This window comes from Schistocerca americana, chromosome 2 (assembly GCF_021461395.2).
Source record: "Schistocerca americana isolate TAMUIC-IGC-003095 chromosome 2, iqSchAmer2.1, whole genome shotgun sequence".
Lineage (NCBI taxonomy): Eukaryota > Metazoa > Arthropoda > Insecta > Orthoptera > Acrididae > Schistocerca > Schistocerca americana.
In genome coordinates this window covers 1127096781-1127168869 of record NC_060120.1, presented here as the reverse complement: position 1 = coordinate 1127168869, position 72089 = coordinate 1127096781, and positions in this window count along the sequence as shown.

Sequence of the window (72089 nt, the reverse complement as noted above, 5' to 3'; positions counted from 1 at the left end):
ACTGACTTTTCTTACTGTCTATGTTTGAACCATTCATGTGACACTAGTTATAGATTCTGATGCTTCACTTCAGTTTTACTGTATCCCTCTGACCTTCTTAACGACGATGAAACACAGAAATTGCATCGGAATTAAATACAAAAGGCACAATGCCGAATTAAGTACAAGAAAACTGACTCCTCTTACTGTCTATGATTGAAACATTCCTGTGACACTAGTTATAGGTTCCGATGCTTCACTTGAGGTTTACTGTATCCCTCTGACCTTCTTATTGACGATGAAACACAGAAATTGCATCGGAATTAAATACAAAAGGCACAATGCAGACTTAAGTACAAGAAAACTGACTCTTCTTACTGTCTATGTTTGGAACCATTCCTGTGACACTAGTTATAGATTCCGATGCTTCACTTCAGGTTTACTGTATCCCTCTGACCTTCTTATTGACGATGAAACACAGACATTGCATCGGAGTTAAATACAAAAGGCACAATGCCGACTTAAGTACAAGAAAACTGACTCTTCTTACTGTCTATGTTTTGAACCATTCCTGTGACACTAGTTATAGATTCCGATGCTTCACTTCAGGTTTACTGTATCCATCTGACCTTCTTATTATCGACGAAACACAGAATTTGCATCGGAATTAAATACAAAAGGCACAATGCCGACTTATGTACGAGAAAACTGACTCTTCTTACTGTTTATGTTTGAACCATTCATGTGACACTACTTATAGATTCCGATGCTTCACTTCACTTTTACTGTATCCCTCTGACCTTCTTATGGACGATGAAACACAGAAATTGCATCGGAATTAAATACAAAAGGCACAATGCCGACTTAAGTACAAGAAAACTGACTCATCTTACTGTCTATGATTGAAACATTCCTGTGACAGTAGTTATAGATTCCGATGCTTCACTTGAGGTTTGCTGTATCCCTCTGACCTTCTTATTGACGATGAAACACAGAAATTGCATCGGAATTAAATACAAAAGGCACAATGCAGACTTAAGTACAAGAAAACTGACTCTTCTTACTGTCTATGTTTGGAACCATTCCTGTGACACTAGTTATAGATTCCAATGCTTCACTTCAGGTTTACTGTATCCCTCTGACCTTCTTATTGACGATGAAACACAGACTTTGCATCGGAGTTAAATACAAAAGGCACAATGCCGACTTAAGTACAAGAAAACTGACTCTTCTTACTGTCTATGTTTTGAACTATTCCTGTGACACTAGTTATAGATTCCGATGCTTCACTTCAGGTTTACTGTATCCCTCTGACCATCTTATTGTTGATGAAACACAGATATATCATCGGAATTAAATACAAAAGACACAATGCCTACATAAGTACAACAAAACTGACTCTTCTTACTGTCTATGTTTTGAACCTTTCCTGTGACACTAGTTATAGATTCCGATGCTTCACTTCAGGTTTACTGTATCCCTCTGACCTTCTTATTGAAGATGAAACTCAGATATTGCATCGGAATTAAATACAAAGGGCACAATGCCGACTTAAGTACAAGAAAACTGACTCATCTTACTGTCTATGTTTGAACCATTCATGTGACACTAGTTATAGATTCCGATGCTTCACTTCAGGTTTACTGTATCCCTATGACCATCTTATTGTTGATGAAACACAGATATAACATCGGAATTAAATACAAAAGGGACAATGCCTACATAAGTACAAGAAAACTGACTCTTCTTACTGTCTATGATTTGAACAATTCCTGTGACACTAGTTACAGATTCCGATGCTTCTCTTCAGGTTTACTGTATCCCTCTGACCTTCTTATTGACGATGAAACACAGATATTGCATCGGAATTAAATACAAAGGGCACAATGCCGACTTAAGTACATGAAAACTGACTCTTCTTACTGTCTATGTTTGAACCATTCATGTGACACTAGTTATAGTTTCCGATGCTTCACTTCAGGTTTACTGCATCCCTCTGACCATCTTATTGTTGATGAAACACAGATATAGCATCGGATTTAAATACAAAATACACAATGCCTACATAAGTCAAGAAAACTGACTCTTCTTACTGTCTATGATTTGAACCATTCCTGTGACACTGGTTATAGATTCCGATGCTTCTCTTCAGGTTTACTGTATCCCTCTGACCTTCTTATTGACGATGAAACACAGAAATTGCATCGGAATTAAATACAAAAGGCACAACGCCGACTTAAGTACAAGAAAACTGACTCATCTTACTGTCTATGTTTTGAACCTTTCCTGTGACACTAGTTATAGATTCCGATGCTTCACTTCAGGTTTACTGTATCCCTCTGACCTTCTTATTGAAGATGAAACACAGATATTGCGTCGGAATTAAATACGAAGGTCACAATGCCGACTTAAGTACAAGAAAACTGACTCTTCTTGCTGTCTATGTTTGAACCATTCATGTGACACTAGTTATAGATTCCGATGCTTCACTTCAGGTTTACTGTATCCCTCTGACCATCTTATTGTTAATGCCACAGATATAGCATCGGAATTAAATACAAAAGGCACAATGCCTACATAAGTACAAGAAAACTGACTCTTCTTACTGTCTATGATTTGAACCATTCCTGTTACACTAGTTATAGATTCCGATGCTTCTCTTCAGGTTTACTGTATCCCTCTGACCTTCTTATTGACGATAAAACACAGGAATTGCATCGGAATTAAATACAAAAAGCACAATGCCGACTTAAGTACAAGAAAACAGACTCTTCTTACTGTCTGTGTTTTGAACCATTCATGTGACACTAGGCATAGCTTCCGATGCTTCACTTCAGGTTTACTGTATCCATCTGACCTTCTTATTATCGATGAAACACAGAATTTGCATCGGAATTAAATACAAAAGGCACAATGCCGACTTATGTACAAGAAAACTGACTCTTCTTACTGTCTATGTTTGAACCATTCATGTGACACTAGTTATAGATTCCGATGCTTCACTTCAGTTTTACTGTATCCCTCTGACCTTCTTATCGACGATGAAACACAGAAATTGCATCGGAATTCAATACAAAAGGCACAATGCCGACTTAAGTACAAGAAAACTGACTCCTCTTACTGTCTATGATTGAAACACTCCTGTGACACTAGTTATAGATTCCGATGCTTCACTTGAGGTTTACTGTATCCGTCTGACCTTCTTATTGACGATGAAACACAGAAATTGCATCGGAATTAAATACAAAAGGCACAATGCAGACTTAAGTACAAGAAAACTGACTCTTCTTACTGTCTATGTTTGGAACCATTCCTGTGACACTAGCTATAGATTCCGATGCTTCACTTCAGGTTTACTGTATCCCTCTGACCTTCTTATTGACGATGAAACACAGACATTGCATCGGAGTTAAATACAAAAGGCACAATGCCGACTTAAGTACAAGAAAACTGACTCTTCTTACTGTCTATGTTTTGAACCATTCCTGTGACACTAGTTATAGATTCCGATGCTTCACTTCAGGTTTACTGTATCCATCGGACCTTCTTATTATCGATGAAACACAGAATTTGCATCGGAATTAAATACAAAAGGCACATTGCCGACTTATGTACGAGAAAACTGACTCTTCTTACTGTCTTTGTTTGAACCATTCATGTGACACTAGTTATAGATTGCGATGCTTTACTTCAGTTTTACTGTATCCCTCTGACCTTCTTATCGACGATGAAACACAGAAATTGCATCGGAATTAAATACAAAAGGCACAATGCCGACTTAAGTACAAGAAAACTGACTCTTCTTACTGTCTATGTTTTGAGCTATTCCTGTGACACTAGTTATAGATTCCGATGCTTCACTTCAGGTTTACTGTATCCCTCTGACCATCTTATTGTTGATGAAACACAGATATATCATCGGAATTAAATACAAAAGACACAATGCCTACATAAGTACAACAAAACTGACTCTTCTTACTGTCTATGTTTTGAACCTTTCCTGTGACACTAGTTATAGATTCCGATGCTTCACTTCAGGTTTACTGTATCCCTCTGACCTTCTTATTGAAGATGAAACTCAGATATTGCTTCGGAATTAAATACAAAGGGCACAATGCCGACTTAAGTACAAGAAAACTGACTCATCTTACTGTCTATGTTTGAACCATTCATGTGACCCTAGTTATAGATTCCGATGCTTCACTTCAGGTTTACTGTATCCCTATGACCATCTTATTGTTGATGAAACACAGATATAACATCGGAATTAAATACAAAAGGGACAATGCCTACATAAGTACAAGAAAACTGACTCTTCTTCCTGTCTATGATTTGAACAATTCCTGTGACACTAGTTACAGATTCCGATGCTTCTCTTCAGGTTTACAGTATCCCTCTGACATTCTTATTGACGATGAAACACAGATATTGCATCGGAATTAAATACAAAGGGCACAATGCCGACTTAAGTACATGAAAACTGACTCTTCTTACTGTCTATGTTTGAACCATTCATGTGACACTAGTTATAGTTTCCGATGCTTCACTTCAGGTTTACTGTATCCCTCTGACCATCTTATTGTTGATGAAACACAGATATAGCATCGGATTTAAATACAAAAGACACAATGCCTACATAAGTACAAGAAAACTGACTCTTCTTACTGTCTATGATTTGAACCATTCCTGTGACACTGGTTATAGATTCCGATGCTTCTCTTCAGGTTTACTGTATCCCCTTGACCTTCTTATTGACGATGAAACACAGAAATTGCATCGGAATTAAATACAAAAGGCACAACGCCGACTTAAGTACAAGAAAACTGACTCATCTTACTGTCTATGTTTTGAACCTTTCCTGTGACACTAGTTATAGATTCCGATGCTTCACTTCAGGTTTACTGTATCCCTCTGACCATCTTATTGTTAATGAAACACAGATATAGCATCGGAATTAAATACAAAAGACACAATGCCTACATAAGTACAAGAAAACTGACTCTTCTTACTGTCTATGATTTGAACCATTCCTGTTACACTAGTTATAGATTCCGATGCTTCTCTTCAGGTTTACTGTATCCCTCTGACCTTCTTATTGACGATAAAACACAGGAATTGCATCGGAATTAATTACAAAAAGCACAATGCCGACTTAAGTACAAGAAAACAGACTCTTCTTACTGTCTGTGTTTTGAACCATTCATGTGACACTAGGCATAGCTTCCGATGCTTCACTTCAGGTTTACTGTATCCATCTGACCTTCTTATTATCGATGAAACACAGAATTTGCATCGGAATTAAATACAAAAGGCACAATGCCGACTTATGTACAAGAAAACTGACTCTTCTTACTGTCTATGTTTGAACCATTCATGTGACACTAGTTATAGATTCCGATGCTTCACTTCAGTTTTACTGTATCCCTCTGACCTTCTTATCGACGATGAAACACAGAAATTGCATCGGAATTCAATACAAAAGGCACAATGCCGACTTAAGTACAAGAAAACTGACTCCTCTTACTGTCTATGATTGAAACACTCCTGTGACACTAGTTATAGATTCCGATGCTTCACTTGAGGTTTACTGTATCCCTCTGACCTTCTTATTGACGATGAAACACAGAAATTGCATCGGAATTAAATACAAAAGGCACAATGCAGACTTAAGTACAAGAAAACTGACTCTTCTTACTGTCTATGTTTGGAACCATTCCTGTGACACTAGCTATAGATTCCGATGCTTCACTTCAGGTTTACTGTATCCCTCTGACCTTCTTATTGACGATGAAACACAGACATTGCATCGGAGTTAAATACAAAAGGCACAATGCCGACTTAAGTACAAGAAAACTGACTCTTCTTACTGTCTATGTTTTGAACCATTCCTGTGACACTAGTTATAGATTCCGATGCTTCACTTCAGGTTTACTGTATCCATCGGACCTTCTTATTATCGATGAAACACAGAATTTGCATCGGAATTAAATACAAAAGGCACATTGCCGACTTATGTACGAGAAAACTGACTCTTCTTACTGTCTTTGTTTGAACCATTCATGTGACACTAGTTATAGATTGCGATGCTTTACTTCAGTTTTACTGTATCCCTCTGACCTTCTTATCGACGATGAAACACAGAAATTGCATCGGAATTAAATACAAAAGGCACAATGCCGACTTAAGTACAAGAAAACTGACTCTTCTTACTGTCTATGTTTTGAACTATTCCTGTGACACTAGTTATAGATTCCGATGCTTCACTTCAGGTTTACTGTATCCCTCTGACCATCTTATTGTTGATGAAACACAGATATATCATCGGAATTAAATACAAAAGACACAATGCCTACATAAGTACAACAAAACTGACTCTTCTTACTGTCTATGTTTTGAACCTTTCCTGTGACACTAGTTATAGATTCCGATGCTTCACTTCAGGTTTACTGTATCCCTCTGACCTTCTTATTGAAGATGAAACTCAGATATTGCTTCGGAATTAAATACAAAGGGCACAATGCCGACTTAAGTACAAGAAAACTGACTCATCTTACTGTCTATGTTTGAACCATTCATGTGACCCTAGTTATAGATTCCGATGCTTCACTTCAGGTTTACTGTATCCCTATGACCATCTTATTGTTGATGAAACACATATATAACATCGGAATTAAATACAAAAGGGACAATGCCTACATAAGTACAAGAAAACTGACTCTTCTTACTGTCTATGATTTGAACAATTCCTGTGACACTAGTTACAGATTCCGATGCTTCTCTTCAGGTTTACAGTATCCCTCTGACATTCTTATTGACGATGAAACACAGATATTGCATCGGAATTAAATACAAAGGGCACAATGCCGACTTAAGTACATGAAAACTGACTCTTCTTACTGTCTATGTTTGAACCATTCATGTGACACTAGTTATAGTTTCCGATGCTTCACTTCAGGTTTACTGTATCCCTCTGACCATCTTATTGTTGATGAAACACAGATATAGCATCGGATTTAAATACAAAAGACACAATGCCTACATAAGTACAAGAAAACTGACTCTTCTTACTGTCTATGATTTGAACCATTCCTGTGACACTGGTTATAGATTCCGATGCTTCTCTTCAGGTTTACTGTATCCCCTTGACCTTCTTATTGACGATGAAACACAGAAATTGCATCGGAATTAAATACAAAAGGCACAACGCCGACTTAAGTACAAGAAAACTGACTCATCTTACTGTCTATGTTTTGAACCTTTCCTGTGACACTAGTTATAGATTCCGATGCTTCACTTCAGGTTTACTGTATCCCTCTGACCATCTTATTGTTAATGAAACACAGATATAGCATCGGAATTAAATACAAAAGGCACAATGCCTACATAAGTACAAGAAAACTGACTCTTCTTACTGTCTATGATTTGAACCATTCCTGTTACACTAGTTATAGATTCCGATGCTTCTCTTCAGGTTTACTGTATCCCTCTGACCTTCTTATTGACGATAAAACACAGGAATTGCATCGGAATTAATTACAAAAAGCACAATGCCGACTTAAGTACAAGAAAACAGACTCTTCTTACTGTCTGTGTTTTGAACCATTCATGTGACACTAGGCATAGCTTCCGATGCTTCACTTCAGGTTTACTGTATCCATCTGACCTTCTTATTATCGATGAAACACAGAATTTGCATCGGAATTAAATACAAAAGGCACAATGCCGACTTATGTACAAGAAAACTGACTCTTCTTACTGTCTATGTTTGAACCATTCATGTGACACTAGTTATAGATTCCGATGCTTCACTTCAGTTTTACTGTATCCCTCTGACCTTCTTATCGACGATGAAACACAGAAATTGCATCGGAATTCAATACAAAAGGCACAATGCCGACTTAAGTACAAGAAAACTGACTCCTCTTACTGTCTATGATTGAAACACTCCTGTGACACTAGTTATAGATTCCGATGCTTCACTTGAGGTTTACTGTATCCCTCTGACCTTCTTATTGACGATGAAACACAGAAATTGCATCGGAATTAAATACAAAAGGCACAATGCAGACTTAAGTACAAGAAAACTGACTCTTCTTACTGTCTATGTTTGGAACCATTCCTGTGACACTAGTTATAGATTCCGATGCTTCACTTCAGGTTTACTGTATCCCTCTGACCTTCTTATTGACGATGAAACACAGACATTGCATCGGAGTTAAATACAAAAGGCACAATGCCGACTTAAGTACAAGAAGACTGACTCTTCTTACTGTCTATGTTTTGAACCATTCCTGTGACACTAGTTATAGATTCCGATGCTTCACTTCAGGTTTACTGTATCCATCGGACCTTCTTATTATCGATGAAACACAGAATTTGCATCGGAATTAAATACAAAAGGCACAATGCCGACTTATGTACGAGAAAACTGACTCTTCTCACTGTCTATGTTTGGAACCATTCCTGTGACACTAGTTATAGATTCCGATGCTTCACTTCAGGTTTACTGTATCCCTCTGACCATCTTATTGACGATGAAACACAGACATTGCATCGGAGTTAAATACAGAAGGCACAATGCCGACTTAAGTACAAGAAAACTGACTCTTCTTACTGTCTATGTTTTGAACCATTCCTGTGACACTAGTTATAGATTCCGATGCTTCACTTCAGGTTTACTGTATCCCTCTGACCATCTTATTGTTGATGAAACACAGATATAGCATCGGAATTAAATACAAAAGACACAATGCCTACATAAGTACAAGAAAACTGACTCTTCTTACTGTCTATGGTTTGAACCATTCCTGTGACACTAGTTATAGATTCCAATGCTTCTCTTCAGGTTTACTGTCTCCCTCTGACCTTCTTATTGACGATGAAACACAGAAATTGCATCGGAATTAAATACAAAAGGCACAACGCCGACTTAAGTACAAGAAAACTGACTCATCTTACTGTCTATGTTTTGAACCTTTCCTGTGACACTAGTTATAGATTCCGATGCTTCACTTCAGGTTTACTGTATCCCTCTGGCCTTCTTATTGAAGATGAAACACAGATATTGCATCGGAATTAAATGCAAAGGGCACAATGCCGACTTAAGTACAAGAAAACTGACTCTTCTTACTGTCTATGTTTGAACCATTCATGTGACACTAGTTATAGATTCCGATGCTTCACTTCAGGTTTACTGTATCCCTCTGACATTCTTATTGACGATGAAGCACAGAAATTGCATCGGAATTAAATAGAAAATTCACAATGCCGACATAAGTACAAGAAAACTGACTCTACTTACTGTCTATGTTTTGAACCATTCCTGCGACACTAGTTATAGATTCCGATGCTTCACTTCAGGTTTACTGTATCCCTCTGACCTTCTTATTGACGATGAAACACAGATATTGCACCGTAATTAAATACAAAAGGCACAATGCCGACTTAAGTACAAGAAAACTGACTATTCTTACTGTCTATGTTTTGTACCATTCCTGTGACACTAGTTATAGATTCCGATGCTTCACTTCAGGTTTACTGTATCCCTCTGACCTTCTTATTGACGATGAAACACAGACATTGCATCGGAGTTAATTACAAAAGGCACTATGCCGACTTAAGTACAAGAAAACTGACTCTTCTTACTGTCGATGTTTTGAACCATTCCTGTGACACTAGTTATAGATTCCGATGCTTCACTTCAGGTTTACTGTATCCCTCTAACCTTGTTATTGACGATGAAACATAGAAATTGCATCGGAATTAAATAGAAAAGGAACAATGCCGATTTAAGTACAAGAAAAAAGACTCTTCTTACTGTCTATGTTTTGAACCATTCATTTGACACTAGGCATAGCTTCCGATGCTTCACTTCAGGTTTACTGTATCCATCTGACCTTCTTATTATCGATGAAACTCAGAATTTGCATCGGAATTAAATACAAAAGGCACAATGCCGACTTATGTACAAGAAAACTGACTCTTCTTACTGTCTATGTTTGAACCATTCATGTGACACTAGTTATAGATTCCGAAGCTTCACTTCAGTTTTACTGTATCCCTCTGACCTTCTTATCGACGATGAAACACAGAAATTGCATCGGAATTAAATACAAAAGGAACAATGCCGACTTAAGTACAAGAAAACTGACTCCTCTTACTGTCTATGATTGAAACATTTCTGTGACACTAGTTATAGATTCCGATGCTTCACTTGAGGTTTACTGTATCCCTCTGACCTTCTTATTGACGATGAAACACAGAAATTGCATCGGAATTAAATACAAAAGGCACAATGCAGACTTAAGTACAAGAAAACTGACTCTTCTTACTGTCTATGTTTGGAACCATTCCTGTGACACTAGTTATAGATTCCGATGCTTCACCTCAGGTTTACTGTATCCCTCTGACCTTCTTATTGACGATGAAACACAGACATTGCATCGGAGTTAAATACAAAAGGCACAATGCCGACTTAAGTACAAGAAAACTGACTCTTCTGACTGTCTATGTTTTGAACCATTCCTGTGACACTAGTTATAGATTCCGATGTTTCACTTCAGGTTTACTGTATCCATCTGACCTTCTTATTATCGATGAAACACAGAATTTGCATCGGAATTAAATACAAAAGGCACAATGCCGACTTATGTACGAGAAAACTGACTCTTCTTACTGTCTATGTTTGAACCATTCATGTGACACTAGTTATAGATTCCGGTGCTTCACTTCAGTTTTACTGTATCCCTCTGACCTTCTTATCGACGATGAAACACAGAAATTGCATCGGAATTAAATACAAAAGGCACAATGCCGACTTAAGTACAAGAAAACTGACTCCTCTTACTGTCTATGAATGAAACATTCCTGTGACACTAGTTATAGATTCCGATGCTTCACTTGAGGTTTACTGTATCCCTCTGACCTTCTTATTGACGATGAAACACAGAAATTGCATCGGAATTAAATACAAAAAGCACAATGCAGACTTAAGTACAAGAAAACTGACTCTTCTCACTGTCTATGTTTGGAACCATTCCTGTGACACTAGTTATAGATTCCGATGCTTCACTTCAGGTTTACTGTATCCCTCTGACCATCTTATTGACGATGAAACACAGACATTGCATCGGAGTTAAATACAGAAGGCACAATGCCGACTTAAGTACAAGAAAACTGACTCTTCTTACTGCCTATGTTTTGAACCATTCCTGTAACACTAGTTATAGATTCCGATGCTTCACTTCAGGTTTACTGTATCCCTCTGACCATCTTATTGTTGATGAAACACAGATATAGCATCGGAATTAAATACAAAAGACGCAATGCCTACATAAGTACAAGAAAACTGACTCTTCTTACTGTCTATGATTTGAACCATTCCTGTTAAACTAGTTATAGATTCCGATGCTTCTCTTCAGGTTTACTGTATCCCTCTGACCTTCTTATTGACGATGAATACAGATATTGCATCGGAATTAAATACAAAAGGCACAATGCCGACTTAAGTACAAGAAAACAGACTCTTCTTACTGTCTGTGTTTTGAACCATTCATGTGACACTAGGCATAGCTTCCGATGCTTCACTTCAGGTTTACTGTATCCATCTGACCTTCTTATTATCGATGAAACACAGAATTTGCATCGGAATTAAATACAAAAGGCACAATGCCGACTTATGTACAAGAAATCTGACTCTTCTCACTGTCTATGTTTGAACCATTCATGTGACACTAGTTATAGATTCCGTTGCTTCACTTCAGTTTTACTGTATCCCTCTGACCTTCTTATCGACGATGAAACACAGAAATTGCATCGGAATCAATACAAAAGGCACAATGGCGACTTAAGTACAAGAAAACTGACTCCTCTTACTGTCTATGATTGAAACATTCCTGTGAGACTAGTTATAGATTCCGATGCTTCACTTGAGGTTTACTGTATCCCTCTGACCTTCTTATTGACGATGAAACACAGAAATTGCATCGGAATTAAATACAAAAGGCACAATGCAGACTTAAGTACAAGAAAACAGACTCTTCTTACTGTCTATGTTTGGAACCATTCCTGTGACACTAGTTATAGATTCCGATGCTTCACTTCAGGTTTACTGTATCCATCGGACCTTCTTATTATCGATGAAACACAGAATTTGCATCGGAATTAAATACAAAAGGCACAATGCCGACTTATGTACGAGAAAACTGACTCTTCTTACTGTCTTTGTTTGAACCATTCATGTGACACTAGTTATAGATTGCGATACTTTACTTCAGTTTTACTGTATCCCTCTGACCTTCTTATCGACGATGAAACACAGAAATTGCATCGGAATTAAATACAAAACGCACAATGCCGACTTAAGTACAAGAAAACTGACTCCTCTTACTGTCTATGATTGAAACATTCCTGTGACACTAGTTATAGATTCCGATGCTTCACTTCAGTTTTACTGTATCCCTCTGACCTTCTTATCGACGATGAAACACAGAAATTGCATCGCAATTAAATACAAAAGGCACAATGCCGACTTAAGTACAAGAAAACTGACTCTTCTTACTGTCTATGTTTGAACTATTCATGTGTCACTAGTTATAGATTCCGATGCTTCACTTCAGGTTTACTGTATCCCTCTGACATTCTTATTGACGATGAAGCACAGAAATTGCATCGGAATTAAATAGAAAATTCACAATGCCGACTTAAGTACAAGAAAACTGACTCTTCTTACTGTCTATGTTTTGAACCATTCCTGCGACACTAGTTATAGATTCCGATGCTTCACTTCAGGTTTACTGTATCCCTCTGACCTTCTTATTGACGATGAAACACAGACATTGCATCGGAGTTAATTACAAAAGGCACTATGCCGACTTAAGTACAAGAAAACTGACTCTTCTTACTGTCGATGTTTTGAACCATTCCTGTGACACTAGTTACAGATTCCGATGCTTCACTTCAGGTTTACTGTATCCCTCTAACCTTGTTATTGACGATGAAACATAGAAATTGCATCGGAATTAAATAGAAAAGGAACAATGCCGATTTAAGTACAAGAAAACAGACTCTTCTTACTGTCTATGTTTTGAACCATTCATGTGACACTAGGCATAGCTTCCGATGCTTCACTTCAGGTTTACTGTATCCATCTGACCTTCTTATTATCGATGAAATTCAGAATTTGCATCGGAATTAAATACAAAAGCACAATGCCGACTTATGTACAAGAAAACTGACTCTTCTTACTGTCTATGTTTGAACCATTCATGTGACACTAGTTATAGATTCCGATGCTTCACTTCAGTTTTACTGTATCCCTCTGACCTTCTTATCGACGATGAAACACAGAAATTGCATCGCAATTAAATACAAAAGGCACAATGCCGACTTAAGTACAAGAAAACTGACTCCTCTTACTGTCTATGATTGAAACATTTCTGTGACACTAGTTATAGATTCCGATGCTTCACTTGAGGTTTACTGTATCCCTCTGACCTTCTTATTGTCGATGAAACACAGAAATTGCATCGGAATTAAATACAAAAGGCACAATGCAGACTTAAGTACAAGAAAACTGACTCTTCTTACTGTCTATGTTTGGAACCATTCCTGTGACACTAGTTATAGATTCCGATGCTTCACTTCAGGTTTACTGTATCCTTCTGACCTTCTTATTGACGATGAAACACAGACATTGCATCGGAGTTAAATACAAAAGGCACAATGCCGACTTAAGTACAAGAAAACTGACTCTTCTTACTGTCTATGTTTTGAACCATTCCTGTGACACTAGTTATAGATTCCGATGCTTCACTTCAGGTTTACGTTATCCATCTGACCTTCTTATTATCGATGAAACACAGAATTTGCATCGGAATTAAATACAAAAGGCACAATGCCGACTTATGTACGAGAAAACTGACTCTTCTTACTGTCTATGTTTGAACCATTCATGTGACACTAGTTATAGATTCCGATGCTTCACTTCAGTTTTACTGTATCCCTCTGACCTTCTTATCGACGATGAAACACAGAAATTGCATCGGAATCAAATACAAAAGGCACATTGCCGACTTAAGTACAAGAAAACTGACTCCTCTTACTGTCTATGATTGAAACATTCCTGTGACACTAGTTATAGATTCCGATGCTTCACTTGAGGTTTACTGTATCCCTCTGACCTTCTTATTGACGATGAAACACAGAAATTGCATCGGAATTAATTACAAAAGGCACAATGCAGACTTAAGTACAAGAAAACTTACTCTTCTTACTGTCTATGTTTGGAACCATTCCTGTGACACTAGTTATAGATTCCGATGCTTCACTTCAGGTTTACTGTATCCCTCTGACCTTCTTATTGACGATGAAACACAGACATTGCATCGGAGTTAAATACAAAAGGCACAATGCCGACTTAAGTACAAGAAAACTGACTCTTCTTACTGTCTATGTTTTGAACCATTCCTGTGACACTAGTTATAGATTCCGATGCTTCACTTCAGGTTTTACTGTATCCCTCTGACCATCTTATTGTTGATGAAACACATATATAGCATCGGAATTAAGTACAAAAGACACAATGCCTACATAAGTACAAGAAAACTGACTCTTCTTACTGTCTATGTTTTGAACATTTCCTGTGACACTAGTTATAGATTCCGATGCTTCACTTCAGGTTTACTGTATCCCTCTGACCTTCTTATTGAAGATGAAACTCAGATATTGTATCGGAATTAAATACAAAGGGCACAATGCCGACTTAAGTACAAGAAAACTGACTCATCTTACTGTCTATGTTTGAACCATTCATGTGACACTAGTTATAGATTCCCATGCTTCACTTCAGGTTTACTGTATCCCTATGACCATCTTATTGTTGATGAAACACAGATATAGCATCGGAATTAAATACAAAAGGGACAATGCCTACATAGGTACAAGAAAACTGACTCTTCTTACTGTCTATGATTTGAACCATTCCTGTGACACTAGTTACAGATTCCGATGCTTCTCTTCAGGTTTACTGTATCCCTCTGACCTTCTTATTGACGATGAAGCACAGATATTGCATCGGAATTAAATACAAAGGGCACAATGGCGACATAAGTACAAGAAAACTGACTCTTCTTACTGTCTATGTTTGAACCACTCATGTGACACTAGTTATAGATTCCGATGCTTCACTTCAGGTTTACTGTATCCCTCTGACCATCTTATTGTTGATGAAACACAGATATAGCATCGGATTTAAATACAAAAGACACAATGCCTACATAAGTACAAGAAAACTGACTCTTCTTACTGTCTATGATTTGAACCATTCCTGTGACACTGGTTATAGATTGCGATGCTTCTCTTCAGGTTTACTGTATCCCTCTGACCTTCTTATTGACGATGAAACACAGATATTGCATCGGAATTAAATACGAAAGGCACAACGCCGACTTAAGTATAAGAAAACTGACTCATCTTACTGTCTATGTTTTGAACCTTTCCTGTGACACTAGTTATAGATTCCGATGCTTCACTTCACGTTTACTATATCCCTCTGACCATCTTATTGGAGATGAAACACAGATATTGCATCGGAATTAAATACGAAGGGCACAATGCCGACTTAAGTACAAGAAAACTGACTCTTCTTACTGTCTATGTTTGAACCATTCATGTGACACTAGTTATAGATTCCGATGCTTCACTTCAGGTTTACTGTATCCCTCTGACCATCTTATTGTTAATGAAACACAGATATAGCATCGGAATTAAATACAAAAGGCTCAATGCCTACATAAGTACAAGAAAACTGACTCTTCTTACTGTCTATGATTTGAACCATTCCAGTGACACTAGTTATGGATTCCGATGCTTCTCTTCAGGTTTACTGTATCCCTCTGACCTTCTCATTGACGATAAAACACAGGAATTGCATCGGAATTAAATACAAAAAGCACAATGCCGACTTAAGTACAAGCAAACAGACTCTTCTTACTGTCTGTGTTTTGAACCATTCATGTGACACTAGGCATAGCTTCCGATGCTTCACATCAGGTTTACTGTATCCCTCTGACCATCTTATTGTTGATGAAACACAGATATAGCATCGGAATTAAATACAAAACGCACAATGCCTACATAAGTACAAGAAAACTGACTCTTCTTACTGTCTATGATTTGAACCATTCCTGTTACACTAGTTATAGATTCCGATGCTTCTCTTCAGGTTTACTGTATCCCTCTGACCTTCTTATTGACGATGAAACACAGAAATTGCATCGGAATTAAATACATAAGGCACAATGCCGACTTAAGTACAAGAAAACAGACTCTTCATACTGTCTGTGTTTTGAACCATTCATGTGACACTAGGCATAGCTTCCGATGCTTTACTTCAGGTTTACTGTATCCATCTGACCTTCTTATTATCGATGAAACACAGAATTTGCATCGGAATTAAATACAAAAGGCACAATGCTGACTTATGTACAAGAAAACTGACTCTTCTTACTGTCTACGTTTGAACCATTCATGTGACACTAGTTATAGATTCCGATGCTTCACTTCAGTTTTACTGTATCCCTCTGACCTTCTTATCGACGATGAAACACAGAAATTGCATCGGAATTAAATACAAAAGGCACAATGCCGACTTAAGTACAAGAAAACTAACTCCTCTTACTGTCTAAGATTGAAACATTCCTGTGACACTAGTTATAGATTCCGATGCTTCACTTGAGGTTTACTGTTTCCCCCGGACCTTCTTATTGACGATGAAACACAGAAATTGCATCGGAATTAAATACAAAATGCACAATGAAGACTTAAGTGCAAGAAAACTGACTCTTCTTACTGTCTATGTTTGTAACCATTCCTGTGACACTAGTTATAGATTCAGATGCTTCACTTCAGGTTTACTGTATCCCTCTGACCTTCTTATTGACGATGAAACACAGACATTGCATCGGAGTTAAGTACAAAAGGCACAATGCCGACTTAAGTACAAGAAAACTGACTCTTCTTACTATCTATGATTTGAACCATCCTGTGACACTAGTTATAGATTCCGATGCTTCACTTCAGGTTTACTGTATCCATCTGACCTTCTTATTATCGATGAAACACAGAATTTGCATCGGAATTAAATACAAAAGGCACAATGCCGACTTATGTACGAGAAAACTGACTCTTCTTACTGTCTATGTTTGAACCATTCATGTGACACTAGTTATAGATTCCGATGCTTCACTTCAAGTTTACTGTATCCCTCTGACCTTCTTATCGACGATGAAACACAGAAATTGCATCGGAATTAAATACAAAATGCACAATGCTGACTTAAGTACAAGAAAACTGACTCCTCTTACTGTCTACGATTGAAACATTCCTGTGACACTAGTTATAGATTCCGATGCTTCACTTCAGGTTTGCTGTATCCCTTTGACCATCTTATTGTTGATGAAACACAGATATAGCATCGGAATTAAATACAAAAGACACAATGCCTACATAAGTACAAGAAAACTGACTCTTCTTACTGTCTATGATTTGAACCATTCCTGTGACACTAGTTATAGATTCCGATGCTTCTCTTCAGGTTTACTGTCTCCCTCTGACCTTCTTATTGACGATGAATCACAGAAATTGCATCGGAATTAGATACAAAAGGCACAACGCCGACTTAAGTGCAAGAAAACTGACTCATCTTACTGTCTATGTTTTGAACCTTTCCTGTGACACTAGTTATAGATTCCGATGCTTCACTTCAGATTTACTGTATCCCTCTGGCCTTCTTATTGAAGATGAAACACAGATATTGCATCGGAATTAAATGCAAAGGGCACAATGCCGACTTAAGTACAAGAAAACTGACTCTTCTTACTGTCTATGTTTGGACCATTCATGTGACACTAGTTATAGATTCCGATGCTTCACTTCAGGTTTACTGTATCCCTCTGACTTCCTTATTGACGATGAAGCACAGAAATTGCATCGGAATTAAATAGAAAATTCACAATGCCGACTTAAGTACAAGAAAACTGACTCTTCTTACTGTCTATGTTTTGAACCATTCCTGCGACTCTAGTTATAGATTCCAATGCTTCACTTCAGGTTTACTGTATCCCTCTGACCATCTTATTGACGATGAAACACAGATATTGCACCGTAATTAAATACAAAAGGCACAATGCCGACTTAAGTACAAGAAAACTGACTCTTGTTACTGTCTATGATTTGAACCATTCCTGTGACACTGGTTATAGATTCCGATGCTTCTCTTCAGGTTTACTGAATCCCTCTGACCTTCTTATTGACGATGAAACACAGAAATTGCATCGGAATTAAATACAAAAGGCGCAACGCCGACTTAAGTACAAGAAAACTGACTCATCTAACTGTCTATGTTTTGAACCTTTCCAGTGACACTAGTTATAGATTCCGATGCTTCACTTCAAGTTTACTGTATCCCTCTGACCTTCTTATTGACGATGAAACACAGACATTGCATCGGAGATAAATACAAAAGGCACAATGCCGACTTCAGTACAAGAAAACTGACTCTTCTTACTGTCTATGTTTTGAACCATTCCTGTGACACTAGTTATAGATTCCGGTGCTTCACTTCAGGTTTACTGTATCCCTCTGACCATCTTACTGTTGATGAAAAACAGATATAGCATCGGAATTAAATATAAAAGACACAATGCCTACATAAGTACAAGAATACTGACTCTTCTTACTGTCTATGATTTGAACCATTCCTGTGACACTAGTTATAGATTCCGATGCTTCTCTTCAGGTTTACTGTCTCCCTCTGACCTTCTTATTGACGATGAAACACAGAAATTGCATCGGAATTAAATACAAAAGGCACAACGCCGAATTAAGTACAAAAAAACTGACTCTTCTTACTGGCTATGTTTGAACCATTCATGTGACACTAGTTATAGATACCGATGCTTCACTTCAGGTTTACTGTATCCCTCTGACATTCTTATTGACGATGAAGCACAGAAATTGCATCGGAATTAAATAGAACATTCACAATGCCGACTTAAGTACAAGAAAACTGACTCTTCTTACTGTCTATGTTTGAACCATTCCTGCGACACTAGTTATAGATTCCGATGCTTCACTTCAGGTTTACTGTATCCCTCTGACCATCTTATTGTTAATGAAACACAGATATAGCATCGGAATTAAATACAAAAGGCCCAATGCCTACATAAGTACAAGAAAACTGACTCTTCTTACTGTCTATGATTTGAACCATTCCAGTGACACTAGTTATGGATTCCGATGCTTCTCTTCAGGTTTACTGTATCCCTCTGACCTTCTCATTGACGATAAAACACAGGAATTGCATCGGAATCAAATACAAAAAGCACAATGCCGACTTAAGTACAAGCAAACAGACTCTTCTTACTGTCTGTGTTTTGAACCATTCATGTGACACTAGGCATAGCTTCCGATGCTTCACTTCAGGTTTACTGTATCCCTCTGACCATCTTATTGTTGATGAAACACAGATATAGCATCGGAATTAAATACAAAACGCACAATGCCTACATAAGTACAAGAAAACTGACTCTTCTTACTGTCTATGATTTGAAACATTCCTGTTACACTAGTTATAGATTCCGATGCTTCTCTTCAGGTTTACTGTATCCCTCTGACCTTCTTATTGACGATGAAACACAGAAATTGCATCGGAATTAAATACAAAAGGCACAATGCCGACTTAAGTACAAGAAAACAGACTCTTCATACTGTCTGTGTTTTGAACCATTCATGTGACACTAGGCATAGCTTCCGATGCTTCACTTCAGGTTTACTGTATCCATCTGACCTTCTTATTATCGATGAAACACAGAATTTGCATCGGAATTAAATACAAAAGGCACAATGCTGACTTATGTACAAGAAAACTGACTCTTCTTACTGTCTACGTTTGAACCATTCATGTGACACTAGTTATAGATTCCGATGCTTCACTTCAGTTTTACTGTATCCCTCTGACCTTCTTATCGACGATGAAACACAGAAATTGCATCGGAATTAAATACAAAAGGCACAATGCCGACTTAAGTACAAGAAAACTGACTCCTCTTACTGTCTAAGATTGAAACATTCCTGTGACACTAGTTACAGATTCCGATGCTTCACTTGAGGTTTACTGTATCCCTCTGACCTTCTTATTGACGATGAAACACAGAAATTGCATCGGAATTAAATACAAAATGCACAATGAAGACTTAAGTACAAGAAAACTGACTCTTCTTACTGTCTATGTTTGGAACCATTCCTGTGACACTAGTTATAGATTCCGATGCTTCACTTCAGGTTTACTGTATCCCTCTGACCTTCTTATTGACGATGAAACACAGACATTGCATCGGAGTTAAGTACAAAAGGCACAATGCCGACTTAAGTACAAGAAAACTGACTCTTCTTACTGTCTATGATTTGAACCATCCTGTGACACTAGTTATAGATTCCGATGCTTCACTTCAGGTTTACTGTATCCATCTGACCTTCTTATTATCGATGAAACACAGAATTTGCATCGGAATTAAATACAAAAGGCACAATGCCGACTTATGTACGAGAAAACTGACTCTTCTTACTGTCTATGTTTGAACCATTCATGTGACACTAGTTATAGATTCCGATGCTTCACTTCAGTTTTACTGTATCCCTCTGACCTTCTTATCGACGATGAAACACAGAAATTGCATCGGAATTAAATACAAAATGCACAATGCTGACTTAAGTACAAGAAAACTGACTCCTCTTACTGTCTATGATTGAAACATTCCTGTGACACTAGTTATAGATTCCGATGCTTCACTTCAGGTTTGCTGTATCCCTCTGACCATCTTATTGTTGATGAAACACAGATATAGCATCGGAATTAAATACAAAAGACACAATGCCTACATAAATACAAGAAAAATGACTCTTCTTACTGTCTATGATTTGAACCATTCCTGTGACACTAGTTATAGATTCCGATGCTTCTCTTCAGGTTTATTGTCTCCCTCTGACCTTCTTATTGACGATGAAACACAGAAATTGCATCGGAATTAAATACAAAAGGCGCAACGCCGACTTAAGTACAAGAAAACTGACTCATCTTACTGTCTATGTTTTGAACCTTTCCTGTGACACTAGTTATAGATTCCGATGCTTCACTTCAGGTTTACTGTATCCCTCTGGCCTTCTTATTGAAGATGAAACACAGATATTGCATCGGAATTAAATGCAAAGGGCACAATGCCGACTTAAGTACAAGAAAACTGACTCTTCTTACTGTCTATGTTTGGACCATTCATGTGACACTAGTTATAGATTCCGATGCTTCACTTCAGGTTTACTGTATCCCTCTGACTTCCTTATTGACGATGAAGCACAGAAATTGCATCGGAATTAAATAGAAAATTCACAATGCCGACTTAAGTACAAGAAAACTGACTCTTCTTACTGTCTATGTTTTGAACCATTCCTGCGACTCTAGTTATAGATTCCAATGCTTCACTTCAGGTTTACTGTATCCCTCTGACCATCTTATTGACGATGAAACACAGATATTGCACCGTAATTAAATACAAAAGGCACAATGCCGACTTAAGTACAAGAAAACTGTCTCTTCTTACTGTCTATAATTTGAACCATTCCTGTGACACTGGTTATAGATTCCGATGCTTCTCTTCAGGTTTACTGAATCCCTCTGACCTTCTTATTGACGATGAAACACAGAAATTGCATCGGTATTAAATACAAAAGGCACAACGCCGACTTAAGTGCAAGAAAACTGACTCATCTAACTGTCTAAGTTTTGAACCTTTCCAGTGACACTAGTTATAGATTCCGATGCTTCACTTCAGGTTTACTGTATCCCTCTGACCTTCTTATTGACGATGAAACACAGACATTGCATCGGAGTTAAATACAAAAGGCACAATGCCGACTTCAGTACAAGAAAACTGACTCTTCTTACTGTCTATAATTTTAACCATTCCTGTGACACTAGTTATAGATTCCGGTGCTTCACTTCAGGTTTACTGTATCCCTCTGACCATCTTATTGTTGATGAAACACAGATATAGCATCGGAATTAAATATAAAAGACACAATGCCTACATAAGTACAAGAAAACTGACTCTTCTTAATAACTATGTTTGAACCATTCCTGCGACACTAGTTATAGATTCCGATGCTTCACTTCAGGTTTACTGTATCCCTCTGACCTTCTTATTGACGATGACACACAGATATTGCACCGTAATTATATACAAAAGGCACAATGCCGACTTAAGTACAAGAAAACTGACTCTTCTTACTGTCTATGTTTTGAACCATTCCTGTGACACTAGTTATAGATTCCGATGCTTCACTTCAGGTTTACTGTATCCCTCTGACCTTCTTATTGACGATGAAACACAGACATTGCATCGGAGTTAAATACAAAAGGCACTATGCCGACTTAAGTACAAGAAAACTGACTCTTCTTACTGTCGATGTTTTGAACCATTCCTGTGACACTAGTTATAGATTCCGATGCTTCACTTCAGGTTTACTGCATCCCTCTAACATTGTTATTGACGATGAAACATAGAAATTGCATCGGAATTAAATAGAAAAGGAACAATGCCGACTTAAGTTCAAGAATACTGACTCTTCTTACTGTCTATGATTTAAACCATTCCTGTGACACTAGTTATAGATTCCGATGCTTCACTTCACGTTTACTGTATCCCTCTGTCCTTCTTATTGAAGATGAAACACAGATATTGCATCGGAATTAAATGCAAAGGGCACAATGCCGACTTAAGTACAAGAAAACTGACTCTTCTTACTGTCTATGTTTGGACCATTCATGTGACACTAGTTATAGATTCCGATGCTTCACTTCAGGTTTACTGTATCCCTCTGACTTCCTTATTGACGATGAAGCACAGAAATTGCATCGGAATTAAATAGAAAATTCACAATGCCGACTTAAGTACAAGAAAACTGACTCTTCTTACTGTCTATGTTTTGAACCATTCCTGCGACTCTAGTTATAGATTCCAATGCTTCACTTCAGGTTTACTGTATCCCTCTGACCATCTTATTGACGATGAAACACAGATATTGCACCGTAATTAAATACAAAAGGCACAATGCCGACTTAAGTACAAGAAAACTGTCTCTTCTTACTGTCTATAATTTGAACCATTCCTGTGACACTGGTTATAGATTCCGATGCTTCTCTTCAGGTTTACTGAATCCCTCTGACCTTCTTATTGACGATGAAACACAGAAATTGCATCGGAATTAAATACAAAAGGCGCAACGCCGACTTAAGTACAAGAAAACTGACTAATCTAACTGTCTAAGTTTTGAACCTTTCCAGTGACACTAGTTATAGATTCCGATGCTTCACTTCAGGTTTACTGTATCCCTCTGACCTTCTTATTGACGATGAAACACAGACATTGCATCGGAGTTAAATACAAAAGGCACAATGCCGACTTCAGTACAAGAAAACTGACTCTTCTTACTGTCTATAATTTTAACCATTCCTGTGACACTAGTTATAGATTCCGGTGCTTCACTTCAGGTTTACTGTATCCCTCTGACCATCTTATTGTTGATGAAACACAGATATAGCATCGGAATTAAATATAAAAGACACAATGCCTACATAAGTACAAGAAAACTGACTCTTCTTAATAACTATGTTTGAACCATTCCTGCGACACTAGTTATAGATTCCGATGCTTCACTTCAGGTTTACTGTATCCCTCTGACCTTCTTATTGACGATGACACACAGATATTGCACCGTAATTATATACAAAAGGCACAATGCCGACTTAAGTACAAGAAAACTGACTCTTCTTACTGTCTATGTTTTGAACCATTCCTGTGACACTAGTTATAGATTCCGATGCTTCACTTCAGGTTTACTGTATCCCTCTGACCTTCTTATTGACGATGAAACACAGACATTGCATCGGAGTTAAATACAAAAGGCACTATGCCGACTTAAGTACAAGAAAACTGACTCTTCTTACTGTCGATGTTTTGAACCATTCCTGTGACACTAGTTATAGATTCCGATGCTTCACTTCAGGTTTACTGCATCCCTCTAACATTGTTATTGACGATGAAACATAGAAATTGCATCGGAATTAAATAGAAAAGGAACAATGCCGACTTAAGTTCAAGAATACTGACTCTTCTTACTGTCTATGATTTAAACCATTCCTGTGACACTAGTTATAGATTCCGATGCTTCACTTCACGTTTACTGTATCCCTCTGTCCTTCTTATTGAAGATGAAACACAGATATTGCATCGGTATTAAATACAAAGGGCACAATGCCAACTTAAGTACAAGAAAACTGACTCTTCTTACTGTCTATGTTTTGAACATTTCCTGTGACACTAGTTATAGATTCCGATGCTTCTGTTCAGGTTTACTGTATCCCTCTGACCTTCTTATTGACGATGAAACACAGATATTGCATCGGAATTAAATACAGAAGGCACAACGCCGACTTAAGTACAAGAAAACTGTTTCATCTTACTGTCTATGTTTTGAACCTTTCCAGTGACACTAGTTATAGATTCCTAAGCTTCACTTCAGGTTTACTATATCCCTATGACCTTCTTATTGAAGATGAAACACAGATATTGCATCGGAATTAAATACGAAGGGCACAATGCCGACTTAACTACAAGAAAACTGACTCTTCTTACTGTCTATGTTTGAACCATTCATGTGACACTAGTTATAGATTCCGATGCTTCACTTCAGGTTTACTGTGTCCCTCTGACCATCTTATTGTTAATGAAACACAGATATAGCAGCGGAATTAAATACAAAAGGCACAATGCCTACATAAGTACAAGAAAACTGACTCTTCTTACTGTCTATGATTTGAACCATTCCAGTGACACTAGTTATGGATTCCGATGCTTCTCTTCAGGTTTACTGTATCCCTCTGACCTTCTTATTGACGATAAAACACAGGAATTGCATGGGAATTAAATACAAAGAGCACAATGCCGACTTAAGTACAGGAAAACAGACTCTTCTTACTGTCTGTGTTTTGAACCATTCATGTGACACTAGGCATAGCTTCCGATGCTTCACTTCAGGTTTACTGTATCCCTCTGACCATCTTATTGTTGATGAAACACAGATATAGCATCGGAATTAAATACAAAACGCACAATGCCTACATAAGTACAAGAAAACTGACTCTTCTTACTGTCTATGATTTGAACCATTCCTGTTACACTAGTTATAGATTCCGATGCTGCACTTCAGGTTTACTGTATCCCTCTGACCTTCTTATTGACGATGAAACACAGAAATTGCATCGGAATTAAATACAAAAGGCACAATGCCGACTTAAGTACAAGAAAAAAGACTCTTCTTACTGTCTGTGTTTTGAAACATTCATGTGACACTAGGCATAGCTTCCGATGCTTCACTTCAGGTTTACTGTATCCATCTGACCTTCTTATTATCGATGAAACACAGAATTTGCATCGGAATTAAATACAAAAGGCACAATGCCGACTTATGTACAAGAAAACTGACTCTCCTTACTGTCTACGTTTGAACCATTCATGTGACACTAGTTATAGATTCCGATGCTTCACTTCAGTTTTACTGTATCCCTCTGACCTTCTTATCGACGATAAAACACAGAAATTGCATCGGAATTAAATACAAAAGGCACAATGCCGACTTAAGTTCAAGAAAACTGACTCCTCTTACTGTCTATGATTGAAACATTCCTGTGACAGTAGTTATAGATTCCGATGCTTCACTTGAGGTTTACTGTATCCCTCTGACCTTCTTTTTGACGATGAAACGCAGAAATTACATCGGAATTAAATACAAAAGGCACAATGCAGACTTAAGTACAAGAAAACTGACTCTTCTTACTGTCTATGTTTGGAACAATTCCTGTGACACTAGTTATAGATTCCGATGCTTCACTTCAGGTTTACTGTATCCCTCTCACCTTCTTATTGACGATGAAACACAGACATTGCATCGGAGTTAAATACAAAAGGCACAATGCCAACATAAGTACAAGAAAACTGACTCTTCTTACTGTCTATGTTTTGATCCATTCCTGTGACATTAGATATAGATACCGATGCTTCACTTCAGGTTTACTGTATCCCTCTGACCATCTTATTGTTGATGAAACACAGATATAGCATCGGAATTAAATACAAAGGACACAATGCCTACATAAGTACAAGAAAACTGACTCTTCTTACTGTCTATGATTTGAACCATTCCTGTGACACTAGTTATAGATTCCGATGCTTCTCTTCAGGTTTACTGTCTCCCTCTGACCTTCTTATTGACGATGAAACACAGAAATTGCATCGGAATTAAATACAAAAGGCACAACGCCGACTTAAGTACAAGAAAACTGACTCATCTTACTGTCTATGTTTTGAACCTTTCCTGTGACACTAGTTATAGATTCCGATGCTTCACTTCAGGTTTACTGTATCCCTCTGGCCTTCTTATTGAAGATGAAACACAGATATTGCATCGGAATTAAATGCAAAGGGCACAATGCCGACTTAAGTACAAGAAAACTGACTCTTCTTACTGTCTATGTTTGAACCATTCATGTGACACTAGTTATAGATTCCGATGCTTCACTTCAGACTTACTGTATCCCTCTGACCATCTTATTGTTGATGAAACACAGATATAGCATCGGATTTAAATACAAAAGGCACAATGCCTACATAAGTACAAGAAAACTGACTCTTCTTACTGTCTATGATTTGAACCATTCCTGTGACACTAGTTATAGATTCCGATGCTTCTCTTCAGGTTTACTGTTTCCCTCTGACCTTCTTATTGACGATGAAACACAGAAATTGCATCGTAATTAAATACAAAAGGCGCAATGCCGACTTAACTACAAGAAAACAGACCCTACTTACTGTCTATGATTTGAACCATTCCTGTGACACTAGTTATAGATTCCAATGCTTCTCTTCTGGTTTACTGTATCCCTCTGACCTTCTTATTGACGATGAAACACAGCAATTACATCGGAATTAAATACAAAAGGCACAACGCCGACTTAAGTACAAGAAAACTGACTCATCTTACTGTCTATGTTTTAAACCTTTCCTGTGACACTAGTTATAGATTCCGATGCTTCACTTCAAGTTTACTGTATCCCTCTGACCATCTTATTGTTGATGAAACACAGATAATACATCGGAATTAAATACAAAAGGCACAATGCCGACTTATGTACAAGAAAACTGACTCTGCTTACTGTCTATGTTTGAACCATTCATGTGACACTAGTTATAGATTCCGATGCTTCACTTCAGGTTTACTGTATCCCTCTGACCTTCTTATCGACGATGAAACACAGCAATTGCATCGGAATTAAATACAAAAGGCACAATGCCGACATAAGTACAAGAAAACTGACTCCTCTTACTGTCTATGATTGAAACATTCCTGTGACACTACTTATAGATTCCGATGCTTCACTTGAGGTTTACTGTATCCCTCTGACCTTCTTATTGACGATGAAACACAGAAATTGCATCGGACTTAAATACAAAAGGCACAATGCAGACTTAAGTACAAGAAAACTGACTCTTCTTACTGTCTATGTTTGGAACCATTCCAGTGACACTAGTTATAGATTCCGATGCTTCACTTCAGGTTTACTGTATCCCTCTGACCTTCTTATCGACGATGAAACCCAGAAATTGCATCGGAGTTAAATACAAAAGGCACAATGCCTACTTAAGTACACGAAAACTGACTCTTCTTACTGTCTATGTTTTGAACCATTCCTGTGACACTAGTTATAGATTCCGATGCTTCACTTCAGGTTTACTATATCCCTCTGACCATCTTATTGTTGATGAAAAACAGATATAGCATCGGAATTAAATACAAAAGACACAATGCCTACATAAGTACAAGAAAACTGACTCTTCTTACTGTCTATGATTTGAACCATTCCTGTGACACTAGTTATAGATTCCGATGCCTCTCTTCAGGTTTACTGTATCCCTCTGACCTTCTTATTGACGATAAAACACAGAAATTGCATCGGAATTAAATACAAAAGGCACAATGCCGACTTAAGTACAAGAAAACAGACTCTTCTTACTGTCTGTGTTTTGAACCATTCATGTGACACTAGGCATAGCTTCCGATGCTTCACTTCACGTTTACTGTATACCTCTGACTTTCTTATTGACAATGAAACACAGAAATTGCATCGGATTTAATACAAAAGGCACAATGCCGACTTAAGTACAAGAAAACTGACTCCTCTTACTGTCTGTGTTTTGAACCATTCCTGTGACACTAGTTATAGATTCCGATGCTTCACTTCAGCTTTACTGTATCCCTCTGACCGTCTTATTGACGATGAAACACAGAAATTGCATCGGAATTAAATACAAAAGGCACAATGCCGACTTAAGTACAAGAAAACTGAGTCTTCCTACTGCCTAGGTTTTGAACCATTCCTGTGACACTAGTTATAGATTCCGATGCTTCACTTCAGGTTTACTGTATCCCTCTGACCTTCTTATTGACGATGAAACACAGGTATTGCATCGTAATTAAATACAAAAGGCACAATGCCGACTTCAGTACAAGAAAACTGACTCTTCTTACTGTCTATGTTTTGAACCATTCATGTGACACTAATTGTAGAGTCCAATGCTTCACTTCAGGTTTACTGTAACCCTCTGACCTTCTTATTGACGATGAAACACAGAAATTGCAACGGAATTAAATACAAAAGGCACAATGCCGACTGATGTACAAGAAAACTGATTCTCCTTACTGTTTATGTTTGAACCATTCCTGTGACACTAGTTATAGATTCCGATGCCTCACTTCAGGTTTACTGTATCCCTCTGACCTTCTAATTGACGATGAAACACAGAAATTGCATCGGAATTAAATACAAAATGCACAATGCCGACTTAAGTACAAGAAAACTGACTTTTCTTACTGTCTATGTTTTGAACCATTCCTGTGACACTAGTTATAGATTCCGATGCTTTACTTCAGGTTTACTGTATCCCTCTGACCTTCTTATTGACGATGAAACACAGATATTGCATCGGAGATAAATACAAAAGGCACAATGCCGACTTAAGTACAAGAAAACTGACTCATCATATTGTCTATGTTTTGAACCATTCCTGTGACACTAGTTATAGATTCCGATGCTTCACTTCAGGTTTACTGTATCCCTATGACCTTCGTATTGACGATGAAACACAGAAATTGCATGGGAATTAAATCCAAAAGCTACAACGCGAACTTAAGTACAAGAAAACTGACTCATCTTATTGTCTATGTTTTGAACCTTTCCTGTGACACTAGTTATAGATTCCGATGCTTCACTTCAGGTTTACTGTATCCCTCTGACCTTCTTATTGAAGATGAAACACAGATATTGCATCGGAATTAAATACAATGGGCACAATGCCTACTTAAGCACAAGAAAACTGACTCTTCTTACTGTATATGTTTGAATCATTCATGTGACACTAGTTATAGATTCCGATGCTTCACTTCAGGTTTACTGTATCCCTCTGACCATCTTATTGTTGATGAAACACAGATATAGCATCGGAATTAAATATAATAGGGACAATGCCTACATAAGTACAAGAAAATTGACTCTTCTTAGTGTCTATGATTTGAACCATTCCTGTTACACTAGTTATACATTCCGATGCGTCTCTTCAGGTTTACTGTATCCCTCTGACCTTCTTATTGACGATGAAACACAGAAATTACATCGGAATTAAATACAAAAGGCACAATGCCGACTTAAGTACAAGAAAACTGACTCTTCTTACTGTCTATGATTTGAACCATTCCTGTGACACTAGTTATAGATTCCGATGCTTCTCTTCAGGTTTACTGTCTCCCTCTGACCTTCTTATTGACGATGAAACACAGAAATTGCATCGGAATTAAATACAAAAGGCACAACGCCGACTTAAGTACAAGAAAACTGACTCATCTTACTGTCTATGTTTTGAACCTTTCCTGTGACACTAGTTATAGATTCCGATGCTTCACTTCAGGTTTACTGTATCCCTCTGGCCTTCTTATTGAAGATGAAACACAGATATTGCATCGGAATTAAATGCAAAGGGCACAATGCCGACTTAAGTACAAGAAAACTGACTCTTCTTACTGTCTATGTTTGAACCATTCATGTGACACTAGTTATAGATTCCGATGCTTCACTTCGGACTTACTGTATCCCTCTGACCATCTTATTGTTGATGAAACACAGACATAGCATCGGATTTAAATACAAAAGGCACAATGCCTACATAAGTACAAGAAAACTGACTCTTCTTACTGTCTATGATTTGAACCATTCCTGTGACACTAGTTATAGATTCCGATGCTTCTCTTCAGGTTTACTGTTTCCCTCTGACCTTCTTATTGACGATGAAACACAGAAATTGCATCGTAATTAAATACAAAAGGCGCAATGCCGACTTAACTACAAGAAAACAGACCCTACTTACTGTCTATGATTTGAACCATTCCTGTGACACTAGTTATAGATTCCAATGCTTCTCTTCTGGTTTACTGTATCCCTCTGACCTTCTTATTGACGATGAAACACAGCAATTACATCGGAATTAAATACAAAAGGCACAACGCCGACTTAAGTACAAGAAAACTGACTCATCTTACTGTCTATGTTTTAAACCTTTCCTGTGACACTAGTTATAGATTCCGATGCTTCACTTCAAGTTTACTGTATCCCTCTGACCATCTTATTGTTGATGAAACACAGATAATACATCGGAATTAAATACAAAAGGCACAATGCCGACTTATGTACAAGAAAACTGACTCTGCTTACTGTCTATGTTTGAACCATTCATGTGACACTAGTTATAGATTCCGATGCTTCACTTCAGGTTTACTGTATCCCTCTGACCTTCTTATCGACGATGAAACACAGCAATTGCATCGGAATTAAATACAAAAGGCACAATGCCGACATAAGTACAAGAAAACTGACTCCTCTTACTGTCTACGATTGAAACATTCCTGTGACACTACTTATAGATTCCGATGCTTCACTTGAGGTTTACTGTATCCCTCTGACCTTCTTATTGACGATGAAACGCAGAAATTGCATCGGAATTAAATACAAAAGGCACAATGCAGACTTAAGTACAAGAAAACTGACTCTTCTTACTGTCTATGTTTGGAACCATTCCAGTGACACTAGTTATAGATTCCGATGCTTCACTTCAGGTTTACTGTATCCCTCTGACCTTCTTATTGACGATGAAACACAGAAATTGCATCGGAGTTAAATACAAAAGGCACAATGCCTACTTAAGTACACGAAAACTGACTCTTCTTACTGTCTATGTTTTGAACCATTCCTGTGACACTAGTTATAGATTCCGATGCTTCACTTCAGGTTTACTATATCCCTCTGACCATCTTATTGTTGATGAAACACAGATATAGCATCGGAATTAAATACAAAAGACACAATGCCTACATAAATACAAGAAAACTGACTCTTCTTACTGTCTATGATTTGAACCATTCCTGTGACACTAGTTATAGATTCCGATGCTTCTCTTCAGGTTTACTGTATCCCTCTGACCTTCTTATTGACGATAAAACACAGAAATTGCATCGGAATTAAATACAAAAGGCACAATGCCGACTTAAGTACAAGAAAACAGACTCTTCTTACTGTCTGTGTTTTGAACCATTCATGTGACACTAGGCATAGCTTCCGATGCTTCACTTCACGTTTACTGTATCCCTCTGACTTTCTTATTGACAATGAAACACAGAAATTGCATCGGATTTAATACAAAAGGCACAATGCCGACTTAAGTACAAGAAAACTGACTCCTCTTACTGTCTGTGTTTTGAACCATTCCTGTGACACTAGTTATAGATTCCGATGCTTCACTTCAGCTTTACTGTATCCCTCTGACCGTCTTATTGACGATGAAACACAGAAATTGCATCGGAATTAAATACAAAAGGCACAATGCCGACTTAAGTACAAGAAAACTGACTCTTCCTACTGCCTAGGTTTTGAACCATTCCTGTGACACTAGTTATAGATTCCGATGCTTCACTTCAGGTTTACTGTATCCCTCTGACCTTCTTATTGACGATGAAACACAGGTATTGCATCGTAATTAAATACAAAAGGCACAATGCCGACTTCAGTACAAGAAAACTGACTCTTCATACTGTCTATGTTTTGAACCATTCATGTGACACTAATTATAGAGTCCAATGCTTCACTTCAGGTTTACTGTAACCCTCTGACCTTCTTATTGACGATGAAACACAGACATTGCATCGGAATTAAATACAAAAGGCACAATGCCGACTGATGTACAAGAAAACTGATTCTCCTTACTGTTTATGTTTGAACCATTCCTGTGACACTAGTTATAGATTCCGATGCCTCACTTCAGGTTTACTGTATCCCTCTGACCTTCTAATTGACGATGAAACACAGAAATTGCATCGGAATTAAATACAAAAGGCACAATGCCGACTTAAGTACAAGAAAACTGACTTTTCTTACTGTCTATGTTTTGAACCATTCCTGTGACACTAGTTATAGATTCCGATGCTTTACTTCAGGTTTACTGTATCCCTCTGACCTTCTTATTGACGATGAAACACAGATATTGCATCGGAGATAAATACAAAAGGCACAATGCCGACTTAAGTACAAGAAAACTGACTCATCATATTGTCTATGTTTTGAACCATTCCTGTGACACTAGTTATAGATTCCGATGCTTCACTTCAGGTTTACTGTATCCCTATGACCTTCGTATTGACGATGAAACACCGAAATTGCATGGGAATTAAATCCAAAAGCTACAACGCGAACTTAAGTACAAGAAAACTGACTCATCTTATTGTCTATGTTTTGAACCTTTCCTGTGACACTAGTTATAGATTCCGATGCTTCACTTCAGGTTTACTGTATCCCTCTGACCTTCTTATTGAAGATGAAACACAGATATTGCATCGGAATTAAATACAATGGGCACAATGCCTACTTAAGCACAAGAAAACTGACTCTTCTTACTGTCTATGTTTGAATCATTCATGTGACACTAGTTATAGATTCCGATGCTTCACTTCAGGTTTACTGTATCCCTCTGACCATCTTATTGTTGATGAAACACAGATATAGCATCGGAATTAAATATAATAGGGACAATGCCTACATAAGTACAAGAAAATTGACTCTTCTTAGTGTCTATGATTTGAACCATTCCTGTTACACTAGTTATAGATTCCGATGCTTCTCTTCAGGTTTACTGTATCCCTCTGACCTTCTTATTGACGATGAAACACAGAAATTACATCGGAATTAAATACAAAAGGCACAATGCCGACTTAAGTACAAGAAAACAGACTCTTCTTACTGTCAGTGTTTTGAACCATTCATGTGACACTAGGCATAGCATCCGATGCTTCACTTCAGGTTTACTGTATCCATTAGACCTTTTTATTATCGATGGAACACAGACTTTGCATCGGAATTAAATACAAAATGCACAATGCCGACTTAAGTACAAAAAAAACTGACTCTTCTTACTGTCTATGATTGAACCGTTTTTGTGACACTAGTTATAGATTCCGATGCTTCACTTGAGGTTTACTGTATCCCTCTGACCTTCTTATTGACGATGAAAAACAGAAATTGCATCGGAATTAAATACAAAAGGCACAATGCCGACTTAAGTACACGAAAACTGACTCTTCTTACTGTCTATGTTTTGAACCGTTCCTGTGACACTAGTTATAGATTCCGATGCTTCACTTCAGGTTTACTGTATCCCTCTGACCTTCATATCGACGATGAAACACAGAAATTGCATCGGAATTAAATACAAAAGGCACAATGCCGACTTAAGTACAAGAAAACAGACTCTTCTTACTGTCTGTGTTTTGAACCATTCATGTGACACTAGGCATAGCTTCCGATGCGTCACTTCATGTATACTGTATCCATCTGACCTTCTTATTATCGATAAAACACAGAATTTGCATCGGAATTAAATACAAAAGGCACAATGCCGACATATGTACAAGAAAACTGATACTTCTTACTGTCTATGTTTGAACCATTCATGTGACACTAGTTATAGATTCCGATGCTTCACTTCTGGTTTACTGTATCCCTCTGACCTTCTTATCGACGATGAAACACAGAAATTGCATCGGAATTAAATACAAGAGGCACAATGCCGACTTAAGTACAAGAAAACTGACTCCTCTTACTGTCTATGATTGAACCATTCCTGTGACACTAGTTATAGATTCCGATGCTTCTCTTCAGGTTTACTGTATCCCTCTGACCTTCTTATTGACGATGAAACACAGATATTGCATCGGAATTAAATACAAAAGGCACAATGCCGACTTAAGTACAAGAAAACAGACTCTTCTTGCTGTCTGTGTTTTGAACCATTCATGTGACGCTAGGCATAGTTTCCGATGCTTCACTTCAGGTTTACTGTATCCATCTGACCTTCTTATTATCGATAAAACACAGAATTTTCATCGGAATTAAATACAAAAGCCACAATGCCGACTTATGTACAAGAAAACTGACACTTCTTACTGTCCGTGTTTGAACCATTCATGTACCACTAGTTATAGATTCCGATGCTTCACTTCAGGTTTACTGTATCCCTCTGACCATCTTATTGACGATGAAACACAGATATTGCATCGGAATTAAATACAAAAGGCACAATGCCGACATAAGTACAAGAAAACAGACTCTTCTTGCTGTCTGTGTTTTGAACCATTCATGTGACGCTAGGCATAGTTTCCGATGCTTCACTTCAGGTTTACTGTATCCCTCTGGCCTTCTTATTGAAGATGAAACACAGACATTGCATCGGAGTTAAATACAAAAGGCACAATGCCTACTTAAGTACACGAAAACTGACTCTTCTTACTGTCTATGTTTTGAACCCATCCTGTGACACTAGTTATAGATTCCGATGCTTCACTTCAGGCTTACTATATCCCTCTGACCATCTTATTGTTGATGAAACACAGATATAGCATCGGAATTAAATACAAAAGACACAATGCCTACATAAGTACAAGAAAACTGACTCTTCTTACTGTCTATGATTTGAACCATTCCTGTGACACTAGTTATAGATTCCGATGCTTCTCTTCAGGTTTACTGTATCCCTCTGACCTTCTTATTGACGATAAAACACAGAAATTGCATCGGAATTAAATGCAAAAGGCACAATGCCGACTTAAGTACAAGAAAACAGACTCTTCTTACTGTCTGTGTTTTGAACCATTCATGTGACACTAGGCATAGCTTCCGATGCTTCACTTCAGGTTTACTGTATCCCTCTGACTTTCTTATTGACAATGAAACACAGAAATTGCATCGGATTTAATACAAAAGGCACAATGCCGACTTAAGTACAAGAAAACTGACTCCTCTTACTGTCTGTGTTTTGAACCATTCCTGTGACACTAGTTATAGATTCCGATGCTTCACTTCAGCTTTACTGTATCCCTCTGACCGTCTTATTGACGATGAAACACAGAAATTGCATCGGAATTAAATACAAAAGGCACAATGCCGACTTCAGTCCAAGAAAACTGACTCTTCTTACTGTCTATGCTTTGAACCATTCATGTGACACTAATTATAGAGTCCAATGCTTCACTTCAGGTTTACTGTAACCCTCTGACCTTCTTATTGACGATGAAACACAGAAATTGCATCGGAATTAAATACAAAAGGCACAATGCCGACTGATGTACAAGAAAACTGATTCTCCTTACTGTTTATGTTTGAACCATTCCTGTGACACTAGTTATAGATTCCGATGCCTCACTTCAGGTTTACTGTATCCCTCTGACCTTCTAATTGACGATGAAACACAGAAATTGCATCGGAATTAAATACAAAAGGCACAATGCCGACTTAAGTACAAGAAAACTGACTTTTCTTACTGTCTATGTTTTGAACCATTCCTGTGACACTAGTTATAGATTCCGATGCTTTACTTGAGGTTTACTGTATCCCTCTGACCTTCTTATTGACGATGAAACACAGATATTGCATCGGAGATAAATACAAAAGGCACAATGCCGACTTAAGTACAAGAAAACTGACTCATCATATTGTCTATGTTTTGAACCATTCCTGTGACACTAGTTATAGATTCCGATGCTTCACTTCAGGTTTACTGTATCCCTATGACCTTCGTATTGACGATGAAACACAGAAATTGCATGGGAATTAAATCCAAAAGCTACAACGCGAACTTCAGTACAAGAAAACTGACTCATCTTATTGTCTATGTTTTGAACCTTTCCTGTGACACTAGTTATAGATTCCGATGCTTCACTTCAGGTTTACTGTATCCCTCTGACCTTCTTATTGAAGATGAGACACAGATATAGCATCGGAATTAAATACAATGGGCACAATGCCTACTTAAGCACAAGAAAACTGACTCTTCTTACTGTCTATGTTTGAATCATTCATGTGACACTAGTTATAGATTCCGATGCTTCACTTCAGGTTTACTGTATCCCTCTGACCATCTTATTGTTGATGTAACACAGATATAGCATCGGAATTAAATATAAAAGGCACAATGCCTACATAAGTACAAGAAAATTGACTCTTCTTAGTGTCTATGATTTGAACCATTCCTGTTACACTAGTTATAGATTCCGATGCTTCTCTTCAGGTTTACTGTATCCCTCTGACCTTCTTGTTGACGATGAAACACAGAAAATACATCGGAATTAAATACAAAAGGCACAATGCCGACTTCAGTACAAGAAAACTGACTCTTCTTACTGTCTATGTTTTGAACCATTCATGTGACACTAATTATAGAGTCCAATGCTTCACTTCAGGTTTACTGTAACCCTCTGACCTTCTTATTGACGATGAAACACAGAAATTGCATCGGAATTAAATACAAAAGGCACAATGCCGACTGATGCACAAGAAAACTGATTCTCCTTACTGTTTATGTTTGAACCATTCCTGTGACACTAGTTATAGATTCCGATGCCTCACTTCAGGTTTACTGTATCCCTCTGACCTTCTAATTGACGATGAAACACAGAAATTGCATCGGAATTAAATACAAAAGGCACAATGCCGACTTAAGTACAAGAAAACTGACTTTTCTTACTGTCTATGTTTTGAACCATTCCTGTAACACTAGTTATAGATTCCGATGCTTTACTTGAGGTTTACTGTATCCCTCTGACCTTCTTATTGACGATGAAACACAGATATTGCATCGGAGATAAATACAAAAGGCACAATGCCGACTTAAGTACAAGAAAACTGACTCATCATATTGTCTATGTTTTGAACCATTCCTGTGACACTAGTTATAGATTCCGATGCTTCACTTCAGGTTTACTGTATCCCTATGACCTTCGTATTGACGATGAAACACAGAAATTGCATGGGAATTAAATCCAAAAGCTACAACGCGAACTTAAGTACAAGAAAACTGACTCATCTTATTGTCTATGTTTTGAACCTTTCCTGTGACACTAGTTATAGATTCCGATGCTTCACTTCAGGTTTACTGTATCCCTCTGACCTTCTTATTGAAGATGAAACACAGATATAGCATCGGAATTAAATACAATGGGCACAATGCCTACTTAAGCACAAGAAAACTGACTCTTCTTACTGTCTATGTTTGAATCATTCATGTGACACTAGTTATAGATTCCGATGCTTCACTTCAGGTTTACTGTATCCCTCTGACCATCTTATTGTTGATGTAACACAGATATAGCATCGGAATTAAATATAAAAGCACAATGCCTACATAAGTACAAGAAAATTGACTCTTCTTAGTGTCTATGATTTGAACCATTCCTGTTACACTAGTTATAGATTCCGATGCTTCTCTTCAGGTTTACTGTATCCCTCTGACCTTCTTGTTGACGATGAAACACAGAAAATACATCGGAATTAAATACAAAAGGCACAATGCCGACTTAAGTACAAGAAAACAGACTCTTCTTACTGTCAGTGTTTTGAACCATTCATGTGACACTAGGCATAGCATCCGATGCTTCACTTCAGGTTTACTGTATCCATTAGACCTTCTTATTATCGATGGAACACAGACTTTGCATCGGAATTAAATACAAAATGCACAATGCCGACTTAAGTACAAAAAAACTGACTCTTCTTACTGTCTATGATTGAACCGTTTTTGTGACACTAGTTATAGATTCCGATGCTTCACTTGAGGTTTACTGTATCCCTCTGACCTTCTTATTGACGATGAAAAACAGAAATTGCATCGGAATTAAATACAAAAGGCACAATGCCGACTTAAGTGCAAGAAAACAGACTCTTCTTACTGTCTGTGTTTTGAATCATTCATGTGACACTAGGCATAGCTTCCGATGCTTCACTTCTTGTATACTGTATCCATCTGACCTTCTTATTATCGATAAAACACAGAATTTGCATCGGAATTAAATACAAAAGGCACAATGCCGACATATGTACAAGAAAACTGATACTTCTTACTGTCTATGTTTGAACCATTCATGTGACACTAGTTATAGATTCCGATGCTTCACTTCTGGTTTACTGTATCCCTCTGACCTTCTTATCGACGATGAAACACAGAAATTGCATCGGAATTAAATACAAGAGGCACAATGCCGACTTAAGTACAAGAAAACTGACTCCTCTTACTGTCTATGATTGAACCATTCCTGTGACACTAGTTATAGATTCCGATGCTTCTCTTCAGGTTTACTGTATCCCTCTGACCTTCTTATTGACGATGAAACACAGATATTGCATCGGAATTAAATACAAAAGGCACAATGCCGACTTAAGTACAAGAAAACAGACTCTTCTTGCTGTCTGTGTTTTGAACCATTCATGTGACGCTAGGCATAGTTTCCGATGCTTCACTTCAGGTTTACTGTATCCATCTGACCTTCTTATTATCGATAAAACACAGAATTTTCATCGGAATTAAATACAAAAGCCACAATGCCGACTTATGTACAAGAAAACTGACACTTCTTACTGTGCATGTTTGAACCATTCATGTACCACTAGTTATAGATTCCGATGCTTCACTTCAGCTTTACTGTATCCCTCTGACCGTCTTATTGACGATGAAACACAGAAATTGCATCGGAATTAAATACAAAAGGCACAATGCCGACTTAAGTACAAGAAAACTGAGTCTTCCTACTGCCTAGGTTTTGAACCATTCCTGTGACACTAGTTATAGATTCCGATGCTTCACTTCAGGTTTACTGTATCCCTCTGACCTTCTTATTGACGATGAAACACAGGTATTGCATCGTAATTAAATACAAAAGGCACAATGCCGACTTCAGTACAAGAAAACTGACTCTTCTTACTGTCTATGTTTTGAACCATTCATGTGACACTAATTATAGAGTCCAATGCTTCACTTCAGGTTTACTGTAACCCTCTGACCTTCTTATTGACGATGAAACACAGAAATTGCAACGGAATTAAATACAAAAGGCACAATGCCGACTGATGTACAAGAAAACTGATTCTCCTTACTGTTTATGTTTGAACCATTCCTGTGACACTAGTTATAGATTCCGATGCCTCACTTCAGGTTTACTGTATCCCTCTGACCTTCTAATTGACGATGAAACACAGAAATTGCATCGGAATTAAATACAAAATGCACAATGCCGACTTAAGTACAAGAAAACTGACTTTTCTTACTGTCTATGTTTTGAACCATTCCTGTGACACTAGTTATAGATTCCGATGCTTTACTTCAGGTTTACTGTATCCCTCTGACCTTCTTATTGACGATGAAACACAGATATTGCATCGGAGATAAATACAAAAGGCACAATGCCGACTTAAGTACAAGAAAACTGACTCATCATATTGTCTATGTTTTGAACCATTCCTGTGACACTAGTTATAGATTCCGATGCTTCACTTCAGGTTTACTGTATCCCTATGACCTTCGTATTGACGATGAAACACAGAAATTGCATGGGAATTAAATCCAAAAGCTACAACGCGAACTTAAGTACAAGAAAACTGACTCATCTTATTGTCTATGTTTTGAACCTTTCCTGTGACACTAGTTATAGATTCCGATGCTTCACTTCAGGTTTACTGTATCCCTCTGACCTTCTTATTGAAGATGAAACACAGATATTGCATCGGAATTAAATACAATGGGCACAATGCCTACTTAAGCACAAGAAAACTGACTCTTCTTACTGTATATGTTTGAATCATTCATGTGACACTAGTTATAGATTCCGATGCTTCACTTCAGGTTTACTGTATCCCTCTGACCATCTTATTGTTGATGAAACACAGATATAGCATCGGAATTAAATATAATAGGGACAATGCCTACATAAGTACAAGAAAATTGACTCTTCTTAGTGTCTAAGATTTGAACCATTCCTGTTACACTAGTTATACATTCCGATGCGTCTCTTCAGGTTTACTGTATCCCTCTGACCTTCTTATTGACGATGAAACACAGAAATTACATCGGAATTAAATACAAAAGGCACAATGCCGACTTAAGTACAAGAAAACTGACTCTTCTTACTGTCTATGATTTGAACCATTCCTGTGACACTAGTTATAGATTCCGCTGCTTCTCTTCAGGTTTACTGTCTCCCTCTGACCTTCTTATTGACGATGAAACACAGAAATTGCATCGGAATTAAATACAAAAGGCACAACGCCGACTTAAGTACAAGAAAACTGACTCATCTTACTGTCTATGTTTTGAACCTCTCCTGTGACACTAGTTATAGATTCCGATGCTTCACTTCAGGTTTACTGTATCCCTCTGGCCTTCTTATTGAAGATGAAACACAGATATTGCATCGGAATTAAATGCAAAGGGCACAATGCCGACTTAAGTACAAGAAAACTGACTCTTCTTACTGTCTATGTTTGAACCATTCATGTGACACTAGTTATAGATTCCGATGCTTCACTTCAGACTTACTGTATCCCTCTGACCATCTTATTGTTGATGAAACACAGATATAGCATCGGATTTAAATACAAAAGGCACAATGCCTACATAAGTACAAGAAAACTGACTCTTCTTACTGTCTATGATTTGAACCATTCCTGTGACACTAGTTATAGATTCCGATGCTTCTCTTCAGGTTTACTGTTTCCCTCTGACCTTCTTATTGACGATGAAACACAGAAATTGCATCGTAATTAAATACAAAAGGCGCAATGCCGACTTAACTACAAGAAAACAGACCCTACTTACTGTCTATGATTTGAACCATTCCTGTGACACTAGTTATAGATTCCAATGCTTCTCTTCTGGTTTACTGTATCCCTCTGACCTTCTTATTGACGATGAAACACAGCAATTACATCGGAATTAAATACAAAAGGCACAACGCCGACTTAAGTACAAGAAAACTGACTCATCTTACTGTCTATGTTTTAAACCTTTCCTGTGACACTAGTTATAGATTCCGATGCTTCACTTCAAGTTTACTGTATCCCTCTGACCATCGTATTGTTGATGAAACACAGATAATACATCGGAATTAAATACAAAAGGCACAATGCCGACTTATGTACAAGAAAACTGACTCTGCTTACTGTCTATGTTTGAACCATTCATGTGACACTAGGCATAGCTTCCGATGCTTCACTTCACGTTTACTGTATCCCTCTGACTTTCTTATTGACAATGAAACACAGAAATTGCATCGGATTTAATACAAAAGGCACAATGCCGACTTAAGTACAAGAAAACTGACTCCTCTTACTGTCTGTGTTTTGAACCATTCCTGTGACACTAGTTATAGATTCCGATGCTTCACTTCAGCTTTACTGTATCCCTCTGACCGTCTTATTGACGATGAAACACAGAAATTGCATCGGAATTAAATACAAAAGGCACAATGCCGACTTAAGTACAAGAAAACTGACTCTTCCTACTGCCTAGGTTTTGAACCATTCCTGTGACACTAGTTATAGATTCCGATGCTTCACTTCAGGTTTACTGTATCCCTCTGACCTTCTTATTGACGATGAAACACAGGTATTGCATCGTAATTAAATACAAAAGGCACAATGCCGACTTCAGTACAAGAAAACTGACTCTTCATACTGTCTATGTTTTGAACCATTCATGTGACACTAATTATAGAGTCCAATGCTTCACTTCAGGTTTACTGTAACCCTCTGACCTTCTTATTGACGATGAAACACAGACATTGCATCGGAATTAAATACAAAAGGCACAATGCCGACTGATGTACAAGAAAACTGATTCTCCTTACTGTTTATGTTTGAACCATTCCTGTGACACTAGTTATAGATTCCGATGCCTCACTTCAGGTTTACTGTATCCCTCTGACCTTCTAATTGACGATGAAACACAGAAATTGCATCGGAATTAAATACAAAAGGCACAATGCCGACTTAAGTACAAGAAAACTGACTTTTCTTACTGTCTATGTTTTGAACCATTCCTGTGACACTAGTTATAGATTCCGATGCTTTACTTCAGGTTTACTGTATCCCTCTGACCTTCTTATTGACGATGAAACACAGATATTGCATCGGAGATAAATACAAAAGGCACAATGCCGACTTAAGTACAAGAAAACTGACTCATCATATTGTCTATGTTTTGAACCATTCCTGTGACACTAGTTATAGATTCCGATGCTTCACTTCAGGTTTACTGTATCCCTATGACCTTCGTATTGACGATGAAACACCGAAATTGCATGGGAATTAAATCCAAAAGCTACAACGCGAACTTAAGTACAAGAAAACTGACTCATCTTATTGTCTATGTTTTGAACCTTTCCTGTGACACTAGTTATAGATTCCGATGCTCCACTTCAGGTTTACTGTATCCCTCTGACCTTCTTATTGAAGATGAAACACAGATATTGCATCGGAATTAAATACAATGGGCACAATGCCTACTTAAGCACAAGAAAACTGACTCTTCTTACTGTCTATGTTTGAATCATTCATGTGACACTAGTTATAGATTCCGATGCTTCACTTCAGGTTTACTGTATCCCTCTGACCATCTTATTGTTGATGAAACACAGATATAGCATCGGAATTAAATATAATAGGGACAATGCCTACATAAGTACAAGAAAATTGACTCTTCTTAGTGTCTATGATTTGAACCATTCCTGTTACACTAGTTATAGATTCCGATGCTTCTCTTCAGGTTTACTGTATCCCTCTGACCTTCTTATTGACGATGAAACACAGAAATTACATCGGAATTAAATACAAAAGGCACAATGCCGACTTAAGTACAAGAAAACAGACTCTTCTTACTGTCAGTGTTTTGAACCATTCATGTGACACTAGGCATAGCATCCGATGCTTCACTTCAGGTTTACTGTATCCATTAGACCTTTTTATTATCGATGGAACACAGACTTTGCATCGGAATTAAATACAAAATGCACAATGCCGACTTAAGTACAAAAAAAACTGACTCTTCTTACTGTCTATGATTGAACCGTTTTTGTGACACTAGTTATAGATTCCGATGCTTCACTTGAGGTTTACTGTATCCCTCTGACCTTCTTATTGACGATGAAAAACAGAAATTGCATCGGAATTAAATACAAAAGGCACAATGCCGACTTAAGTACACGAAAACTGACTCTTCTTACTGTCTATGTTTTGAACCGTTCCTGTGACACTAGTTATAGATTCCGATGCTTCACTTCAGGTTTACTGTATCCCTCTGACCTTCATATCGACGATGAAACACAGAAATTGCATCGGAATTAAATACAAAAGGCACAATGCCGACTTAAGTACAAGAAAACAGACTCTTCTTACTGTCTGTGTTTTGAACCATTCATGTGACACTAGGCATAGCTTCCGATGCGTCACTTCATGTATACTGTATCCATCTGACCTTCTTATTATCGATAAAACACAGAATTTGCATCGGAATTAAATACAAAAGGCACAATGCCGACATATGTACAAGAAAACTGATACTTCTTACTGTCTATGTTTGAACCATTCATGTGACACTAGTTATAGATTCCGATGCTTCACTTCTGGTTTACTGTATCCCTCTGACCTTCTTATCGACGATGAAACACAGAAATTGCATCGGAATTAAATACAAGAGGCACAATGCCGACTTAAGTACAAGAAAACTGACTCCTCTTACTGTCTATGATTGAACCATTCCTGTGACACTAGTTATAGATTCCGATGCTTCTCTTCAGGTTTACTGTATCCCTCTGACCTTCTTATTGACGATGAAACACAGATATTGCATCGGAATTAAATACAAAAGGCACAATGCCGACTTAAGTACAAGAAAACAGACTCTTCTTGCTGTCTGTGTTTTGAACCATTCATGTGACGCTAGGCATAGTTTCCGATGCTTCACTTCAGGTTTACTGTATCCATCTGACCTTCTTATTATCGATAAAACACAGAATTTTCATCGGAATTAAATACAAAAGCCACAATGCCGACTTATGTACAAGAAAACTGACACTTCTTACTGTCCGTGTTTGAACCATTCATGTACCACTAGTTATAGATTCCGATGCTTCACTTCAGGTTTACTGTATCCCTCTGACCATCTTATTGACGATGAAACACAGATATTGCATCGGAATTAAATACAAAAGGCACAATGCCGACATAAGTACAAGAAAACAGACTCTTCTTGCTGTCTGTGTTTTGAACCATTCATGTGACGCTAGGCATAGTTTCCGATGCTTCACTTCAGGTTTACTGTATCCCTCTGGCCTTCTTATTGAAGATGAAACACAGACATTGCATCGGAGTTAAATACAAAAGGCACAATGCCTACTTAAGTACACGAAAACTGACTCTTCTTACTGTCTATGTTTTGAACCCATCCTGTGACACTAGTTATAGATTCCGATGCTTCACTTCAGGCTTACTATATCCCTCTGACCATCTTATTGTTGATGAAACACAGATATAGCATCGGAATTAAATACAAAAGACACAATGCCTACATAAGTACAAGAAAACTGACTCTTCTTACTGTCTATGATTTGAACCATTCCTGTGACGCTAGTTATAGATTCCGATGCTTCTCTTCAGGTTTACTGTATCCCTCTGACCTTCTTATTGACGATAAAACACAGAAATTGCATCGGAATTAAATGCAAAAGGCACAATGCCGACTTAAGTACAAGAAAACAGACTCTTCTTACTGTCTGTGTTTTGAACCATTCATGTGACACTAGGCATAGCTTCCGATGCTTCACTTCAGGTTTACTGTATCCCTCTGACTTTCTTATTGACAATGAAACACAGAAATTGCATCGGATTTAATACAAAAGGCACAATGCCGACTTAAGTACAAGAAAACTGACTCCTCTTACTGTCTGTGTTTTGAACCATTCCTGTGACACTAGTTATAGATTCCGATGCTTCACTTCAGCTTTACTGTATCCCTCTGACCGTCTTATTGACGATGAAACACAGAAATTGCATCGGAATTAAATACAAAAGGCACAATGCCGACTTCAGTCCAAGAAAACTGACTCTTCTTACTGTCTATGCTTTGAACCATTCATGTGACACTAATTATAGAGTCCAATGCTTCACTTCAGGTTTACTGTAACCCTCTGACCTTCTTATTGACGATGAAACACAGAAATTGCATCGGAATTAAATACAAAAGGCACAATGCCGACTGATGTACAAGAAAACTGATTCTCCTTACTGTTTATGTTTGAACCATTCCTGTGACACTAGTTATAGATTCCGATGCCTCTCTTCAGGTTTACTGTATCCCTCTGACCTTCTAATTGACGATGAAACACAGAAATTGCATCGGAATTAAATACAAAAGGCACAATGCCGACTTAAGTACAAGAAAACTGACTTTTCTTACTGTCTATGTTTTGAACCATTCCTGTGACACTAGTTATAGATTCCGATGCTTTACTTGAGGTTTACTGTATCCCTCTGACCTTCTTATTGACGATGAAACACAGATATTGCATCGGAGATAAATACAAAAGGCACAATGCCGACTTAAGTACAAGAAAACTGACTCATCATATTGTCTATGTTTTGAACCATTCCTGTGACACTAGTTATAGATTCCGATGCTTCACTTCAGGTTTACTGTATCCCTATGACCTTCGTATTGACGATGAAACACAGAAATTGCATGGGAATTAAATCCAAAAGCTACAACGCGAACTTAAGTACAAGAAAACTGACTCATCTTATTGTCTATGTTTTGAACCTTTCCTGTGACACTAGTTATAGATTCCGATGCTTCACTTCAGGTTTACTGTATCCCTCTGACCTTCTTATTGAAGATGAAACACAGATATAGCATCGGAATTAAATACAATGGGCACAATGCCTACTTAAGCACAAGAAAACTGACTCTTCTTACTGTCTATGTTTGAATCATTCATGTGACACTAGTTATAGATTCCGATGCTTCACTTCAGGTTTACTGTATCCCTCTGACCATCTTATTGTTGATGTAACACAGATATAGCATCGGAATTAAATATAAAAGGCACAATGCCTACATAAGTACAAGAAAATTGACTCTTCTTAGTGTCTATGATTTGAACCATTCCTGTTACACTAGTTATAGATTCCGATGCTTCTCTTCAGGTTTACTGTATCCCTCTGACCTTCTTGTTGACGATGAAACACAGAAAATACATCGGAATTAAATACAAAAGGCACAATGCCGACTTCAGTACAAGAAAACTGACTCTTCTTACTGTCTATGTTTTGAACCATTCATGTGACACTAATTATAGAGTCCAATGCTTCACTTCAGGTTTACTGTAACCCTCTGACCTTCTTATTGACGATGAAACACAGAAATTGCATCGGAATTAAATACAAAAGGCACAATGCCGACTGATGTACAAGAAAACTGATTCTCCTTACTGTTTATGTTTGAACCATTCCTGTGACACTAGTTATAGATTCCGATGCCTCACTTCAGGTTTACTGTATCCCTCTGACCTTCTAATTGACGATGAAACACAGAAATTGCATCGGAATTAAATACAAAAGGCACAATGCCGACTTAAGTACAAGAAAACTGACTTTTCTTACTGTCTATGTTTTGAACCATTCCTGTAACACTAGTTATAGATTCCGATGCTTTACTTGAGGTTTACTGTATCCCTCTGACCTTCTTATTGACGATGAAACACAGATATTGCATCGGAGATAAATACAAAAGGCACAATGCCGACTTAAGTACAAGAAAACTGACTCATCATATTGTCTATGTTTTGAACCATTCCTGTGACACTAGTTATAGATTCCGATGCTTCACTTCAGGTTTACTGTATCCCTATGACCTTCGTATTGACGATGAAACACAGAAATTGCATGGGAATTAAATCCAAAAGCTACAACGCGAACTTAAGTACAAGAAAACTGACTCATCTTATTGTCTATGTTTTGAACCTTTCCTGTGACACTAGTTATAGATTCCGATGCTTCACTTCAGGTTTACTGTATCCCTCTGACCTTCTTATTGAAGATGAAACACAGATATAGCATCGGAATTAAATACAATGGGCACAATGCCTACTTAAGCACAAGAAAACTGACTCTTCTTACTGTCTATGTTTGAATCATTCATGTGACACTAGTTATAGATTCCGATGCTTCACTTCAGGTTTATTGTATCCCTCTGACCATCTTATTGTTGATGTAACACAGATATAGCATCGGAATTAAATATAAAAGACACAATGCCTACATACGTACAAGAAAATTGACTCTTCTTAGTGTCTATGATTTGAACCATTCCTGTTACACTAGTTATAGATTCCGATGCTTCTCTTCAGGTTTACTGTATCCCTCTGACCTTCTTGTTGACGATGAAACACAGAAAATACATCGGAATTAAATACAAAAGGCACAATGCCGACTTAAGTACAAGAAAACAGACTCTTCTTACTGTCAGTGTTTTGAACCATTCATGTGACACTAGGCATAGCATCCGATGCTTCACTTCAGGTTTACTGTATCCATTAGACCTTCTTATTATCGATGGAACACAGACTTTGCATCGGAATTAAATACAAAATGCACAATGCCGACTTAAGTACAAAAAAACTGACTCTTCTTACTGTCTATGATTGAACCGTTTTTGTGACACTAGTTATAGATTCCGATGCTTCACTTGAGGTTTACTGTATCCCTCTGACCTTCTTATTGACGATGAAAAACAGAAATTGCATCGGAATTAAATACAAAAGGCACAATGCCGACTTAAGTACACGAAAACTGACTCTTCTTACTGTCTATGTTTTGAACCATTCCTGTGACACTAGTTATAGATTCCGATGCTTCACTTCAGGTTTACTGTATCCCTCTGACCTTCATATCGACGATGAAACACAGAAATTGCATCGGAATTAAATACAAAAGGCACAATGCCGACTTAAGTGCAAGAAAACAGACTCTTCTTACTGTCTGTGTTTTGAATCATTCATGTGACACTAGGCATAGCTTCCGATGCTTCACTTCTTGTATACTGTATCCATCTGACCTTCTTATTATCGATAAAACACAGAATTTGCATCGGAATTAAATACAAAAGGCACAATGCCGACATATGTACAAGAAAACTGATACTTCTTACTGTCTATGTTTGAACCATTCATGTGACACTAGTTATAGATTCCGATGCTTCACTTCTGGTTTACTGTATCCCTCTGACCTTCTTATCGACGATGAAACACAGAAATTGCATCGGAATTAAATACAAGAGGCACAATGCCGACTTAAGTACAAGAAAACTGACTCCTCTTACTGTCTATGATTGAACCATTCCTGTGACACTAGTTATAGATTCCGATGCTTCTCTTCAGGTTTACTGTATCCCTCTGACCTTCTTATTGACGATGAAACACAGATATTGCATCGGAATTAAATACAAAAGGCACAATGCCGACTTAAGTACAAGAAAACAGACTCTTCTTGCTGTCTGTGTTTTGAACCATTCATGTGACGCTAGGCATAGTTTCCGATGCTTCACTTCAGGTTTACTGTATCCATCTGACCTTCTTATTATCGATAAAACACAGAATTTTCATCGGAATTAAATACAAAAGGCACAATGCCGACATATGAACAAGAAAACAGACTCTTCTTACTGTCTATGTTTTGAACGATTCCTGTGACACTAGTTATAAATTCCGATGCTTCACTTCATGTTTACTGTATCCCTCTGACCCTCTTATTGTTGATGAAACACAGATATAGCATCGGAATTAAATACAAAAGACACAATGCCTACATAAGTACAAGAAAACTGACTCTTCTTACTGTCTATGATTTGAACCATTCCTGTGACACTAGTTATAGATTCCGATGCTTCTCTTCAGGTTTACTGTCTCCCTCTGACCTTCTTATTGACGATGAAACACAGAAATTGCGTCGGAATTAAATACAAAAGGCACAACGCCAACTTAAGTACAAGAAAACTGACTCATCTTACTGTCTATGTTTTGAACCTTTCCTGTGACACTAGTTATAGATTCCGATGCTTCACTTCAGGTTTACTGTATCCCTCTGGCCTTCTTATTGAAGATGAAACACAGATATTGCATCGGAATTAAATGCAAAGGGCACAATGCCGACTTAAGTACAAGAAAACTGACTCTTCTTACTGTCTATGTGTGAACCATTCATGTGACACCAGTTATAGCTTCCGATGCTTCACTTCAGGTTTACTGTATCCCTCTGACCATCTTATTGTTGATGAAACACTGATATAGCATCGGATTTAAATACAAAAGGCACAATGCCTACATAAGTACAAGAAAACTGACTCTTCTTACTGTCTATGTTTCGAACCTTTCCTGTGACACTAGTTATAGATTCCGATGCTTCACTTCAGGTTTACTGTATCCCTCTGGCCTACTTATTTAAGATGAAACACAGATATTGCATCGGAATTAAATGCAAAGGGCACAATGCCGACTTAAGTACAAGAAAACAGACTCTTCTTACTGTCAGTGTTTTGAACCATTCATGTGACACTAGGCATAGCATCCGATGCTTCACTTCAGGTTTACTGTATCCATTAGACCTTCTTATTATCGATGGAATACAGACTTTGCATCGGAATTAAATACAAAATGCACAATGCCGACTTAAGTACAAAAAAACTAACTCTTCTTACTGTCTATGATTGAACCGTTTTTGTGACACTAGTTATAGATTCCGGTGCTTCACTTGAGGTTTACTGTATCCCTCTGACCATCTTATTGACGATGAAATACAGAAATTGCATCAAAATTAAATACAAAAGGCACAATGCCGACTTAAGTACACGGAAACTGACTCTTCTCACTGTCTATGTTTTGAACCGTTCCTGTGACACTAGTTATAGATTCCGATGCTTCACTTCAGGTTTACTGTATCCCTCTGGCCTTCTCATTGAAGATGAAACACAGATATTGCATCGGAATTAAATGCAAAGGGCACAATGCCGACTTAAGTACAAGAAAACTGACTCTTCTTACTGTCTATGTTTGAACCATTCATGTGACACCAGTTATAGCTTCCGATGATTCACTTCAGGTTTGCTGTATCCCTCTGACCATCTTATTGTTGATGAAACACAGAAATAGCATCGGATTTAAATACAAAAGGCACAATGCCTACATAAGTACAAGAAAACTGACTCTTCTTACTGTCTATGATTTGAACCATTACTGTGACACTAGTTATGGATACCGATGCTTCTCTTCAGGTTTACTGTTTCCCTCTGACCTTCTTATTGACGATAAAACACAGAAATTGCATCGGAATTAAATACAAAAGGCACAATGCCGACTTAAGTACAAGAAAACAGACTCTTCTTACTGTCTGTGTTTTGAACCATTCATGTGACACTAGTTATAGATTCCGATGCTTCACTTCAGGTTTACTGTATCCCTCTGACCTTCTTATTGACGATGAAACACAGAAATTGCATCGGAATTAAATACAAAAGGCACAATGCCGACTTAAGTACAAGAAGACAGACTCTTCTTACTGTCTATGATTTGAACCATTCCTGTGACACTAGTTATAGATTCCGATGCTTCTCTTCTGGTTTACTGTATCCCTCTGAATTCTTATTGACGATGAAACACAGAAATTGCATCGGAATTAAATACAAAAGGCACAACGCCGACTTAAGTACAAGAAAACTGACTCATCTTACTGTCTATGTTTTGAACCTTTCCTGTGACACTAGTTATAGATTTCGATGTTTCACTTCAGGTTTACTGTATCCCTCTGACCTTCTTATTGAAGATGAAACACAGATATTGCATCGGAATTAATACAAAGGGCACAATGCTGACTTAAGTACAAGAAAACTGACTCTTCTTACTGTCTATGTTTGAACCATTCATGTGACACTAGTTATAGATTCCGATGCTTCACTTCAGGTTTACTGTATCCCTCTGACCATTTTATTGTTGATGAAACACAGATATAGCATCGGAATTAAATACAAAAGGCACAATGCCTACAAAAGTACAATAAAACTGACTCTTCTTACTGTCTATGTTGTGAACCATTCCTGTTACACTAGTTATAGATTCCGATGCCTCTCTTCAGGTTTACTGTATCCCTCTGACCTTTCTTATTGACGATGAAACACAGAAATTGCATCGGAATTGAATACAAAAGGCACAATGCCGACTTAAGTACAAAAAAACTGACTCTTCTTACTGTCTATGATTGAACCGTTTTTGTGAAACTAGTTATAGATTCCGATGCTTCACTTGAGGTTTACTGTATCCCTCTGACCATCTTATTGACGATGAAAAACGGAAATTGCATCGGAATTAAATACAAAAGGCACAATGCCGACTTAAGTACACGAAAACTGACTCTTCTTGCTGTCTATGTTTTGAACCGTTCCTGTGACACTAGTTATAGATTCCGATGCTTCACTTCAGGTTTACTGTATCCCTCTGACCTTCATATCGACGATGAAACACAGAAATTGCATCGGAATTAAATACAAAAGGCACAATGCCGACTTAAGTACAAGAAAACAGACTCTTCTTACTGTCTGTGTTTTGAACCATTCACGTGACACTAGGCATAGCTTCCGATGCTTCACTTCATGTATACTGTATCCATCTGACCTTCGTATTATCGATAAAACACAGAATTTGCATCGGAATTAAATACAAAATGCACAATGCCGACATATGTACAAGAAAACTGATACTTCTTACTGTCTATGTTTGAACCATTCATGTGACACTAGTTATAGATTCCGATGCTTCACTTCTTGTTTACTGTATCCCTCTGACCTTCTTATCGACGATGAAACACAGAAATTGCATCGGAATTAAATACAAAAGGCACAATGCCGACTTAAGTACGAGAAAGCTGATTGCTCTTACTGTCTATGATTGAACCATTCCTGTGACACTAGTTATAGATTCCGATGCTTCTCTTCAGGTTTACTGTATCCCTCTGACCTTCTTATTGACGATGAAACACAGATATTGCATCGGAATTAAATACAAAAGGCACAATGCCGACTTAAGTACAAGAAAACTGACTCATCTTACTGTCTATGTTTTGAACCTTTCCTGTGACACTAGTTATAGATTCCGATGCTTCACTTCAGGTTTACTGTATCCCTCTGGCCTTCTTATTGAAGATGAAACACAGACATTGCATCGGAGTTAAATACAAAAGGCACAATGCCAACATAAGTACAAGAAAACTGACTCTTCTTACTGTCTATGTTTTGAACCATTCCTGTGACACTAGTTATAGATTCCGATGCTTCTCTTCAGGTTTACTGTCTCCCTCTGACCTTCTTATTGACGATGAAACACAGAAACTGCATCGGAATTAAATACAAAAGGCACAACGCCGACTTAAGTACAAGAAAACTGACTCATCTTACTGTCTATGTTTTGAACCTTTCCTGTGACACTAGTTATAGATTCCGATGCTTCACTTCAGGTTTACTGTATCCCTCTGGCCTTCTTATTGAAGATGAAACACAGATATTGCATCGGAATTAAATGCAAAGGGCACAATGCCGACTTAAGTACAAGAAAACTGACTCTTCTTACTGTCTATGTTTGAACCATTCATGTGACACCAGTTATAGCTTCCGATGCTTCACTTCAGGTTTACTGTATCCCTCTGACCATCTTATTGTTGATGAAACACAGATATAGCATCGGATTTAAATACAAAAGGCACAATGCCTACATAAGTACAAGAAAACTGACTCTTCTTACTGTCTATGATTTGAACCATTCCTGTGACACTAGTTATAGATTCCGATGCTTCTCTTCAGGTTTACTGTTTCCCTCTGACCTTCTTATTGACGATAAAACACAGAAATTGCATCGGAATTAAATACAAAAGGCACAATGCCGACTTAAGTACAAGAAAACAGACTCTTCTTACTGTCTGTGTTTTGAACCATTCATGTGACACTAGTTATAGATTCCGATGCTTCACTTCAGGTTTACTGCATCCCTCTGACCTTCTTATCGACGATGAAACACAGAAATTGCATCGGAATTAAATACAAAAGGCACAATGCCGACTTAAGTACAAGAAAACAGACTCTTCTTACTGTCTATGATTTGAACCATTCCTGTGACACTAGTTATAGATTCCGATGTTTCTCTTCTGGTTTACTGTATCCCTCTGACCTTCTTATTGACGATGAAACACAGAAATTGCATCGGAATTAAATACAAAAGGCACAACGCCGACTTAAGTACAAGAAAACTGACTCATCTTACTGTCTATGTTTTGAACCTTTCCTGTGACACTAGTTATAGATTCCGATGCTTCACTTCAGGTTTACTGTATCCCTCTGACCTTCTTATTGAAGATGAAACACAGATATTGCATCGGAATTAAATACAAAGGGCACAATGCTGACTTAAGTACAAGAAAACTGACTCTTCTTACTGTCTATGTTTGAACCATTCATGTGACACTAGTTATAGATTCCGATGCTTCACTTCAGGTTTACTGTATCCCTCTGACCATTTTATTGTTGATGAAACACAGATATAGCATCGGAATTAAATACAAAAGGCACAATGCCTACATAAGTACAATAAAACTGACTCTTCTTACTGTCTATGTTTTGAACCATTCCTGTTACACTAGTTATAGATTCCGATGCTTCTCTTCAGGTTTACTGTATCCCTCTGACCTTTCTTATTGACGATGAAACACAGAAATTGCATCGGAATTAAATACAAAAGGCACAATGCCGACTTAAGTACAAAGAAACTGACTCTTCTTACTGTCTATGTTTGAGCCGTTTTTGTGACACTAGTTATAGATTCCGATGCTTCACTTGAGGTTTACTGTATCCCTCTGACCATCTTATTGACGATGAAAAACAGAAATTGCATCGGAATTAAATACAAAAGGCACAATGCCGACTTAAGTACACGAAAACTGACTCTTCTTACTGTCTATGTTTTGAACCGTTCCTGTGACAATAGTTATAGATTCCGATGCTTCACTTCACTTTTACTGTACCCTCTGACCTTCATATCGACGAAGAAACACAGAAATTGCATCGGAATTAAATACAAAAGGCACAATGCCGACTTAAGTACAAGAAAACAGACTCTTCTTACTGTCTGTGTTTTGAACCATTCATGTGACACTAGGCATAACTTCCGATGCTTCACTTCATGTATACTGTATCCATCTGACCTTCTTATTATCGATAAAACACAGAATTTGCTTCGGAATTAAATACAAAAGGCACAATGCCGACATATGTACAAGAAAACTGATACTTCTTACTGTCTATGTTTGAACCATTCATGTGACACTAGTTATAGATTCCGATGCTTCACTTCTGGTTTACTGTATCCCTCTGACCTTCTTATCGACGATGAAACACAGAAATTGCATCGGAATTAAATACAAAAGGCACAATAACGACTTAAGTACAAGAAAACTGACTCCTCTTACTGTCTATGATTGAACCATTCCTGTGACACTAGTTATAGATTCCGATGCTTCTCTTCAGGTTTACTGTATCCCTCTGACCTTCTTATTGACGATGAAACACAGATATTGCATCGGAATTAAATACAAAAGGCACAATGCCGACTTAAGTACAAGAAAACAGACTCTTCTTGCTGTCTGGGTTTTGAACCATTCATGTGACGCTAGGCATAGTTTCCGATGCTTCACTTCAGGTTTACTGTATCCATCTGACCTTCTTATTATCGATAAAACACAGAATTTTCATCGGAATTAAATACAAAAGCCACAATGCCGACTTATGTACAAGAAAACTGACACTTCTTACTGTCCATGTTTGAACCATTCATGTACCACTAGTTATAGATTCCGATGCTTCACTTCAGGTTTACTGTATCCCTCAGACCTTCTTATCGACGATGAAACACAGAAATTGCTTCGGAATTAAATACAAAATGCACAATGCCGACTTAAGTACAAGAAAACTGACTCCTCTTACTGTCTATGATTGAAACATTCCTGTGACACTAGTTATAGATTCCGATGCTTCACTTGAGGTTTACTGTAGCCCTCTGACCTTCTTATTGACGATGAAACACAGAAATTGCATCGGAATTAAATACAAAAGGCACAACGCCGACTTAAGTACAAGAAAACTGACTCATCTTACTGTCTATGTTTTGAACCTTTCCTGTGACACTAGTTATAGATTCCGATGCTTCACTTCAGGTTTACTGTATCCCTCTGGCCTTCTTATTGAAGATGAAACACAGACATTGCATCGGAGTTAAATACAAAAGGCACAATGCCAACATAAGTACAAGAAAACTGACTCTTCTTACTGTCTATGTTTTGAACCATTCCTGTGACACTAGTTATAAATTCCGATGCTTCACTTCAGGTTTACTGTATCCCTCTGACCCTCTTATTGTTGATGAAACACAGATATAGCATCGGAATTAAATACAAAAGACACAATGCCTACATAAGTACAAGAAAACTGACTCTTCTTACTGTCTATGATTTGAACCACTCCTGTGACACTAGTTATAGATTCCGATGCTTCTCTTCAGGTTTACTGTCTCCCTCTGACCTTCTTATTGACGATGAAACACAGAAATTGCATCGGAATTAAATACAAAAGGCACAACGCCGACTTAAGTACAAGAAAACTGACTCATCTTACTGTCTATGTTTTGAACCTTTCCTGTGACACTAGTTATAGATTCCGATGCTTCACTTCAGGTTTACTGTATCCCTCTGGCCTTCTTATTGAAGATGAAACACAGATATTGCATCGGAATTAAATGCAAATGGCACAATGCCGACTTAAGTACAAGAAAACAGACTCTTCTTACTGTCTGTGTTTTGAACCATTCATGTGACACTAGTTATAGATTCCGATGCTTCACTTCAGGTTTACTGTATCCCTCTGACCTTCTTGTCGACGATGAAACACAGAAATTGCATCGGAATTAAATACAAAAGGCACAATGACGACTTAAGTACAAGAAAACAGACTCTTCTTACTGTCTATGATTTGAACCATTCCTGTGACACTAGTTATAGATTTCGATGCTTCTCTTCTGGTTTACTGTATCCCTCTGACCTTCTTATTGTCGATGAAACACAGAAATTGCATCGGAATTAAATACAAAAGGCACAACGCCGACTTAAGTACAAGAAAACTGACTCATCTTACTGTCTATGTTTTGAACCTTTCCTGTGACACTAGTTATAGATTCCGATGCTTCACTTCAGGTTTACTGTATCCCTCTGACCTTCTTATTGAAGATGAAACACAGATATTGCATCGGAATTAAATACAAAGGGCACAATGCTGACTTAAGTACAAGAAAACTGACTCTTCTTACTGTCTATGTTTGAACCATTCATGTGACACTAGTTATAGGTTCCGATGCTTCACTTCAGGTTTACTGTATCCCTCTGACCATTTTATTGTTGATGAAACACAGATATAGCATCGGAATTAAATACAAAAGGCACAACGCCGACTTAAGTACAAGAAAACTGACTCATCTTACTGTCTATGTTTTGAACCTTTCCTGTGACACTAGTTATAGATTCCGATGCTTCACTTCTGGTTTACTCTATCCCTCTGACCTTCTTATTGAAGATGAAACACAGAAATTGCATCGGAATTAAATACAAAAGGCACAATGCCTACATAAGTACAATAAAACTGACTCTTCTTACTGTCTATGTTTTGAACCATTCCTGTTACGCTAGTTATAGATTCCGATGCTTCACTTCAGGTTTACTGTATCCATCTGACCTTCGTATTATCGATGAAACATAGAAATTGCATCGGAATTAAATACAAAAGGCACAATGCCGTCTTAAGTACAAGAAAACTGACTCCTCTTACTGTCTATGATTGAACCATTCCTGAGACACTAGTTATAGATTCCGATGCTTCTCTTCAGGTTTACTGTATCCCTCTGACCTTCTTATTGACGATGAAACACAGATATTGCATCGGAATTAAATACAAACTGCACAATGCCGACTTAAGTACAAGAAAACAGACTCTTCTTGCTGTCTGTGATTTGAACCATTCCTGTGACACTAGTTATAGATTCCGATGCTTCTCTTCTGGTTTACTGTATCCCTCTGACCTTCTTATTGACGATGAAACACAGAAATTGCATCGGAATTAAATACAAAAGGCACAACGCCGACTTAAGTACAAGAAAACAGACTCTTCTTACTGTCTATGATTTGAACCATTCCTGTGACACTAGTTATAGATTCCGATGCTTCTCTTCTGGTTTACTGTATCCCTCTGACCTTCTTATTGACGATGAAACACAGAAATTGCATCGGAATTAAATACAAAAGGCACAACGCCGACTTAAGTACAAGAAAACTGACTCATCTTACTGTCTATGTTTTGAACCTTTTTCTGTGACACTAGTTATAGATTCCGATGCTTCACTTCAGGTTTACTGTATCCCTCTGACCTTCTTATTGAAGATGAAACACAGATATTGCATCGGAATTAAATACAAAGGGCACAATGCTGACTTAAGTACAAGAAAACAGACTCTTCTTACTGTCTATGATTTGAACCATTCCTGTGACACTAGTTATAGATTCCGATGCTTCTCTTCTGGTTTACTGTATCCCTCTGACCTTCTTATTGACGATGAAACACAGCTATTGCATCGGAATTAAATACAAAAGGCACAATGCCGACTTAAGTACAAGAAAACAGACTCTTCTTGCTGTCTGTGTTTTGAACCATTCATGTGACGCTAGGCATAGTTTCCGATGCTTCACTTCAGGTTTACTGTATCCCTCTGGCCTACTTATTGAAGATGAAACACAGACATTGCATCGGAGTTAAATACAAAAGGAACAATGCCAACATAAGTACAAGAAAACTGACTCATCTTACTGTCTATGTTTTGAACCATTCCTGTGACACTAGTTATAAATTCCGATGCTTCACTTCAGGTTTACTGTATCCCTCTGACCCTCTTATTGTTGATGAAACACAGATATAGCATCGGAAATAAATACAAAAGACACAATGCCTACATAAGTACAAGAAAACTGTATCTTCTTACTGTCTATGATTTGAACCATTCCTGTGACACAAGTTATAGATTCCGATGCTTCTCCTCAGGTTTACTGTCTCCCTCTGACCTTCTTATTGACGATGAAACACAGAAATTGCATCGGAATTAAATACAAAAGGCACAACGCCGACTTAAGTACAAGAAAACTGACTCATCTTACTGTCTATGTTTTGAACCTTTCCCGTGACACTAGTTATAGATTCCGATGCTTCACTTCAGGTTTACTGTATCCCTCTGGCCTTCTTATTGAAGATGAAACTCAGATATTGCATCGGAATTAAATGCAAAGGGCACAATGCCGACTTAAGTACAAGAAAACTGAGTCTTCTTACTGTCTATGTTTGAACCATTCATGTGACACCAGTTATAGCTTCCGATGCTTCACTTCAGGTTTACTGTATCCCTCTGACCATCTTATTGTTGATGAAACACAGATATAGCATCGGATTTAAATACAAAAGGCACAATGCCTACATAAGTACAAGAAAACTGACTCTTCTTACTGTCTATGTTTTGAACCTTTCCTGTGACACTAGTTATAGATTCCGATGCTTCACTTCAGGTTTACTGTATCCCTCTGGCCTGCTTATTTAAGATGAAACACAGATATTGCATCGGAATTAAATGCAAAGGGCACAATGCCGACTTAAGTACAAGAAAACAGACTCTTCTTACTGTCAGTGTTTTGAGCCATTCATGTGACACTAGGCATAGCATCCGATGCTTCACTTCAGGTTTACTGTATCCATTAGACCTTCTTATTATCGATGGAACACAGACTTTGCATCGGAATTAAATACAAAATGCACAATGCCGACTTAAGTACAAAAAAACTGACTCTTCTTACTGTCTATGATTGAACCGTTTTTGTGACACTAGTTATAGATTCCGATGCTTCACTTGAGGTTTACTGTATCTTTCTGACCATCTTATTGACGATGAAAAACAGAAATTGCATCGGAATTAAATACAAAAGGGACAATGCCGACTTAAGTACACGAAAACTGACTCTTCTTACTGTCTATGTTTTGAACCGTTCCTGTGACACTAGTTATAGATTCCGATGCTTCACTTCAGGTTTACTGTATCCCTCTGACCTTCATATCGACGATGAAACACAGAAATTGCATCGGAATTAAATACAAAAGGCACAATGCCGACTTAAGTACAGGAAAACAGACTCTTCTTACTGTCTGTGTTTTGAACCATTCATGTGACACTAGGCATAGCTTCCGATGCTTCACTTCATGTATACTGTATCCATCTGACCTTCTTATTATCGATAAAACACAGAATTTGCATCGGAATTAAATACAAAAGGCACAATGCCGACATATGTACAAGAAAACTGATACTTCTTACTGTCTATGTTTGAACCATTCATGTGACACTAGTTATAGATTCCGATGCTTCACTTCTGGTTTACTGTATCCCTCTGACCTTCTTATCGACGATGAAACACAGAAATTGCATCGGAATTAAATACAAAAGGCACAATGCCGACTTAAGTACAAGAAAACTGACTCCTCTTACTGTCTATGATTGAACCATTCCTGTGACACTAGTTATAGATTCCGATGCTTCTCTTCAGGTTTACTGTATCCCTCTGACCTTCTTATTGACGATAAAACACAGATATTGCATCGGAATTAAATACAAAAGGCACAATGCCGACTTAAGTACAAGAAAACAGACTCTTCTTGCTGTCTGTGCTTTGAACCATTCATGTGACGCTAGGCATAGTTTCCGATGCTTCACTTCAGGTTTACTGTATCCATCTGACCTTCTTATTATCGATAAAACACAGAATTTTCATCGGAATTAAATACAAAAGCCACAATGCCGACTTATGTACAAGAAAACTGACACTTCTTACTGTCCATGTTTGAACCATTCATGTACCACTAGTTATAGATTCCGATGCTTCACTTCAGGTTTACTGTATCCCTCTGACCTTCTTATCGACGATGAAACACAGAAATTGCATCGGAATTAAATACAAAAGGCACAATGCCGACTTAAGTACAAGAAAACAGACTCTTCTTACTGTCTATAATTTGAACCATTCCTGTGACACTAGTTATAGATTCCGATGCTTCTTTTCTGGTTTACTGTATCCCTCTGACCTTCTTATTGACGATGAAACACAGATATTGCATCGGAATTAAATACAAAAGGCACAACGCCGACTTAAGTACAAGAAAACTGACTCATCTTACTGTCTATGTTTTGAACCTTTCCTGTGACACTAGTTATAGATTCCGATGCTTCACTTCAGGTTTACTGTATCCCTCTGACCTTCTTATTGAAGATGAAACACAGAAATTGCATCGGAATTAAATACAAAAGGCACAATGCCTACATAAGTACAATAAAACTGACTCTTCTTACTGTCTATGTTTTGAACCATTCCTGTTACACTAGTTATAGATTCCGATGCTTCACTTCAGGTTTACTGTATCCATCTGACCTTCTTATTATCGATGAAACAAAAAAATTGCATCGGAATTAAATACAAAAGGCACAATGCCGACTTAAGTACAAGAAAACTGACTCCTCTTACTCTCTATGATTGAACCATTCCTGTGACACTAGTTATAAATTCCGATGCTTCTCTTCAGGTTTATTGTATCCCTCTGACATTCTTATTGACGATGAAACACAGATATTGCATCGGAATTAAATACAAAAGGCACAATGCCGACTTAAGTACAAGAAAACAGACTCTTCTTGCTGTCTGTGATTTGAACCATTCCTGTGACACTAGTTATAGATTCCGATGCTTCTCTTCTGGTTTACTGTATCCCTCTGACCTTCTTGTCGACGATGAAACACAGAAATTGCATCGGAATTAAGTACAAAAGGCACAATGCCGACTTAAGTACAAGAAAACAGACTCTTCTTACTGTCTATGATTTGAACCATTCCTGTGACACTAGTTATATATTCCGATGCTTCTCTTCTGGTTTACTGTATCCCTCTGACCTTCTTATTGACGATGAAACACAGAAATTGCATCGGAATTAAATACAAAAGGCACAACACCGACTTAAGTACAAGAAAACTGACTCATCTTACTGTCTATGTTTTGAACCTTTCCTGTGACACTAGTTATAGATTCCGATGCTTCACTTCAGGTTTACTGTATCCCTCTGTCCTTCTTATTGAAGATGAAACACAGATATTGCATCGGAATTAAATACAAAGGGCACAATGCTGACTTAAGTACAAGAAAACAGACTCTTCTTACTGTCTATGATTTGATCCATTCCTGTGACACTAGTTATAGATTCCGATGCTTTTCTTCTGGTTTACTGTATCCCTCTGACCTTCTTATTGACGATGAAACACAGAAATAGCATCGGAATTAAATACAAAAGTCACAACGCCGACTTAAGTACAAGAAAACTGACTCATCTTACTGTCTATGTTTTGAACCTTTCCTGTGACACTAGTTATAGATTCCGATGCTTCACTTCAGGTTTACTGTATCCCTCTGACCTTCTTATTGAAGATGAAACACAGAAATTGCATCGGAATTATATACAAAAGGCACAATGCCTACATAAGTACAATAAAACTGACTCTTCTTACTGTCTATGTTTTGAACCATTCCTGTTACGCTAGTTATAGATTCCGATGCTTCACTTCAGGTTTACTGTATCCATCTGACCTTCGTATTATCGATGAAACATAGAAATTGCATCGGAATTAAATACAAAAGCACAATGCCGTCTTAAGTACAAGAAAACTGACTCCTCTTACTGTCTATGATTGAACCATTCCTGAGACACTAGTTATAGATTCCGATGCTTCTCTTCAGGTTTACTGTATCCCTCTGACCTTCTTATTGACGATGAAACACAGATATTGCATCGGAATTAAATACAAACTGCACAATGCCGACTTAAGTACAAGAAAACAGACTCTTCTTGCTGTCTGTGATTTGAACCATTCCTGTGACACTAGTTATAGATTCCGATGCTTCTCTTCTGGTTTACTGTATCCCTCTGACCTTCTTATTGACGATGAAACACAGAAATTGCATCGGAATTAAATACAAAAGGCACAACGCCGACTTAAGTACAAGAAAACAGACTCTTCTTACTGTCTATGATTTGAACCATTCCTGTGACACTAGTTATAGATTCCGATGCTTCTCTTCTGGTTTACTGTATCCCTCTGACCTTCTTATTGACGATGAAACACAGAAATTGCATCGGAATTAAATACAAAAGGCACAACGCCGACTTAAGTACAAGAAAACTGACTCATCTTACTGTCTATGTTTTGAACCTTTTTCTGTGACACTAGTTATAGATTCCGATGCTTCACTTCAGGTTTACTGTATCCCTCTGACCTTCTTATTGAAGATGAAACACAGATATTGCATCGGAATTAAATACAAAGGGCACAATGCTGACTTAAGTACAAGAAAACAGACTCTTCTTACTGTCTATGATTTGAACCATTCCTGTGACACTAGTTATAGATTCCGATGCTTCTCTTCTGGTTTACTGTATCCCTCTGACCTTCTTATTGACGATGAAACACAGAAATTGCATCGGAATTAAATACAAAAGGCACAACGCCGACTTAAGTACAAGAAAACTGACTCATCTTACTGTCTATGTTTTGAACCTTTCCTGTGACACTAGTTATAGATTCCGATGCTTCACTTCAGGTTTACTGTATCCCTCTGACCTTCTTATTGACGATGAAACACAGATATTGCATCGGAATTAAATACAAAAGGCACAATGCCGACTTAAGTACAAGAAAACAGACTCTTCTTGCTGTCTGTGTTTTGAACCATTCATGTGACGCTAGGCATAGTTTCCGATGCTTCACTTCAGGTTTACTGTATCCATCTGACCTTCTTATTATCGATAATACACAGAATTTTCATCGGAATTAAATACAAAAGCCACAATGCCGACTTATGTACAAGAAAAATGACACTTCTTACTGTCCATGTTTGAACCATTCATGTACCACTAGTTATAGATTCCGATGCTTCACTTCAGGTTTACTGTATCCCTCTGACCTTCTTATTGACGATGAAACACAGCTATTGCATCGGAATTAAATACAAAAGGCACAATGCCGACTTAAGTACAAGAAAACAGACTCTTCTTGCTGTCTGTGTTTTGAACCATTCATGTGACGCTAGGCATAGTTTCCGATGCTTCACTTCAGGTTTACTGTATCCCACTGGCCTACTTATTGAAGATGAAACACAGACATTGCATCGGACTTAAATACAAAAGGAACAATGCCAACATAAGTACAAGAAAACTGACTCATCTTACTGTCTATGTTTTGAACCATTCCTGTGACACTAGTTATAAATTCCGATGCTTCACTTCAGGTTTAGTGTATCCCTCTGACCCTCTTATTGTTGATGAAACACAGATATAGCATCGGAATTAAATACAAAAGACACAATGCCTACATAAGTACAAGAAAACTGTATCTTCTTACTGTCTATGATTTGAACCATTCCTGTGACACAAGTTATAGATTCCGATGCTTCTCTTCAGGTTTACTGTCTCCCTCTGACCTTCTTATTGACGATGAAACACAGAAATTGCATCGGAATTAAATACAAAAGGCACAACGCCGACTTAAGTACAAGAAAACTGACTCATCTTACTGTCTATGTTTTGAACCTTTCCCGTGACACTAGTTTTAGATTCCGATGCTTCACTTCAGGTTTACTGTATCCCTCTGGCCTTCTTATTGAAGATGAAACTCAGATATTGCATCGGAATTAAATGCAAAGGGCACAATGCCGACTTAAGTACAAGAAAACTGACTCTTCTTACTGTCTATGTTTGAACCATTCATGTGACACCAGTTATAGCTTCCGATGCTTCACTTCAGGTTTACTGTATCCCTCTGACCATCTTATTGTTGATGAAACACAGATATAGCATCGGATTTAAATACAAAAGGCACAATGCCTACATAAGTACAAGAAAACTGACTCTTCTTACTGTCTATGTTTTGAACCTTTCCTGTGACACTAGTTATAGATTCCGATGCTTCACTTCAGGTTTACTGTATCCCTCTGGCCTGCTTATTTAAGATGAAACACAGATATTGCATCGGAATTAAATGCAAAGGGCACAATGCCGACTTAAGTACAAGAAAACAGACTCTTCTTACTGTCAGTGTTTTGAACCATTCATGTGACACTAGGCATAGCTTCCGATGCTTCACTTCATGTATACTGTATCCATCTGACCTTCTTATTATCGATAAAAGACAGAATTTGCATCGGAATTAAATACAAAAGGCACAATGCCGACATATGTACAAGAAAACTGATACTTCTTACTGTCTATGTTTGAACCATTCATGTGACACTAGTTATAGATTCCGATGCTTCACTTCTGGTTTACTGTATCCCTCTGACCTTCTTATCGGCGATGAAACACAGAAATTGCATCGGAATTAAATACAAAAGGCACAATGCCGACTTAAGTACAAGAAAACTGACTCCTCTTACTGTCTATGATTGAACCATTCCTGTGACACTAGTTATAGATTCCGATGCTTCTCTTCAGGTTTACTGTATCCCTCTGACCTTCTTATTGACGATGAAACACAGATATTGCATCGGAATTAAATACAAAAGGCACAATGCCGACTTAAGTACAAGAAAACAGACTCTTCTTGCTGTCTGTGCTTTGAACCATTCATGTGACGCTAGGCATAGTTTCCGATGCTTCACTTCAGGTTTACTGTATCCATCTGACCTTCTTATTATCGATAAAACACAGAATTTTCATCGGAATTAAATACAAAAGCCACAATGCCGACTTATGTACAAGAAAACTGACACTTCTTACTGTCCATGTTTGAACCATTCATGTACCACTAGTTATAGATTCCGATGCTTCACTTCAGGTTTACTGTATCCCTCTGACCTTCTTATCGACGATGAAACACAGAAATTGCATCGGAATTAAATACAAAAGGCACAATGCCGACTTAAGTACAAGAAAACAGACTCTTCTTACTGTCTATGATTTGAACCATCCCTGTGACACTAGTTATAGATTCCGATGCTTCTTTTCTGGTTTACTGTATCCCTCTGACCTTCTTATTGACGATGAAACACAGATATTGCATCGGAATTAAATACAAAAGGCACAACGCCGACTTAAGTACAAGAAAACTGACTCATCTTACTGTCTATGTTTTGAACCTTTCCTGTGACACTAGTTATAGATTCCGATGCTTCACTTCAGGTTTACTGTATCCCTCTGACCTTCTTATTGAAGATGAATTACAGAAATTGCATCGGAATTAAATACAAAAGGCACAATGCCTACATAAGTACAATAAAACTGACCCTTCTTACTGTCTATGTTTTGAACCATTCCTGTTACACTAGTTATAGATTCCGATGCTTCACTTCAGGTTTACTGTATCCATCTGACCTTCTTATTATCGATGAAACATAGAAATTGCATCGGAATTAAATACAAAAGGCACAATGCCGACTTAAGTACAAGAAAACTGACTCCTCTTACTCTCTATGATTGAACCATTCCTGTGACACTAGTTATAAATTCCGATGCTTCTCTTCAGGTTTATTGTATCCCTCTGACATTCTTATTGACGATGAAACACAGATATTGCATCGGAATTAAATACAAAAGGCACAATGCCGACTTAAGTACAAGAAAACAGACTCTTCTTGCTGTCTGTGATTTGAACCATTCCTGTGACACTAGTTATAGATTCCGATGCTTCTCTTCTGGTTTACTGTATCCCTCTGACCTTCTTGTCGACGATGAAACACAGAAATTGCATCGGAATTAAATACAAAAGGCACAATGCCGACTTAAGTACAAGAAAACAGACTCTTCTTACTGTCTATGATTTGAACCATTCCTGTGACACTAGTTATAGATTCCGATGCTTCTCTTCTGGTTTACTGTATCCCTCTGACCTTCTTATTGACGATGAAACACAGAAATTGCATCGGAATTAAATACAAAAGGCACAACACCGACTTAAGTACAAGAAAACTGACTCATCTTACTGTCTATGTTTTGAACCTTTCCTGTGACACTAGTTATAGATTCCGATGCTTCACTTCAGGTTTACTGTATCCCTCTGTCCTTCTTATTGAAGATGAAACACAGATATTGCATCGGAATTAAATACAAAGGGCACAATGCTGACTTAAGTACAAGAAAACAGACTCTTCTTACTGTCTATGATTTGAACCATTCCTGTGACACTAGTTATAGATTCCGATGCTTTTCTTCTGGTTTACTGTATCCCTCTGACCTTCTTATTGACGATGAAACACAGAAATTGCATCGGAATTAAATACAAAAGTCACAACGCCGACTTAAGTACAAGAAAACTGACTCATCTTACTGTCTATGTTTTGAACCTTTCCTGTGACACTAGTTATAGATTCCGATGCTTTACTTCAGGTTTACTGTATCCCTCTGACCTTCTTATTGAAGATGAAACACAGAAATTGCATCGGAATTATATACAAAAGGCACAATGCCTACATAAGTACAATAAAACTGACTCTTCTTACTGTCTATGTTTTGAACCATTCCTGTTGCAGTAGTTATAGATTCCGATGCTTCACTTCAGGTTTACTGTATCCATCTGACCTTCTTATTATCGATGAAACATAGAAATTGCATCGGAATTAAATACAAACGGCACAATGCCGACTTAAGTACAAGAAAACTGACTCCTCTTACTGTCTATGATTGAACCATTCCTGTGACACTAGTTATAGATTCCGATGCTTCTCTTCAGGTTTACTGTATCCCTCTGACCTTCTTATTGACGATGAAACACAGATATTGCGTCGGAATTAAATACAAAAGGCACAATGCCGACTTAAGTACAAGAAAACAGACTCTTCTTGCTGTCTGTGTTTTGAACCATTCATGTGACGCTAGGCATAGTTTCCGATGCTTCACTTCAGGTTTACTGTATCCATCTGACCTTCTTATTATCGATAAAACACAGAATTTTCATCGGAATTAAATACAAAAGCCACAATGCCGACTTATGTACAAGAAAACTGACACTTCTTACTGTCCATGTTTGAACCATTCATGTACCACTAGTTATAGATTCCGATGCTTCACTTCAGGTTTACTGTATCCCTCTGACCTTCTTATTGACGATGAAACACAGCTATTGCATCGGAATAAAATACAAAAGGCACAATGCCGACTTAAGTACAAGAAAACAGACTCTTCTTATTGTCTGTGTTTTGAACCATTCATGTGACGCTAGGCATAGTTTCCGATGCTTCACTTCAGGTTTACTGTATCCCTCTGGCCTTCTTATTGAAGATGAAACACAGACATTGCATCGGAGTTAAATACAAAAGGCACAATGCCAACATAAGTTCAAGAAAACTGACTCTTCTTACTGTCTATGTTTTGAACTATTCCTGTGACACTAGTTATAAATTCCGATGCTTCACTTCAGGTTTACTGTATCCCTCTGACCCTCTTATTGTTGATGAAACACAGATATAGCATCGAAATTAAATACAAAAGACACAATGCCTACATAAGTACAAGAAAACTGACTCTTCTTACTGTCTATGATTTGAACCATTCCTGTGACACTAGTTATAGATTCCGATGCTTCTCTTCAGGTTTACTGTCTCCCTCTGACCTTCTTATTGACGATGAAACACAGACATTGCATCGGAGTTAAATACAAAAGGCACAATGCCAACATAAGTACAAGAAAACTGACTCTTCTTACTGTCTATGTTTTGAACCATTCCTGTGACACTAGTTATAAATTCCGATGCTTCACTTCAGTTTTACTGTATCCCTCTGACCCTCTTATTGTTGATGAAACACAGATATAGCATCGGAATTAAATACAAAAGACACAATGCCTACATAAGTACAAGAAAACTGACTCTTCTTACTGTCTATGATTTGAACCATTCCTGTGACACTAGTTATAGATTCCGATGCTTCTCTTCAGGTTTACTGTCTCCCTCTGACCTTCTTATTGACGATGAAACACAGAAATTGCATCGGAATTAAATACAAAAGGCACAACGCCGACTTAAGTACAAGCAAACTGACTCATCTGTATCCCTCTGGCCTTCTTATTGAAGATGAAACACAGATATTGCATCGGAATTAAATGCAAAGGGCACAATGCCGACTTAAGTACAAGAAAACTGACTCTTCTTACTGTCTATGTTTGAACCAATTATGTGACACCAGTTATAGCTTCCGATGCTTCACTTCAGGTTTACTGTATCCCTCTGACCATCTTATTGTTGATGAAACACATATATAGCATCGGATTTAAATACAAAAGGCACAATGTTTACATAAGTACAAGAAAACTGACTCTTCTTACTGTCTATGATTTGAACCATTCCTGTGACACTAGTTATAGATTCCGATGCTTCTCTTCAGGTTTACTGTTTCCCTCTGACCTTCTTATTGACGATAAAATACAGAAATTGCATCGGAATTAAATACAAAAGGCACAATGCCGACTGAAGTACAAGAAAAGAGACTCTTCTTACTGTCTGTGTTTTGAACCATTCATGTGACACTAGTTATAGATTCCGATGCTTCACTTCAGGTTTACTGTATCTTTCTGACCTTCTTATCGACGATGAAACACAGAAATTGCATCGGAATTAAATACAAAAGGCACAATGCCGACTTAAGTCCAAGAAAACAGACTCTTCTTACTGTCTATGATTTGAACCATTCCTGTGACACTAGTTATAGATTCCGATGCTTCTCTTCTGGTTTACTGTATCCCTCTGACCTTCTTATTGGCGATGAAACACAGAAATTGCATCGGAATTAAATACAAAAGGCACAACGCCGACTTAAGTACAAGAAAACTGACTCATCTTACTGTCTATGTTTTGAACCTTTCCTGTGACACTAGTTATAGATTCCGATGCTTCACTTCAGGTTTACTGTATCCCTCTGACCTTCTTATTGAAGATGAAACACAGAAATTGCATCGGAATTAAATACAAAAGGCACAATGCCTACATAAGTACAATAAAACTGACTCTTCTTACTTTCTATGTTTTGAACCATTCCTGTTACACTAGTTATAGATTCCGATGCTTCACTTCAGGTTTACTGTATCCATCTGACCTTCTTATTATCGATGAGACATAGAAATTGCATCGGAATTAAATACAAAAGGCACAATGCCGACTTAAGTACAAGAAAACTGACTCCTCTTACTGTCTATGATTGAACCATTCCTGTGACACTAGTTATAGATTCCGATGCTTCTCTTCAGGTTTACTGTATCCCTCTGACCTTCATATTGACGATGAAACACAGATATTGCATCGGAATTAAATACAAAAGGCACAATGCCGACTTAAGTACAAGAAAACAGACTCTTCTTGCTGTCTGTGATTTGAACCATTCCTGTGACACTAGTTATAGATTCCGATGCTTCTCTTCTGGTTTACTGTATCCCTCTGACCTTCTTGTCGACGATGAAACACAGAAATTGCATCGGAATTAAATACAAAAGGCACAATGCCGACTTAAGTACAAGAAAACAGACTCTTCTTACTGTCTATGATTTGAACCATTCCTGTGACACTAGTTATAGATTCCGATGCTTCTCTTCTGGTTTACTGTATCCCTCTGACCTTCTTATTGACGATGAAACACAGAAATTGCATCGGAATTAAATACAAAAGGCACAACGCCGACTTAAGTACAAGAAAACTGACTCATCTTACTGTCTATGTTTTGAACCTTTCCTGTGACACTAGTTATAGATTCCGATGCTTCACTTCAGGTTTACTGTATCCCTCTGACCTTCTTATTGAAGATGAAACACAGATATTGCATCGGAATTAAATACAAAGGGCACAATGCTGACTTAAGTACAAGAAAACAGACTCTTCTTACTGTCTATGATTTGAACCATTCCTGTGACACTAGTTATAGATTCCGATGCTTCTCTTCTGGTTTACTGTATCCCTCTGACCTTCTTATTGGCGATGAAACACAGAAATTGCATCGGAATTAAATACAAAAGGCACAACGCCGACTTAAGTACAAGAAAACTGACTCATCTTACTGTCTATGTTTTGAAACTTTCCTGTGACACTAGTTATAGATTCCGATGCTTCACTTCAGGTTTACTGTATCCCTCTGACCTTCTTATTGAAGATGAAACACAGAAATTGCATCGGAATTAAATACAAAAGGCACAATGCCTACATAAGTACAATAAAACTGACTCTTCTTACTGTCTATGTTTTGAACCATTCCTGTTACACTAGTTATAGTTTCCGATGCTTCACTTCAGGTTTACTGTATCCATCTGACCTTCTTATTATCGATGAAACATAGAAATTGCATCGGAATTAAATACAAAAGGCACAATGCCGACTTAAGTACAAGAAAACAGACTCTTCTTGCTGTCTGTGTTTTGAACCATTCATGTGACGCTAGGCATAGTTTCCGATGCTTCACTTCAGGTTTACTGTATCCATCTGACCTTCTTATTATCGATAAAACACAGAATTTTCATCGGAATTAAATACAAAAGCCACAATGCCGATTTATGTACAAGAAAACTGACACTTCTTACTGTCCATGTTTGAACCATTCATGTACCACTAGTTATAGATTCCGATGCTTCACTTCAGGTTTACTGTATCCCTCTGACCTTCTTATTGACGATGAAACACAGCTATTGCATCGGAATTAAATACAAAAGGCACAATGCCGACTTAAGTACAAGAAAACAGACTCTTCTTGCTGTCTGTGTTTTGAACCATTCATGTGACGCTAGGCATAGTTTCTGATGCTTCACTTCAGGTTTACTGTATCCCTCTGGCCTTCTTATTGAAGATGAAACACAGACATTGCATCGGAGTTAAATACAAAAGGCACAATGCCAACATAAGTACAAGAAAACTGACTCTTCTTACTGTCTATGTTTTGAACCATTCCTGTGACACTAGTTATAAATTCCGATGCTTCACTTCAGGTTTACTGTATCCCTCTGACCCTCTTATTGTTGATGAAACACAGATATTGCATCGGAATTAAATACAAAAGACACAATGCCTACATAAGTACAAGAAAACTGACTCTTCTTACTGTCTATCATTTGAACCATTCCTGTGACACTAGTTACAGATTCCGATGCTTCTCTTCAGGTTTACTGTCTCCCTCTGACCTTCCTATTGACGATGAAACACAGAAATTGCATCGGAATTAAATACAAAAGGCACAACGCCGACTTAAGTACAAGAAAACTGACTCATCTTACTGTCTATGTTTTGAACCTTTCCTGTGACACTAGTTATAGAT